Here is a 72,089-nt window from a genome sequence, read left to right as displayed (position 1 = left end):
TTCTGTTACAAGTAGGCTACAATGAATATTCTCGAATTCACCAATTAAAGGTTGTTCAAACCCATATACGCAAAAATTTTAAAATAAAAATCTGAATTGATTAAGCTTTTGGCACCTGTCCGCCCGTTTGTCATGAGGTAAATACTCGCGTAAAAGTTAAAAAATGTTTCTAATGCAGTTATCGTAGATGGTCATAATCAATGTTCCGTGCCTACAAAACGATATTAAACAAAGAAGTGCAATATTTCAGAAACTAATTAAGCCAGCAAAAACTAGCATTGTAAGGATCTTAAAATATGCTATCTCACTAGTTAAGCTATGTAAACTATGTATGTAAAAAGTATTCCCCAAAATAAAAGAAAATATCCTATCGAAACGAAATTTGAAATACTAACACCTAACTCTATCCATATATCCTTCGGCTAATTATAAATATTAGCTGAAAGATTTGGGCTTTTACAATTTCGTTTATTGATATTAAATAATGAGAACAATGAGATAAGTTTAACAAAATTTATTGAACAATTTTCTTTTTTTTTTATTGGCACTGAGGTCTGACGGTTTATAGTACCATTTCAACAATTTTTAAATTAGTGATACCACAACTCAAAAGCAGTATTTTTGTAAAGTTTTGTTCCGATATCTTCATTGGTTTTTGATGTATATACAGTGATCCCCGCTTAAGTGTCTCCCTGTTAAAGTGGCTTTTCTTCTTAAATGTCTATATTTTGCGGCATCGTTGTTTTTTCTCTAAATTTACAAATAAAATTCCCCCCTTAAGAGCCTCCGCTAGGTGCCTTTCCCGCTTAAATGCTTGTAATATTTTAACACAAATAAAAAATTGTTTGCAATTTTCCTCTTTAAAGTGTCTTTTAATATTTTTTGCATTTAATGCTCTGATCAATGTCAACAAGAAAACATATATGTACATACATTTTTATTATGTTTTCTTTTAGTATTTTTGTTATTAATAAGAAATAAATGTGATTTTCAACTAAAAGAAAAAAATAGTAGAACGAGGCATTTGAGAAAAAGGTTTGATAAGCGAACTTAAGCGGAATTAATTTAAGTGCCTTTCCCGCTTTGTTGCCTTAAAAGTGTTCCATGGTTGGCAGTGGCACTTAAGCGTTCTGTATTATAAAGTGAACGAATCATATGAAATTCAAAATTGTGTTATATGAGAAGGCGTGGCTTTAAAGAAGATTGTGAAGAAAATATTATGTACCAAATTTCATTGATATCAGTCGAATAGTTCCTGAGATATGTTCTTTATATCATTTTTATACTCTCGCAACAAACGTTGCTACGAGAGTATTATAGTTTTGTTCACATAACGGTTGCTTGTAACACCTAAAACTAAAAGAGTTAGATATAGAGTCATATATACCAAAGTGATCAGGGTGACGAGTAGATTTGAAATCCGGATGTCTGTCCGTCTGTGCAAGCTGTAACTTGAGTAAAAATTAAGATATCTTGACGAAACTTGGCACAAATATTCCTTGGCACCATAAGAAGGTTAAGTTCGAAAATGGGCGGAATCGAACCATTGCCACGCCCACAAAATGGCGAAAACCAAAAACACATAAAGTGTCATAACTAAGCCATAAATGAAGTTATAAAAGTGAAATTTCGAATAAAGGATCACACTAGGACGGGGCATATTTGGATGTAATTTTTTTGGGGAAGAGGGTGTGGCCCCGCCCACAAATCGGTTATTTGTATTTAACTCGCAAACCAATAAAGCTATATAAACCAAACGTTCTGCAGTCGGTTCTCTTACGTACCCCACTACACACCATGAAAATAGTTGAAATCGGGTAATAACCACGCCCACCTCCCATACAAAGGTTAGGTTTGAAATTACTAAAATTGGGTTAACAAACTAACGAAAAACGTCAGAAACACTAAATTTTGCAGAAGAAATAGCAGAAGGCAGCTGTACTCAGATTTTTTTACAAAATGGAAAATGGGCGTGGCATCGCCCACTTATGGGTCAAAAACCTTATCTCAGGAACTACTCGACCGATTCGAATCAAATTCGGTATATAATATTTTCTTGACACCCTGATAACACGGACAAAAAATGGGAGAAATCGGTTCACAACCACGACTACTTTCCTTATAACACAATTTTGAATTCCATCTCATTCCTTCACTTTATAGTGTAAACATAAGGAACCAATGAGGATAGCGGAATAAAACTTTACATAAATAGTGCATATCATCTCTGGCTTCACTTGTGAAAAAATTGTCGAAAACGGACCATAACTTTTCAAGGCCCCAGATATCGAACATGTTGAACTCAGCGCCTAAGGATAAATTTTAACCGAAAATATGGGTAAATCTCTCGGATAATTTAATGTTATTCAGAGGAAGTTGTTTTCTTCTAATAGTGTGTCTCTTTTCCAAAAATTATTAAAATCGGGTCATAACATCTCCATATACCTCATTGTAGGTTTTTATACCCTCGCAACAAAAGTTGCTAAAGAGAGTATTATAGTTTTGTTCACATAACGGTTGTTTGTAAGTCCTAAAACTAAACGAGTTAGATATAAGGTTATATATACCAAAGTGATCAGGGTGACGAGTAAAGTTCAAATCCGGATGTCTGTCTGTCTGTCCGTCCGACTGTCCGTCCGTCTGTCCGTCCGTGCAAGCTGTAACTTGAGTAAAAATTGAGATATCTTAATGAAACTTGGAACACGTGTTCCTTGGCACCAGAAGAAGGTTAAGTTCGAAGATGGGCGGAATCGAACCACTGCCACGCCCACAAAATGATGATAACCGAAAACACATAAAAAGCCATAACTCAGCCATAAATAAAGTTATGAAAATAAAATTTGGAACATAGGATCGCATTAGGGAGGGGCACATTAGACTGTAATTTTTTTGGAAAAGTGGGTGTGACCCCGCACTCAAATATGTTTTTTGTATATATCTTGCAAACCAATAAAGCTATATAAACCAAACTTTTTGCATTCGTTTCTTCAATAAATTGCAAGAGTATAAAATGTTCGGTTGCACCCGAACTTAGCCTTTCCTTACTTGTTTATAAGTGGAGTTTACATACATATAAAATTTATTGATGATAACAATGAATAAAAATTTTCATATATATATTTTTATAAATAATTTACAACAAAATCGCATGTTATTATAACACACCCGTCAAAAGGACGGGTTTCGTGACCATAAATCTAGTGTTAAGTAGTTTCCTACATAACCTTTAAAGATTTTTTTTTTTACATTTCCAACGTGTGCAATAGATCGAATGCAATCAGATTTTCATTGCAAAATTATTTTAAATTTGAAATAGCAATCAAAGTAGTTTTATTTGAGGAAATTTCATTACTTTCTTCGTTAATAACTTCAGAATTAACAGAGGTCTGGGCTGGACTTCTTATGAAAAAATAATCTCTTTGCTCATTGGGAAGAGGTTTGCGTCCGCTCAAATATCTCAACTTTTACTAAAGTTATCGCTTGCAATCACGGCGAGCAAGCTTTATATGATCATGTAGTAATAACAGTAATTTTCGTTTTTTATACTCTCGCAACAAATGTTGCTAAAGAGAGTATTATAGTTTTGTTCACATAACGGTTGTTTGTAACACCCAAAACTAAACGAGTTAGATATAGGGTTATATATACCAATGTGATCTGGGTGAAGAGTGGAGTTCAAATCCGAATGTCTATCTGTCCGTCCGTCTGTGGAAGCTGTAACTTGAGTAAAAATTAAGATATCGTGATGAAACTTGGCACACTTATTTCTTGGCCCCATAGGAAGGTTGCTTTCGAAAATGAGCAGGACCACTGCCACGCCCACAAAATGGTGAAAACTGAAAACACATAAGTGTCATACCTAGGCCATAAATAAAGCTATGAAATTAAAATTTGGTACCAAGGATCGCACTATGATGGGATATATTTGGATGTAACTTTTTTGGGGAAGTGGGCGTGTCCCCGCCCCCTACTAAGTTTTAGTACATATCTCGTAAGCTACAAAGCTATATCAACCAAACTCTCTAGAGTTTCTTCTTTTAGGTACTCCCTTATACAATCCAAAAATGGAAGAAATTGGATTATAACCACGCCTATCTCTCATACAAAGGTTATGTTGAAAACTACTTAAATGCTTAAATAAGTAATGAAAAACACCAGAAACATTAAATTCCATTATAAAGATGGGCTGCATTCAAATTGATATACACGATTTTAAATGGGCGTGGTTCCACCCCCTTATGGGTCAAAAACCATATCTCAGAATCTACTCGACCAATTTCAGTGAAATTCCGTTTGTACTATTTTCCTTGCTCAATGATATGTTGTGAAAATAGGCCAAATCGCTTCATAACAACATTTATTTCGTATATACCAGAACTTTGAAGTCGATCTAAATCGTTTGTTCTAAAATATATAAAGTAAGCAATAATATCTCGCAACAAAAGTAGAGCTAAGAGAGTATTATAGTTTTGTTCTCATAACGGTTGTTTGTAAGTCATAAAACTAAACGAATAAAATAGAATGATCAGTGTGACGAGACGAGTCAAAAGCCAAATGTCCGTCAGTCAGTCCGTGCAACGGATAACGTGAGTAACTTGAGAAATTGGACCACTGCCACGCTTACAAAATGGCGAAAACCGAAAACACATAAAGTGTCATAACTAAGCCATAAATAAATTTATAAAAGTAAAATTTGGAACAAAGGATCGCACTAGAAAGGGGCATATTTAGATGTAATTTTTTTGGGGAAGTGGGCGTGGCCCGCCCCCAAATCGGTTTCTTTTATATATCTCGCAAACCAATAAAGCTATATAAACCAATCTTTCTGCAGTCGGTTCCCTAACGTAACCCACCACACACCATGAAAATAGTTGAAATCGGATAATAACCACGCCCACCTCCCATACAATGGTTAAGTTGAAAATTACTAAAAGTGGGTTAACTCACTAACAAAAAAAAGTCAGAAACACTAAATTTTACCGAAGAAATTGCAGAAGGAAGCGGCACTCAGATTTTTTTACAAAATGGAAAATGGGCGTGGCATCGCTCACTTATGGGCTAAAAACCATATCTCAGGAACTACTCGACCGATTCGAATGAAATTCGGTATATAATATTTTGTTGACACCCTGATGATACGTGTATTTGGTTGAATTCGATTCACAACTACGACAACTTCCCATGTAACTCAATTTTGTACTCCATCTTATTCCTTCACTTTATAATATATACATAAAAAAACAATAAAGATACCGAAATAAAACTTTACACAAATACTATGATCTGTGGCATCACTTCTGAAAAAATTGTCGAAATGAGACTATAACTTTTCAAAGCCCCGAATATCGAATATGAAGAATTCGGTGCCCCATGTTAATTTTTCACCGAAAATTTCGGTAAATGGTTAAAATCGGGTCATAACTTCCCCTAGCTCTCATATACCTAATTATATCTTAATAAAAATATATCAATAAATTGCGATAGTATAAAATGTTCGGTTGCACCCGAACTTAGCCTTTCCTTGCTTGTTTTATATTGCCTTTAGCAGATTCTTAAAGTATTAAAGGTTTTAAACAAGGTTTAAAGGTTAAGTATTAAATCGTCAAAGTACTAATGCCCTTTGAATTCACTATTTTTACGTTCAAACTCATTATAACTGGGCTAAGAAGGCTTGAAAGAATGATAAATCGACGTTATTTAAACCGAACATTTTATACTCCTGCAATTTTATTAAGATAACACAATTTGTCCTAGTATATATAGTATAGGTAAAAAGTTCAATATAATAACGAAAATCATCATAAATTGTATATGAGGGCCTGAACCGATTTCACTCATTTTACCACCAAGGTACACTATATCCAAGCCTATACGCTCACTTAATGCTAAGATATCTCACATATTAAACGATATGTGCGGAAGTTACGACCGACTTTAACTATTTTTGCTACAGATACACACTATTATAAAAAAAGATTCCCTCTGAATTACATTAAAATATCTGAGAGATTTACCGATCGGGTGCAACCGATCATTTGAGACACTCGCAATTTATTTGATCCGATTTCAACTATGTTCATAGTGTATGGTGGAGTACGTAAGAGAACCGACTGCCGAATGTTTGGTTTATATAGCTTTATTGGTTTGCGAGATATATACGCCACGCCTACTTCCCCAAAAAAATTACATCCAAATATGGCCCTTACTAGGAAAATCTTTTGTACCAAATTTTACTTTTATAACTTTATTGATGGCCTAGTTATGACGCTTTATGTGTTTCGCCGATTTGTGGGCGTGCCATTGGTTCGATTTTGCCCATTTTCGGAAGTAACCCTCTCATGGTCCCAAGGAACATGTGTACCAAGTCTCAATTTTTACTCAAGTTATCCGTTGCACGGACGGACGGACGGACAGACAGACATTCGGATTTTGACTCGTCTCGTCACCCTGATTATTTTGATATTCATAACCCTATATCTAACTCGTTAAGTTTTATGACTTACAAACAACCGTTATGTGAACAAAACTATAATACTCTCTTAGCAACTTTTGTTGCGAGAGTATAAAAATAGTAGATCGAATTATTTGAGAAAAGGCTTGGAAAGGCCAAGGTTTCAGTGCCTCAAAAGTGTTACATCTTTAGCAGTGGCACTTAAGCGGGGATTACTGTCATATAATTTTGAATTCCATATGATTCGTTCGTTTTAAAATATATAAAAGAAGAATCAATGAAGATATCAGAATAAAACTTTACAGAAATACTGCATTTGTGGTGTGTCATCACTTGTGGAAAAATTGTCGAATTCAAACTTTAAACTTTCAAGGGCCTGGATATCGAACTTAAAGAAACTAGTGCTTAAGGGTAATTTTTTACTTATCGGTAAATTTCTCAGATATTTTACTGTAATTCATTTTTCCAATAGTGTGTCTCTGTATCAAAAAGGGTTACAATTGGGTAATAACTTTCCCTATCTCCTATATACCTAATGAAAAGTTTTCAAAAGTACGGTGGGCTTCATACCATATAAAACGGCTAATGTATGAAATGTCTAATCCAAATTAAGTAATTATACGCTTACTTGATATAGTTGATTGGATATAACGGGTGATTTTTTTGAGGTTAGGATTTTCATGCATTAGTATTTGACAGATCACGTGGGATTTCAGACATGGTGTCAAAGAGAAAGATGCTCAGTATGCTTTGACATTTCATCATGAATAGACTTACTAACGAGCAACGCTTGCAAATCATTGAATTTTATTACCAAAATCAGTGTTCGGTTCGACAAATCGAAAAATCGACAAATCGACAAATTTTGTTCAGCGATGAGGCTCATTTCTGGTTGAATGGCTACGTAAATAAGCAAAATTGCCGCATTTGGGGTGAAGAGCAACCAGAAGCCGTTCAAGAACTGCCCATGCATCCCGAAAAATGCACTGTTTGGTGTGGTTTGTACGCTGGTGGAATCATTGGACCGTATTTTTTCAAAGATGCTGTTGGACGCAACGTTACGGTGAATGGCGATCGCTATCGTTCGATGCTAACAAACTTTTTGTTGCCAAAAATGGAAGAACTGAACTTGGTTGACATGTGGTTTCAACAAGATGGCGCTACATGCCACACAGCTCGCGATTCTATGGCCATTTTGAGGGAAAACTTCGGAGAACAATTCATCTCAAGAAATGGACCCGTAAGTTGGCCACCAAGATCATGCGATTTAACGCCTTTAGACTATTTTTTGTGGGGCTACGTCAAGTCTAAAGTCTACAGAAATAAGCCAGCAACTATTCCAGCTTTGGAAGACAACATTTCCGAAGAAATTCGGGCTATTCCGGCCGAAATGCTCGAAAAAGTTGCCCAAAATTGGACTTTCCGAATGGACCACCTAAGACGCAGCCGCGGTCAACATTTAAATGAAATTATCTTCAAAAAGTAAATGTCATGAACCAATCTAACGTTTCAAATAAAGAACCGATGAGATTTTGCAAATTTTTTGCAAATACTAATAGTAAGATGAGTAAGGTGGAAAGCCATTTTAGAAGAATTCAATTATGAACTTGTTTATAAACCCGGTAAAGCGAATTTTGTGGCAGATGCCCTTTCAAGGATACTGATAAATTCACTCACACCCACAATCCATAGTGACGAAAGTTCAGGTCAAAATCTAATTCCTTGTGCAGAAGTTCCAATTAATGTTTTTAAGAACCAAATATTTTTTAACCTTGATGAAGTACCTTCATACCAATTTAAGATAGTTTTTCCAACTATTCATAGACATATAATTACAGAACCGGAGTACAATGAACAATGACTTGTTTCTTACTTGAAACGACACCTTAATTAATCTGTTATAAGCGGAATTCATACAGAGGAAACAATAATGGGTATGATTCAAAATATTAATCCCCTTCACTTTATTAATATTAAAAGCAGATACAGAGATCCCCGCTCAAGTGCCCCCCGTTTAAGCGTCTTTCCCACTTAAGTGTCCATATCTTGCGGCATCGTTGTTTTTTCTCAAAATTTACATAAATAAAATGCGTTTTTTTTTTAAAAAAAGTTATCAAGCTCTTAAAAAATCACCCTTTAGTTGCTGAAAATGAGTGAAATAGGTTCAGGAATTACCTCAGGCCCCATATACTATATATGACAATTTTCGTTATGCTAATGGTCTTTCTGCCAAATATATGTGACGAATTGTGTACACTCTCAATAAATGACGAGAGTATAAAATCTTTTGTTATATCCGAACTTAGCCCTTCCTTAGTTGGCTTTTTATGCATTAATAGTAGGGTAATGTAGGTAAATATGGACCACTAAGTTATGTTGAATTCCAGTTGTTAAATCCTCTGTTATTGTCGTTTGATTCCTTCTTATATTCGCAGCAATAGTGATTTTTGTAAATTCAGGGTTGATGATAAGTATTTGTGCGTAATATAAATAAAGAAAATAAAAAATTAGTAAATAAGAAAAATATAATGTAAGATAATTTTTAAGGACGTAAAGAGAGGAGGAGATAGAATTTAAGTATAGTAGAAAATAACAAAAAAATCAAAAAATTTCTTTGTACCAGTAGAATCGCTAGCGATTTTGAATTAATGAATCCTCTAGCGTATTTGAATTAGTCAAATCACTATCCATTTTGAATTAACGAAAACGCTAATGATGATATACTAACGATTTGGATCTAGGCATTTCACCTGCGACTGCAGCGTCGCTCTGCTCTATTACTCTCGTAGGACATTGCAATGTAAAAATCGTTAGTCAAATAACATTGCGAGTAATCGGTCTAGGACCGGAACTTATGAATAGGAATTAGTTATATCGTTAACTCTTATCCGATGGTACCGAACTACAGGGATACTACAAGGAGGAAGGAATGTGGCACACGTTATATGTACCTCAGTAACAAAAACATAATAAGTATAAAACTTTTGAGACACTTAAGCGGGAAAGGCACTTAAATGAATCCTGCTTAAGTGCCTCGAGATACTTACCAAGCTTTTTCTCAAAAACTTCGATCCAATATTTTATTTTGAAAGTCACATTTATTTCTTATTAACCCTCATGCCCGAATTAAAATGCCTAACATGTTTTTTAGGACAGATATATATTAGTCTCAACTCAAATATGAAGTGATAAAAATTTCAAAGTCCTATGTATCCTGGTTCATTAGTTACAAGATGTTGCTTATAGGCACACATTAAATTAGTATAAATAAACTAAACACTTTTCTCATGAAATTTGTATTTTAAGTAACTCTATTATATTTGCTTATTTATATAGTTCACTTTGTTTTAAAATAAAAAAAAATATTTTTATGTTTTTGAACACTTTTTGAATAACCACTTTAGTATAACTTTTTTCGCTAAACCGATTTTGACAATTCCATCCATTTCCATTAAAAGTGTTAAAAATTCAAAAAAAAGAAAATTTTCACTTTTTGCTATGAAATATTAATTTTAAAAATTTTTACGATACACAGTTTTAAAGTTTGAGAAATTCTGTACAAAAAAGTCACATGGTGTTTTAAAATCTGTTCATTAGTTTTAAAGTTATGGCGGTTCGAAATTTTTTTTACAAAAAACTTTGGCCCCTTACAGTATGGCAACCCCGCGTTACACAGACCTAACACCATATGTTTTATTTTAGGTTTTACATATACTATAAGATATATCATTGCTAAAGAAAATAAAGAACTTATTTTTCAGAGAATGCCTCACATATTAACCTATCTATACGATATAAAGCCCACCGGAGCTAGGAGAAGTTAAGGTCCGATTTTACACATTTTTGTTACAGAGACACATCATTAGAAGAAAAAGATTCCGTTTTTATTTCTTTAAAATATCTTAGAGATTTACTGGCACCTTAAGTAAAGAAATTTTCATTGGCAAGAGGTCTTAAAGTTCGATATCTGGAGCCTTGAGGTTTTTGTGTAAAGTGTAAAGTTTTTCCGATATCTTCATTGGTTCTTGATGTAAAATCAAGCGAACGAATTAGACGGAATTCAAAATTGTACAATATCTGCAGTAGGCATGTAGAGGTATGTTTTTAAATAAAAATGAGTTAAATATCCGTAAATTGCAGTTTAATAAATTGTTTTATTACTTATTTGTTAAAAAATTAAAAACCATAACTAAACAATTCAAATCCAAAATGGGCCAATTCTGACACTTATACTTCTATTTGGTGCTGATCAATAATTTTAAGTCAAAATTAACAGTTTTTATGTTACCTACCCTCATTCTTAATTTGGTGACTTGAATATATCTGCAACTTAGCCGAGTTTAAAATATTTAAATAAAAAGGAATGCATGAACAGTATTGATGTTTCCATTACTACAACCAAAGCGATAATCAAATAAAAATTATATCATCAGTGAAACAAGAGCGTTGTTTGTTATTAGTCAGAATTTCTCTCGCTAGTTTCTTAGAGCTGTTTCAGACGTGTCAACTCCTGTTTCGCCAATTCTTAGTTCATAGGAACGGGGCGACGAAGAGAGGCGAAATTCTCTTCGTATCGATTATTTTTATTTTGTAGAAGATTTTGAATAAGTTGAAAGGCATTATGCTACCAATGAGAAGGAAATGCTTTCTATAATTTGGTCACTTAATTTATTAATAAGTTATCTTTACGGTTCAAAAAAAGTTAGAATTATTACCGACCACCAATCCCTTACGTACGCCCTAAGCCATACAAATACTAATAGTAAGATGAGTAAGGTGGAAAGCCATTTTAGAAGAATTCAATTATGAACATGTTTATAAACCCGGTAAAGCGAATTTTGTGGCAGATGCCCTTTCAAGGATACTGATAAATTCACTCACACCCACAATCCATAGTGACGAAAGTTCAGGTCAAAATCTAATTCCTTGTGCAGAAGTTCCAATTAATGTTTTTAAGAACCAAATATTTTTTAACCTTGATGAAGTACCTTCATACCAATTTAAGATAGTTTTTCCAACTATTCATGGACATATAATTACAGAACCGGAGTACAATGAACAATGACTTGTTTCTTACTTGAAACGACACCTTAATTAATCTGTTATAAGCGGAATTCATACAGAGGAAACAATAATGGGTATGATTCAAAATATTAATCCCCTTCACTTTATTAATATTAAAAGCAGATACAGAGATCCCCGCTCAAGTGCCCCCCGTTTAAGCGTCTTTCCCACTTAAGTGTCCATATCTTGCGGCATCGTTGTTTTTTCTCAAAATTTACATAAATAAAATTCCCCGCTTAAGTGCCTTTCCAGCTTAAATGCCTGTAACAGGGATAAGGGGATGTCCAACTTATTCCAGTGTGAGAGCGCCTCAAAATTTGCGTTTATTATAACATTTTGCATTGTTGCCAGATCTGAAAAAAGAGAATTTTTTGGGCATTCTAAATTAAACACCCAATTTGCATTTTCCACACCACCTATGAGGTATGCAAAAGGGCGCGTTACCGAAGTTATTTTTGGGTGCTCGGTTCCCCAGTAGGCCTATATCACCCATAAAAATATTTTATTTACATAAATCAAACGAAAAAACAAAAGAATAACAATTAACTCATGAATAAAAAAATAAAATTGATAAATACAATATCATGCAATAACAATAAATTCATAAATAACAAATTAAATTGACAAAAACAATATCACAGCATGCAATAACAATTTTTATAATAAAATAAATATATACATATATACAAATGCCTACATTTAATACCCTAATTCTCACCTAATCTAAAAATTAAAACCTGACTTTAGAGCCTCTGTGTATTAAAAAAAAAACATTGTTTAAATTTTGGCTATTGTAACCCCTAAAAAAGAAGAAAACTACAAATTAGAAACACATAAAATTTTATTCTTAAAATTGGGGACTGAAAGATCTCTATTTAAAAATTTAGTTATAAAATAAATCCTAATTCTAATAAAAAGAGCAATTGCTACATTTGGGTCACAGTCTTCACAACACAAGAAGTGCCTAACATCTTTTAATTTAGAAAAAAGAATTTCTCCTACACCTATCTTGTGACAATTTCTGTCGAATTCCTCAACAAATTTAGTTTCAAAATTATTAATAAATGCAACAAATTCATTAGGCGGCTTAACTAAGTTGCATTTATCGATTTGATTTTGGTGCAGGAAGATGAATTCATCAGAAGGAATTTCATCTCCTAAATAAGGCAAGGGCAGGAGGCATGTGTGCATTTTGAAAATTTTCAAATATAGATATCCGCAGAAGTAACTAAATGCGTTTTCTTTTTAAAAATTGATTTCTAAACTACTATCTAAAGTGATGGATCTAACAATGGAGTGTTCGGGCCGTGGTAAGCCTTGAAAATCCTGCCAAGAAAGGTCGTTCAAAAGGGAATCATTGCACACATTAAGAAGAACATTGTTGCTATGTTCTGAAATTACTGTAGCTTCGGGTTCTAAAGGCAGCTCACAGTTTCCTTTGGTTACGATATTTACGTAACGTAGGCCCCACGACTTTCTAAATAGGCTAGAGAACATGAAAGGTGTTACTCTAGTACCTCCTCTACTTCTAATCTGACCAAAAAAATGTTCTAAACTGTCCTGGCATAGTCGTCTTGTCCTTAGGTAGGGAAATCCTGAATGTGGCAGCAATCGCCACAAGCGTCTTAAACTATTTATGTTAATTATCCACCCCTTTATAAAATTGAAATTATTTGTTGTGTTGTTTCCTAACTCATCTACGACCCGGATTGTTTTTAAAACCTGTTCTGCCTCATCTAAAAACTGTTTTTGCTCTTCGGAACCTTCAAAAACTTTTTTAGTGGGTACAATAGCCTCAACAAAACTGCTATTAAAAATGTCGAATAACTTATTAAAAAAAGAAACGAATTCCGCGGTATTAATAAAGCTTACACTATTTGAGCTTAAGGCTCCGGAGCTGTAAAGGGATAACATACCAGAAGCGACCGTATTACTTAACACTTGAGACGCGAATTTAACCTTCATTTTTTGGAAGGTATTGGGGTAAATATGAGCATCGGTTAATTTATGCGCGCACCGATAACTCGACTTAGAGTCCATTTTGTAAAAATGGATTATATCGGACCAACTAACGCGACGATTTTTAAAGAAAACTTTATTTTTACTATTTTGTAAGCAGTTCCGGCTGCATTTTATCAAATGGGGGCTATCGTAAAAAAAACATATTTCCTTGCCATTAACATTAAAAAAAGGCCGTGACGCTGAAACACCTAACAAATTAGCAAAATTTTGAAAATTAGTACCCTGGTCGCAAACAAAATGGCAAGGAACTAGTCCTATATTTTGAAGTTGTGTAATGGCTTCAAGAATATAGTTTTTGAGGACATCTCCTTTGCAAGAACCTCTTACAAAGAAATACGCTAATGGGTGGGACCAAGGTTCGCCACCTATACCTTGCACCATTATAGTCATTGCAGTTGTGGCTAATCTAGATGTACGATTTTCATCGCCATAATCTTCGAGACCTATCACCCTATCAAATTTCCTATCATACTGCAAATGACATTTCAGTGACATTTCATCACAAGAAACGGATACGAACTTTTGTTCACAAGAAAATCCCCTACACCTAATTTCTAACGATTTTATGCTGCTTTGGGTGCAACCTGGGAAACGAGGCCAATCTGTAACAAAATTATGCAAAGTGTTTTCTGAAGGAAAACTAAGCTGGTGCTTTAGGTATCGATAAGCAACTGGCGACAAGAAAAATACATCCAAAGCTATGGTTTTAAAAAAATTATCATACCGCTGACCGTGATTTTTACGTTTACTATTAAAAAAACTACTCCTAATACAAGCTCCTAACTGAGGAGGAACATTGCTACAAACTAACTCAAGAGGGTCTGACTGTTCCCTAAATGAACTATTTCTTATTATTTCCCTACATCTTTCTAATTCAGTGGCCATTTGGACCAACTGAGCCTTTAAACTCCTATTCTCCTGTTCTTTTTCATCTAATTTTATTTGTAAAATCCTATTCTCTTCCCTCAATTTCTTCTTTCTATCTGTCCCTGCTGTCAGACCCCGACCTGTTTGCGCGGCCTTTTCAAAACTATTTAAATGTTCCTCCTCAAGGAATGGAAGAGGCTCTAGAACTATATCGCAATTTCCCGTTTCAAAAAGTGGAAGAAGCTGCTTCGATGCACCGGTTGCATTTGAGACAGCTTCTTCAATAGGAGCGAAATCTTCCGTACCCAACTCTATGGGTTTTTCTAATAGAGAATTAGAGGCATTAAATGTAGGCTCTACTAAATTTACGTCGGGAACGGCCCTCGGACGCAATTTTCGTTCGTGACGCATTTTTTCGGAAAAATGACGTTCACACGCGAAAATGTGTTTAGGCGTTTTTTCGCCAACTTCTTCAAAAACACCTAAACGCTTGAGCCAACATTTACGCCTATTAAAAGGAAAAATATAATTATCGTAAGAAATAATATTTATAATAATAATAATAATGCAAAAAGAGTCAAAACACATCATTTTCCTTACACAAAAATTGTTTGTAGATATTTTCTATAATTTAAAAAATTATAAAATATCGATATATCGAAAAATATCGAAAGTTTTTTTAACAGTTTTTATAGACATTTACACACGTTTAATATATATACCGAACGACAATTTAAATTGGACTATTGATGGTACATCCACTATATTCAAATCATAAGCGCGCGAGCCGTTATTTCAAAAAAACTTAATAATAAAAATTCGATATATCGAAAACTATCCAACACATTATTGAAAAAAAAACAATTTTAACACTTTGTTGTCTCAAATTTATCGCACCGCAATTACTTTACACTTTATATTTATATTTGCTTTATTGTTTATGACACTTTTTGCACTATTTTTTGCACGTTTTTTTAATTACTTACCGTTCGAGGTCCGCTCCCACGCTGGGAAATTTAAACACCATTCCTCCCTCGCCGCAGCCAACAACACACTTTTTCCAGCTTTCTTTTGCTTTCGGCATTTTGTCTGAAAAATCTAGATAAAAATTATTAAATAAATACCTATTTATTTTACAAATATTGAAATATACTTACATGTACTAAAGCTGCGTGCTGTTCTTTCTATTTCTATTCTTATTCTTCTTATTTGTGGCAGTTACAAATGGATGGAAAAAATTGAAAATATCTCTGTTTTCAAATTTTTTTAGCAACATTTCAATCTGGCTGTTCCAGTTTCCCAATTGCGAAACGTCAAAACCTACTGATTCCAGTCAAATGTCAAAGATTGGTAGGTTTTGACGTTTGTCAATATGCTCTCACTTCCAATAAAATGAGAGTTGAACATCTCTTTATCTCTGGCCTGTAATATTTAAGATACAAATACAAAAATCTTTTCAATTTTCCTCTTTTAAGTGCCCTTTAATATTTTTGACATTTAATGCGCTGAGAATTGTCAAAACGAAAACATATACATAGTTTTGTAATATTTTTTTCCATATTTATTGTTATATATATATTTGGCGTAGAAACCGTTTAAGCGATTATAGCCGAATCCACCAGAGCGCGCCACTCGTTCCTCCTTTTTGCTTTTTGGCGCAACTGGAAACACCAAGTGAAGCCAGGTCACTTTGCACTTGCTCTTTCCACCGGAGTGGAGGTCGTCCTCTTCCGCGGCCTCCTCCAGCGGGTACTGCATCGAACACTTTCAGAGCTGGAGTGTTTTCATCCATTCGTACAACATGACCTAGCCAGCGTAGCCGCTGTCTTTTTATTCGCTGAACTATGTCGTCGTATAAATCGTACAGCTCATCATTCCATCGTCTGCGGTATTCGCCGTTGCCAATGTTGAGAGGACCAATCTTACGCAAAACCTTTCTCTCGAAAACCCCAAGAGTCGTCTCATCGGATGTTGTCATCGTCCACGCTTCGGCGCCATACATCAGGACGGGAATAATGAGCGACTTGTAGAGTTTGATTTTTGTTCGTCGAGAGAGGACTTTACTGTTCAATTGCCTACTCAGTCTAAAGTAACACCTGTTGGCAAGAGTGATTCTGCGTTGGATTTCAAGGCTGACATTGTTGGTGTTGTTAACGCTGGTTCCCAAGTAGACGAAACTATCTACTACTTCAAAGGTATGACTATCAACAGTGACTTGGGAGCCAAGACGCGAGTGTGCTGACTGTTTGTTTGATGACAGGAGATATTTCGTCTTATCCTCATTCACCACCAGCCCCATACGCTTCGCTTCTTTATCTAGTCTGGAAAAAGCAGAACAAACGGCGCGGTTGTTGCTTCCGATGATATCAATATCATCGGCGTACGCCAGCAGCTGTACACTCTTGTAGAAGATTGTACCTTCTCTATTTAGCTCTGCAGCTTGTATTATTTTCTCCAGTAATAGATTGAAGAAGTGGCACGATAGTGAGTCACCCTGTCTGAAGCCTCGTTTGGTATCGAACGGCTCGGAGAGGTCCTTCCCGATCCTGACGGAGCTTTTGGTGTTGCTGAACGTCAGTTTACATAGCCGTATTAGTTTTGCAGGGATACCAAATTCAGACATCCCGGCATAAAGGCAGCTCCTTTTTGTGCTATCGAAGGCAGCTTTATAATCGATGAAAAGATGGTGAGTATCGATTCTTCTCTCTCGGGTCTTTTCCAAGATTTGGCGCATGGTGAATATCTGGTCCATTGTTGATTTTCCAGGTCTAAAGCCACACTGATAAGGTCTAATCAGTTCGTTGACGGTGGGCTTTAGTCTTTCACACAATAAGCTCGACAAGACCTTATATGCGATATTGAGGAAACTTATACCACGGAAATTGGCGCAGATTATGGGGTCTCCCTTTTTATTGACTGGGCAGAGTACACTGAGATTTCAATCGTCGGGCATGCTTTCTTCCGACCATATTTTACAAAGAAGCTGATGCATGCACCTTATCAGTTCTTCGCCGCCGTATTTGAATAGCTCGGCCGGTAGTCTATCGGCCCCTGCCGCTTTGTTGTTCTTCAAGCGGGTAATTGCTATTCGAATTTCTTCTTGGTCGGGTAATGGAATATCTATTTCATCGTCATCGCTTGGGGAATCGGGTTCGCCATCTCCTGGTGTTGTACTTTCACTGCCATGCAGCAGGTCGGAGAAGTGTTCCCTCCATAATCCCAGTATGCTCTGGACATCCGGTACCAGATTACCATCTTGGTCCCTACATGATAATGCTCCGGTCTTGAAACCTTCTGTAAATCGCCTGATCTTTTCATAAAATTTTCGAGCATTACCCATGTCGGCCAGCTCTTCAAGCTTTTCATACTCACGCATTTCGGCCTCTTTCGTTTTACGTCTGCAAATGCGTCTCGCTTACCTCTTCAGTTCTCGATATCTGTCCCACCCCGAACGTCTTGTGGTCTTTCGCAACGTTGCGAGGTAGGCAGTCTGTTTTCTCTCCGCTGCGGAACGACAACTCTCATCGTACCAACTGGTTTTTTGTCGTTGCCGGAGACCAATTGTTTCCTTGTGTTTGTTCTTTGCTGCACAGAGGCGAGTGCGTATCTTTGCTGCTACTAGATAATGGTCCGAGTCAATGGTCCTCGGAGCGTACGCACGTCTAAAACACTGGAGACAAGTCTTCCGTCTATCACAACGTGATCGATTTGATTGCGCGTGTTTCGATCAGGGGACAGCCATGTTGCTTGATGAATTTTCTTGTGCTGGAATCTGGTACTACAGACAACCATATTTCGGGCCCCAGCGAAGTCGATCAGCCTCAGGCCGTTTGGCGATGTTTCGTCATGGAGTCTGAATTTTCCGACTGTTGTGCCAAAGACATCTTCTTTACCCACCCTGTCGTTAAAATCGCCAAGCACGTTTGTGACATCGTGGCGGGGGCAGCGCTCATTGGTACGTTCTAGGCGCTCATAGAAAGCATCTTTGGTGACATCGTCCTTCTCTTCCGTTGGTGCGTGGGCGCAAATCAGCGATATTATGAAGAACCTCGCTTTGATGCGGATTGTGGCTAGACGTTCATCCACCGGAGTGAATGCCAGGACTCGGCGACGGAGTCTCCCTCCCACCACAAATCCATGCGCTCCTTTATATGGCCGCTGTAGTAGATGTCACAAGGACCCACCTTCGTCCGTCCTTGTCCCGTCCATCGCACTTCTTGGATGGCGGTGATTTCAGCCTTTAGTTGTATGAGGACATCAACCAGCTGGGCAGAGGTACCTTCCCAATTAAGGGTCCGGACATTCCAGGTGCATGCCCTCAAATCATGATCCTTAGTACATTTGCAGGGGTCGTCATCAAAAGGGGGGTTTCCCTTCCGAGGCTCTGATTGTTTTTTCATTGGGGAGGGTTTTTTATGTGGTGGGTCCCAAACCCTATGTAGGCTAGCCAGGGGATATTTGGTCTAAAACCGGAAGTCGTGAGCTGCTTGAGTCATATGTAAAAGAATCGTTCCTGGCAACTCCCAAGTGAATGGCAATCAGAAACTTTCCTCACTTGCGTGATCTTCTACATATGATATTATTATTAATAAGACATAAATGTGTCTTTCATTCTAAAAGAAAAAATATAATACCCGAGACACACATGTAGTAACAATACCATGATAAAAGTATTATGGTATTGTGTTTACTACGTATGTACATTGACACACATCGATTTGTAGTAAACCCAAATACTAGTATTTGTTTCATAGACATTCGATATTTCAAAAAGTTGTAAACAATAAACATTCACATTTATAAAATGGAGAAATTAAGATTTATTATTGCAAAATAATACAAAAACACGTATTTTCTCCACAAAACACACAAGTCGATAAATTATATCTCCGAATCGTGTAATAAACCAAAGCGGCGCATTGCCTTAGCGTTTTTGAAAAAAAAAAAAAATTGAAAATTTCTTATTTTCCTTTATTTTTATTTATTTTTGAAAAGTCATTTTGACAAAATATTTTGAAAAGCTTTTGTATATATGTAAGCTCTCTCCTACTCTTACCTATTTTTAGCTGTGTTTAGTGAAATACCACAAAAAAATGCTGATATTGTTACCAGCAAAATACTACATTGCTCACATGGCAAAGCGCTAGTATTTGGTGACACACATCTGGTATTTGTACGAACAATAGTATTGTTACTACATGTGTGTCTCGGGTATAAGATAGAAGTTTTTGAGAAAAAGCTTGGTAAGCACCTCGAGGCACTTTAGCGGGATTTATTTAAGTGCCTTTCCCGCTTAAGTGTTTCAAAAGTCTTGCATGGTAAGAAGGAGCACTTAAGCGGGGATGACTGTACACACAGAAATTGGTAGAAGATATTAGCAATGAACAAGAACAGGAAAACGTTATTCTAAACGAGCATATGAGAACTCATAGAAACGCAAAAAAAAGGATACAAATTCTTGAAAATAAATATTCCCCTTGTATGTTCAACAAAGTAAAAAGAATTATAACCAATTGCTCTATATGCAAGGAGAATAAATACGAAAGTCACCCAAATAAACCTAAACTAACGGCAACTCCACTACCAACATATCCAGGACATACAGTACACATAGATATATTTTTGACATAAAAGAAAATTGTAATGACGGCATAAGATAAGTTCATCAAATACGCAGTAATTAAAATATTAAATAGCAGGGCTATAGAAGATGTTAGGAGACCCCTTAGGTTATCCATCTAACCAAATATTAGTTCTGGGCTTATCCATTCATTTATAACAAAAAATTTTTTTAAGAGCAGTTGGATGGTAGAATAGTGAACTTAATTCACAAATTAACATTTTCAAAAATATATTTAGTAGTATTAGTAGGACGTACAAATATTGGACTATTCAAACTCACAACTGGTGTCAGTAGAAAAAGCTACAGCCAGACTACAGACAGGAACATTTAATATATTTTTTTTATTACAATTGTACGTAGTATACAATGATTAAATACTAACAACAAATTAATTCTAATAACTTAAAAATAATAATTAAACGCTAAATGTTAAAGAAATTCATTTGCTGCTACAGTTGCCTTGCTAAGTCTGAAGGCCTCTTACGTTTCAGTCGGTTTTCTCGTTCAGCAGTACCGATGAGTCTGGATGCCTCTTCATTTACATGCTGTATAAGCCTCATTTCGTGAGTTTGGTTATTTCGTTTACTACTGAACTCACACCAAGATCACGGTGAAGGTCAGCAGATCTAACATACCAAGGAGCATTAACTATACTTCTTAGTACCTTATTTTGGAAGCGCTGAATGCAGGCAATACAGTTTTGACTTGAGCAACCCCATAGTTGAGCTCCATAGGCCCAACTTGGCTTTAGTACTTGATTATATATAAGCAGCTTGTTTGCGATTGACTTTAACATTTAAGATAATACAACAAATTGATATAAACCAATTTATAGAAACAATTGACAATATAGAAGAGACCATTAAAATCGAACAAGTTCGACAGAATCCCAACTATCCATTCCAATTAATAAAGCAGATTAGAACACAATTAAAAAATTTAAAGAAAGAAAAGAGAACAAAAAGATCATTAGATTTTCTATCCATGGAAATGGATTGCAGGAAGTCCAGACCATGGATGTATGTATGTATGTGATTGGCGTTGCAACCGTTTAGCCGGTTATAGCCGAATCGACGATAGTGCGCCACCTCTCTCTCTCCTTCGCAGTTCGGCGCCAGTTGGAGATCCCAAGTGTAACCAGGTCGCTCTCCACCTGGTCCCTCCAACGGAGTGGAGGCCTTCCCCTTCCTCGGCTTCCTCCGGCGGGTACTGCATCGAACACTTTCAGGGCTGGAGTGTTTTCGTCCATTCGGACAACATGACCTAGCCAGCGTAGCCGCTGTCTTTTTATTCGCTGAACTATGTCAATGTCGTCGTATAACTCGTACAGCTCATCGTTCCATCGTCTGCGGTATTCGCCGTTGCCAATGTTCTGAGGACCATAAATCTTGCGCAAAATTTTCCTCTCGAAAACTCCTAGTGTCGTCTCATCTGATGTTGACATCGTCCAAGCTTCTGAACTGTAAAGCAGGACGGGAATGATAAGCGACTTGTAGAGCTTGATTTTGGTTCGTCGAGAGAGGACGTTACTGTTCAATTGCCTACTCAGTCCAAAGTAGCACCTGTTGGCAAGAGTTATTCTGCGCTGGATTTCGAGGCTGACATTGTTCGTGTTGTTGATGCTGGTTCCCAGGTATACGAAATTATCTACGACCTCGAAGTTATGACTGTCAACAGTGACGTGGGACCCAAGACGCGAATGCGCCGACTGTTTGTTTGATGACAGGAGATATTTCGTCTTGTCCTCATTCACCTCCAGACCCATTCGCTTCGCCTCCTTATCCATGCGGGAAAAAGCAGAACAAATGGCGCGGTTGTTGCTTCCGATGATATCAATATCATCGGCGTACGCCAGGAGCTGTACACTCTTGTAGAAGATTGTACCTTCTCGGTTTAGCTCTGCAGCTCTTATAATTTTTTCCAGCATCAGGTTAAAGAAGTCGCACGATAGTGAGTCACCTTGTCTGAAACCTCGTTTGGTATCGAACGGTTCGGAGAGGTCCTTCCCAATCATGACGGAGCTTTTGGTGTTGCTCAACGTCAACTTACACAGCCGTATTAGTTTTGCGGGGATACCAAATTCAGACATCGCGGCATAAAGGCAGCTCCTGTTCGTGCTGTCGAAAGCAGCTTTAAAATCGACAAAAAGGTGGTGTGTGTCGATCCTCTTTTCACGGGTTTTCTCCAAGATTTGGCGCATGGTGAATATCTGGTCAGTTGTCGATTTTCCAGGTCTAAAGCCACACTGATAAGGTCCAATCAGTTTGTTGACGGTGGGCTTTAGTCTTTCACACAGTACGCTCGATAGAACCTTGTATGCGATATTTAGGAGGCTGATCCCACGGTAATTGGCGCAGATTGTGGGATCTCCCTTTTTATGGATTGGGCAGAGCACACTGAGATTCCAATCGTCAGGCATGCTTTCTTCCGACCATATTCTGCAAAGAAGCTGATGCATGCACCTTATCAGTTCTTCGCCGCCGTATTTGAATAGTTCTGCCGGTAATCTATCGGCCCCCGCTGCTTTGTTGTTCTTCAAGCGGGTAATTGCTATTCGAATTTCTTCATGGTCGGGTAATGGAACATCTGTTCCATCGTCATCGATTGGGGGATCGGGTTCGCCATCTCCTGGTGTTGTACTCTCACTGCCATTCAGCAGGTCGGTGAAGGGTTCCCACCACAATCCCAGCATGCCCTGTACATCGGTTACCAGATTACCACCTTGGTCTCTACATGAGGATGCTCCGGTCTTGAAACCTTCGTTAAGTCGCTTCATTTTTTCATAAAATTTTCGAGCATTCCCTCTGTCTGCCAGCTTCTCAAGCTCTTCGTACTCACGCATTTCGGCCTCTTTTTTTTTTGTCTGCAGATGCGTCTCGCTTCCCTCTTCAGCTCTCGGTATCTATCCCATCCCGCACGTGTTGTGGTCGTTTGCAACGTTGCGAGGTAAGCAGTCTGTTTTCTCTCCGCTGCGAGACGGCACCCCTCATCGTACCAGCTTGTTTTTTGTCGTTGCCGAAAACCAATTGTTTCGGCTGCAGCGGTACGCAGTGAGTTTTAGATGCCGTTCCACAGTTCCCTTATACCGAGATGCTGATGAGTGCTCTCAGAGAGCAGGAGTGCAAGTCGAGTAGAGTATTTCGTAGCTGTCTGTTGCGATTGCAGCTTTTCGACGTCGAACCTTCCTTGTGTTTGCGTTCTTTGCTGCACAGAGGCGGGTGCGTATCTTCGCTGCGACCAGATAATGGTCCTATAGACTTTGGCCCTCGGAGCGTACGCACGTCTAAAACACAGGAGACATGTCTTCTGTCTATCACAACGTGATCGATTTGGTTCCGCGTGTTTCGATCAGGAGACAGCCAAGTAGCTTGATGTATTTTCTTATGCTGGAATCTGGTACTACAGACGACCATATTTCGGGTCCCAGCGAAGTCGATCAGCCTCAGGCCGTTTGGCGATGTTTCGTCATGGAGGCTGAATTTTCCGACTATTGTGCCAAAGACACCTTCTTTACCCACCCTGGCGTTAAAATCACCAAGCAAGACTTTTACATCGTGGCGGGGGCAGCGCTCATAGGTGCGTTCTAGGCGCTCATAGAAGGTATCTTTGATCACTTCGTCCTTTCCTTCCGTTGGGGCGTGGGCGCAAATCAGCGATATGTTGAAGAACCTCGCTTTGATGCGGATTGTGGCTAGACGTTCATCCACCGGGGTGAATGCCAGGACTCTGCGACGGAGTCTCTCTCCCACCACAAATCCAACACCAAATTTGCGCCCCTTTATATGGCCGCTGTAGTAGATGTCACAAGGACCCACCTTCTTCCGTCCTTGTCCCGTCCATCGCACTTCTTGGATGGCGGTGATGTCAGCCTTAAGTCGTATGAGGACATCAACCAGCTGGGCAGAGGCACCTTCCCAATTAATGGTCCGGACATTCCAGGTGCATGCCCTTATATCATTATCCTTAAAACGTTTGCAGGGGTCGTCATCAAAAGGGGGGTGTCTCATCCGAGGCTTTCGTAGATTTTTCAATGGGGGGTGTTTTAATGTGGTGGGTCCCAAACCCTACGCACAACCGCATAAGCGGGCTTCGCCTTCTCACTTTAGCTCGCCTTCAAACGGATGTCTGTTGGCTACCCAGAGGATACTTGGTCTAAAACCGGAAGTCGTGAGCAGCTTGAACCATGTGGAGAAGAATCGTTTCTGACCACTCCCAAGTGAGTGACAATCAAAAACTTTCCTCACTTGCGTGAACTTCTACACATGATCCCATCCTGAATACTATGAAATAATTTCAAGTTAAATAAACAATGTTTTGCAAAATAACAATAACCAAAATTTAATCAATAAACTCACAATAGAAAAAAGTAGTGAAATAACAAATATTACAAATAACATAATTAAAACTATACAAAGGGAAATATTTTCAGAAATAGAATAGTTCTTACAATTAAATAATAAATTAGAGATAATTAAGGAAAAAGTTTTAAATATCGTATACGCAGTACACTAGGCAGAAGATAATATAATAACTCCGTTTATTTTGTCAAATGAAGAAATTGACATAGCAAAGAAAATAATAGACAGAGATTTTTTTTTTTTCATATAATTCTTTATTTATTGAATCTGCTCTTTGGAGCCTAACAATAAGTTATAAAATCTTAATTCTAATTAAAACTAGACAAGCTCAACCAATTGATTGAGTTGTTTTGGTGAAACGTTGCCCCTCAGTGTGCTGGCATATCTCTTCTTTTTAGACGTGATTGATTACAAGAATGTAATAAAGCATTAGCCAATGGGTTTGGGTGATCGCGGAGTTTGGACAAATATTTATTTCTGCTGTTCTCTACTTCTTTCTTTACCATGAGAATACCAAGATCTTTATGGATATTTTCATTACGCATGTACCATGGTGAGCACGTGATTGTCCTAAGCATTTTTGATTGGAATCTCTGAATTATATCGATATTGGTTGCACAGGTCGTACCCCATAGTTGGATGCCGTACATCCAAATCGGCTTTATGACCGCGTTGTATAATAGAACTTTGTTGTCTAGGCTAAGTTTTGAATTTTTATTTAAAAGCCAATTTAAATGTGCTGCTCTTATCTTCATGCAGGTTATTTTGCTCGATATGTGTTTTCTCCACGTGAGCCTTCTATCCAAGTGAATACCAAGATATGTTACTTCAGTCGCTTGGGGTACTAAAATATTGTTCATTTTAACTGCCGGACACGTTTTTGGTCTTAGAGAAAATGTAACATGCTTGCAATTCTGTTCGTTTACATTTATACGCCAGTTTGCTAGCCATTCTTCGACAAAAATCAAATGCGCTCCTAATACTTTTGATGCTATAATTGGGCATTTGTTTCGGCTCACTAAAGCTGTGTCATCCGCAAAAGTTGATGTCAAAATATTACTAGCTGTTGGAAGGTCTGCTGTATATATTATGTATAGAGTTGGCCCTAAAACACTGCCCTGAGGTACACCAGCTCTTATTGGTCGTTCTTCAGATATGAAGTCTCCTACTTTGACAGTAAACTTTCTATTTTTTAAATAAGACTCCAAGGTTTTATGCATTTCGAGAGGTAAGCTTTTTTTAATCTTATATAAAAGCCCGTCATGCCACACTTTATCGAACGCCTGAGCCACATCTAGAAATATAGCAGAACAGTACTCTCTATACCCGAACGCCCTTCTGATTTCGTTAGTAATTCTATTTACTTGTTCTACAGTGCCATGTTTTGCACGAAAACCGAATTGGTGCGTTGGTATTACATTATTTTCAAGGAGGAAAGGAGACATCTTTGATAGAGTTTGGTAACTCAATTAGCATTTTTGGAGTAATTTTATCGTGTCCTGCCGACTTTTTAGGATTCAGCTCTTTTATGATTTTAATAATTTCAGAAGATGACGTTTGAATAGACCCAAGCGACTCGTTAGCGCTATTGGATATGATTGGCAGCTTAAAGCTGTTCTTTGGGCAATTAGGTTGAAATACCTTTTCTAGGTGATTTGCGAAACAATTTGCCTTATCCTCGTCACTTCTTGCCCAGTTTCCACCCAAGCCTCTTATAGGCAAGTTGGAGTCGACTGGAGGCTTCATTGACTTTTGGGCTTTCCAAAGAGAATTTCCTTTGTTTGAATTTGGACACAGTTTCTTTATATAATTGTGAGTGTGGTATTCTTCCTCACGTTTAAGCGCTGTTTTTAGTTTTCGTACAGCATATTTTAGTTGCAGCTGAGTAGAAGGGGAGCGATTTAACTGCCATTCACGTCTAGCTCGCCTTTTTTCATTTACAAGCTTTTCTATTTCATTATTAGTGAGTTTTCTGCGGATAATCGGTTTATTGCTTATGTTTGGTGTTGCTATGACAGCTGCATTTGATATTACATCATTAAATTCTCTTATACCTTCATCAATATCTCTTTCTGTATCTATTTTTACATCAATATTAATGTGGCTACTCACATATTTTTTGTATTTTAACCAGTTCGTTTTGTGAGATGTTAGACCCACCTTTGGCTCAACGAATATGGGTTGTTCACACAACTTTATTAGTACAGGTGAATGATCTGAAGATAAGTCTGTACATGTATCAACTGTCACAAGTGATCTATCTATATTTTTGGTTACAGCGAAATCAATTAAATCTGGTATTTTGTTACGATCACTGGGCCAGTATGTAGGCTTACCAGGAGATATTATATCAAGGTTATTGTGGTTCATAATGGTTTGGTACAACTGGCGTCCTTTCGGATTATTAAGACGTGACCCCCAGTACATGTGTTTTGCATTATAATCTCCACCTGCTAGAAATCTATGACCTAGCGTTCCAAAGAAGTCTTTAAATTTGCTATCTGTAATTTTAAAACGAGGTGGGCAGTATATAGCCGATAGATTTAAATCACAACCCCGATTTTTTAACGATATTGTTGTAGCTTGTAACTGTGCTGTAGCATGAGAACCCAGAGTAAAGTGGTTTAACCGATTTCTAACCAATACTGCCGTTCCGCCATGTGCTTTTCCATCCGGGTGATTTGTAACATACAGTCTAAATCCCGGTATTTTAAAATTGTTTTTGTTTGTCAGATGAGTCTCTGATATTAACATTACATCTATATTTTTTTCAGACAGAAATCTAATTATCTCTAGTTTATGTTGGTTAACACCGTTAGCGTTCCATATACAAATGTTTAGTATGCTCATTTTTTACTTAATAAGGTTTGCAGCATTTGGTTTAGTGATTTTATTAAATCTTGGATCATGTTTTGCATTGTAGACATAAATTGTGTCATACATTGCGTAAGATTTATGATCATAGTTTCAATACCACTATTTGGAGGATTTTGCGGTGGTTGCATTTGTACATTGTTGCCTTTTACAACATTGGCATAGCTCCCTTGTACAGTATTATTTTTAATATTACTAGATTTCGGAATATGGTCTGTGATATCTATAATGTCAGTACGGGGAGTATGTAACATTTGGTTACGTCGTGCTTGAATTCCCTGTGACAACTTCGATTTCAAATCTTTATAAACAGGACAACCCCTGTAGTTGGCAGTGTGACTTCTGAAATAAAAATTGCAACTAATTGACAAATTATAATTTATATTGTAAGCCAACCAACAGTAGATAAACAAATTTGTAAAACAATAGATATTAGTGCTGTAAAAAATAATGGAAAAATTAATAAAATCAAATTTAACACAATCCTTAATTGTGAAAGAACAAACTATGGAATCAAAAATTCTTGTAAAAAATATAACTTTTTACAAATATGTTTAAGTAATATTGCAGTAGATTTAAGTAATGATTTATGTATAAATAACCTTTTAAAAAGCCGTTTGCCAAACTGCACAGTGGTCAACAATCAACATATTCCAACTTTGGAGGAAATAGGACCAGGAATACTTTTTTTTAAACTAATTCTACGGTCATAAATAATGAATCTATATATCTAAATTTTTAATATTCTACAACACGCAACTATCGAAATCAATGGGAAAACATTTTACAACGAAAGAAGAAAGTAAACCATTGCCAGCAATTATATAGCCCTAATCCGCCCCGACCAATATTGGAGAAATTTTCTCTTAAGAGATGCTAAAACAACTAAATGTAAATAATACAAAAGAAGTAAACCTGATAGAAACAGTAAATAGAATAAAGCACGCAACAAGCATCAGCCTAATTACTATTCTAATAGTGATGGCTTTAATTTTTGGAAAATACATTATACAAAAACCAGCCGAAGTTCGATCCAGAAAATTGTCACAACCGGCAAGCGATGGAATCAACCAAATTTTCGAAAAACCCAAAAGTTCAAACGAGGACTTTTGAATTTCAGGGGGGGATTAGTTAACACATTGAATATTTAAATATCACATATCACTTGCTCATACCGCCAAACCGCCGAATTAGCAACACGTTGCACTGCACGCAGTGGCAAACAGCTAGGTTTAGAGTTAAGAAAACATAATTGTAAATTTTAGTTCTAAAATGGAATTCAATAAACCAACAGCATAGCTCTGACAAAAAAAATATTTTTGTATATTAAATAATACTAAAAATAATTAACTTATATATTCGAATTCATTTAAGGAATTAATTTCCAGTAAGAGATGCGCAAATGTTCTTTCCCAAATTTCCACAAGTCATAAATACTATATACAAACATATATATATATATATATATATATATGTGTATGTACGTTATATGCACCTATAAATACGTATATACTGTGTTTACATTTATTAGCGTGTTTAATAGCCCACTCATATAGTAGGAAATTTGTGAATCTCTCAGGTAATTAAAAATTGCAGCTATTCCGCGTGTGTGTAAAGCCAAAAGAGATTCTGCAAAAAATATAGAAATCTTCACGCACTTATTAACTAACCTACATGCCCACGTATTTATATAATGATGTTGGTGATGACTAACTATAAACATATAGTTAGCATATAAGAAGGAAAGTATATTTGCAGTTCATATAATTTCCAAACAGTTTCAATTACGTATTCGAATGTTTTCCTTTCCCGACTCTGACGCCTGATCGCTGGCTCTTAGTTCATCAATGGGTATCTGTAAACAAACCAAATAGACATGTTGGCATTGAGTTCTTTGAGTGAAGACGTCTTCCGCGGATGCTCATTGAGGAAAATAATAAAAACAAAACTAAAAATATTGAGTGGGCACCACATCACTGGGGTATTCTGTGAGTACTAAATTTAGTTCAGCGTTCTGACGAATATCGCAAACACAGCCAATTCGTTTAAAAACAGACGGGTGAAATTTCTAAGAAAGTGTTTATATGTACTAAAACGTGTTGTGAAATAAATAGCACAAATTCAATATTATCCCTTTGTTGACATGTCTTTCTAATCAAATGAAATATCAAATGAGTTTTAAAAATTAATTAAAATAGTTCAATATTCTGATATTGCGCTTTTTAAGTATCTGTGCTTTGCAAAGTAAAAAACAAGAAACAAAATTATAATAATAAATATGTAATTAAAAAATAGCCAATTATTTCATCGAAGCCAACCAATAAATAACGCTAGCATACTTGAGAGATAATCTTTTGAGCTGAAAACCTACTGATTTCACATATTAAAATACTCGACATTCACGAAATAATATCTTTGTAACGTCTTAAGACACAATCACCGAATTATAATTGTTCTCCATATTACAGTTCTTTTGAGTAATCGTACATGAAAGAACTAACAACATATATGAGGGTATGAGTAAATACATATACCTATGTATATATGTATGTAAATTATCGAACGTTCGTTTTAAATGCAATTCATTTCAAATGGAGAACTCAACTAGAAAAGCTTGCTTATTAATTAACTCCTTTTTCAATTCATTAGAAATATATTGAGATGTTTAAATATGTACACAACGCTTAAAATTATAAAATCAGTATACTTTCAAGTCTTTGATAGGACCATCTGACAGATTTGATTTAAATTTTTCATAATCTTCTACAGCGAACTGTGCAAAATTTTGGCGAAACTCTGCGTTACAACGTTCTGCTGTGTGAAAATATCGAAATCTGCGCTATCCACGTTAATATCTCTGCTAAAAGTACTATTTCTTGCTAACAAATAATGTTATAAAGAAAAATATGTTGAGTGTATTATTACCACATTCATATAAGTTTTTACATTTTTAACAATATTATCAGTAATAAAACACGTCTAATTTTTCAATTTTCATGGTTTTATTATATAGAAAGCGAAATGAAGTTATTTTTGATTCTATTTGTTTTGAATATGACAATTCAACTGAACAACGTACACTGGTGAGTTTTACACTTAACGTAAGCTTATTAAATATGTATACATATCGCACATTTACATGAATAGTGTCATAACACAAAAAATACGATTTTTGAGTTGAGTATGCAGAAATGTGCCCCATTTCATTGTCCATATTGTATACAAATTTCATTCCGAGGCGTAGAAAAATAAACCGTGAAATAAGAATCTGCCGTTATTAAACTTGTTATGTTGCATTATTTTTTTACCACAACAACGACACATCTCAACATCTCAGTTGTAACAGAATTAGGCATGGTTTTTTACAGAAAGAAAGACATATTTTGTATTACAAAACATATTGTCATAGGGCGAATTTGATTTTCTTTTCAGAAAGAACGACATATTTTGTGTTAGAACGATATTGGTGAAAAAGTAATTAAATCTTTCAGGTTGCTTTTTTTCGGTAAAAACGACACATTAAACTTATGACGACGAATTTTTTTATATTTTTCACAAATAACGACATAATTCAAAAGGTTTTTAGTCCACTTATGCTCAGCATTGTATTTAACATATAACACGCCACTAGTTTAGCCAATAAACTTATCGCGTTTTTCTATATTCACTATATAGGAGACAATTGAAAACTTTAAACCGCTCTATTGAAAAATCGACTTTTTTGAGTTGTGACACTATTCATGTAAATGAGCGATATGTCCATATGTTTAAATAATTAAACCAATAGATTTAATGAAACCGTTTTTCAAGCTAATTTTTTATACACGCCTACATACACAATCACAACAAGCTACCTCCAGCGTAGATACAACAAATGCGTTGCAGGCAGTGTGGTGCGTTAAATGCTCACAGATCACAAATCCAAACGTAATACATATATGTTGATGACCAATGTAAGCACGATTTTGCGATAATGCGTTCCGCCGCGTCGAAAAAAATGTTTGAAAATCAAAGTCGTTAGATTTTTCCCGCAGTATTGTGCGAGAAAATATGACTTTTCCAAAGTGATTAAAAATTTTAAAGTTCAAAATATATGTAAATGTTTTGTGGAATAAAATCATTTTCGTTTGTTTCCTTATGAAAAATATTGTATTCTGCAAATGAAGACAATTTCCCACTGAATAATCATTTTATTGTAGCTTCCAGCATTAATGCACAATCGTGTTGTAATTGGACTCTTCTTGTATTCCACGCATGATTTTGTGGACCCTCATTCACCACAAAATCGTGGCCGTGTTTACGCTGGACGTGGCGTAACAGCTGTTTTCACGAATTAAAATATCAGAAAAATTTGCGCTAAGTTCTTCATGTAGATATCCGGGGCCTTGAAAAGTTATAGTCCGATTTCGAAAATTTTACCATAAGTGAAGCCACAGATGATATACAGTATTTGCGTAAAGTTTTATTCCGCTATCTTCATCAGTTCCTTATGTATATATTATATAGTGAACGAATCAGATTGAATTCAAAATTGAGTTATATGGGAAAATGACCTGCTTGTGAACCGATTTCGCCCATTTTTCATCCGTGTTGTCAGGGTCTCAAGAAAATATTATATACTGAATTTCATTGAAATCGGTAAAGTAGTTCCTGAGATATGGTTTTTGACCCATAAGTGGGCGACGCCCTGCCCATTTTCCATTTTGTAAAAAAATCTGAGTGCAGCTTCCTTCTGCTATTTCTTCTATAAAATTTAATGTTTCTGACGTTTTTCGTTGGTGAGTTAACTCACTTTTAGTAATTTTCAACCTAACATTTGTATGGGAGGCGTGGTTATTATCCGATTTATTTAATTTTTGGACTGTATACGGAAATGGCTAAAAGAAACGACTGCAGAAAGTTTGGTTTATATAGCTTCATTGATTTGCAATATATATACAAATATCCGATTTGGGGGCGGGGCCACGCCCACTTTAACAAAAAAATTACATCCAAAGGGTGCCAAAGAATATGTTTTCAAGTTTCATTAAGATATCTCAATTTTTACTCAAGTTATAGCTTGCACGGACAGACGGACAAACTGTCAAAAAAATGGCTCAGATTCCGTCAACAGCTGCGAAGTCTTTATTTACATATAACGGGTGATTTTTTTGAGGTTAGGATTTTCATGCATTAGTATTTGACAGATCACGTGGGATTTCAGACATGGTGTCAAAGAGAAAGATGCTCAGTATGCTTTGACATTTCATCATGAATAGACTTACTAACGAGCAACGCTTGCAAATCATTGAATTTTATTACCAAAATCAGTGTTCGGTTCGAAATGTGTTTCGCGCTCGCGATGAGGCTCATTTCTGGTTGAATGGCTACGTAAATAAGCAAAATTGCCGCATTTGGGGTGAAGAGCAACCAGAAGCCGTTCAAGAACTGCCCATGCATCCCGAAAAATGCACTGTTTGGTGTGGTTTGTACGCTGGTGGAATCATTGGACCGTATTTTTTCAAAGATGCTGTTGGACGCAACGTTACGGTGAATGGCGATCGCTATCGTTCGATGCTAACAAACTTTTTGTTGCCAAAAATGGAAGAACTGAACTTGGTTGACATGTGGTTTCAACAAGATGGCGCTACATGCCACACAGCTCGCGATTCTATGGCCATTTTGAGGGAAAACTTCGGAGAACAATTCATCTCAAGAAATGGACCCGTAAGTTGGCCACCAAGATCATGCGATTTAACGCCTTTAGACTATTTTTTGTGGGGCTACGTCAAGTCTAAAGTCTACAGAAATAAGCCAGCAACTATTCCAGCTTTGGAAGACAACATTTCCGAAGAAATTCGGGCTATTCCGGCCGAAATGCTCGAAAAAGTTGCCCAAAATTGGACTTTCCGAATGGACCACCTAAGACGCAGCCGCGGTCAACATTTAAATGAAATTATCTTCAAAAAGTAAATGTCATGAACCAATCTAACGTTTCAAATAAAGAACCGATGAGATTTTGCAAATTTTATGCGTTTTTTTTTTTTTTTAAAGTTATCAAGCTCTTAAAAAATCACCCTATAGTAGGTGATGGCTGCAGCTGGATTTAGAAGAAGAAGAGTATTATATTTTTTAAATTTATCAATTTAATATTGAATAAATTATTTGGGAAGATATTTTAAACAAAATTCAATGAATGACAACAAAAAATTAAATAAATTTTATAATAATCATACTTGGTGTGTTTATAATTTCACAGCAGAAACATTGTTAGCTATCGCTAGCTACCAGTACAGAAATAAGGGTGTATATGAGTCAAAAACAGTTGATTAATAAATCTCCAACGGCAGTGAGAACATAGTAGTTTTGTGAAGCGTTTAAATGTAATCTAATCACTTCAAATTTTCTCTCGGAACATAATACAGTACTTTTCGTTTAATTTACCCTATGGTTAATTGGTTTCCCCGTTTAATTGAACGGTGTTATCGGGCAAAAAATATAGCATATGAAAGCATATGTATTGGATTCGGTTAATTGATTTTCCCACTTATTTGAATCAAAATATATGTCATCAAAAATCATTTTCCTATTACATTTCCCCGGTTAATTCCACCAAATAATATTGTTGAAAAAACTAATCTTCTAATCAACACTGTATAATTTTTATACTTTCGCAACAAATGTTGCTAAAGAGAGTATTATAGTTTTGTTCACATAACGGTTGTTTGTAACACCCAAAACTAAACAAGTTAGATATAGGGTTATGTATACCAAAGTGATCAGGGTGAAGAGTGGAGTTCAAATCCGAATGTCTGTCTGTCTGTCCGTCCGTCCGTCTGTGCAAGCTGTAACTTGAGTAAAAATTAAGATATCTTGATGAAACTTGGCACACTTATTTCTTGGCCCCATAGGAAGGTTGCTTTCGAAAATGAGCAAAATCGGTCCACTGCCACGCCCACAAAATGGCGAAAACCGAAAACACATAAAGTGCCATAACTAAGCCATAACTAAAGCTATGGAAATAAGATTTGGTATGAAAGATCGCACTATGAAGGGGCATATTTGGATGTAATTTTTTTGGGGTAGTGGGCGTGGCCCCGCCCCCTACTAAGTTTTTTATACATATCTCGCAAACCAATAGAACTATATAAGCCAAACTTTCTGAAGTCGTTTTTTTAGCGACTTCCTAATACAGTCCAAAAATGAAAGAAATCGGATTATAACCACGCCCACCTCCCATACAAAAGTTGTGTTGAAAATTACTAAAAGTGGGTTAACTCTCTAACGAAAAACGTCAGAAACACTAAATTTCACATAAGAAATGGCAGATGAAAGTTGCACTCAGATGTTTTTACAAAATGGAAAATGGACGTGGCGTCGCCCACTTATGGGTCAAAAACCATATCTCAGGAACTACTCGACCGATTTCAATGAAACTTGGTTTGTAATAGTTTCCTTACATCCCAATGATATGTTGTGAAAATAGGCCAAATTGCTTCACAACCACGCCTACTTCCTACATACCAGAACTTTGAAGACAATCTGAATCGTTTACTTTACAATATATGAAGTTAGTACTAGTGAAGATATCGGTGCAGAACTTTGCACAAATACTATGTTAATAGTGAGGCAGCCCCTTTCTAAAAATCGCCGAAATCGGACCATAGGGTTTTAAGGCCCCATATATCGAACACGAGGACCTCGGTGCTTCTAACCTAATATTATGGTTTCCAACTTTCAATGGACTTTATAGATATTGGTCAAATTGTGTATTATATAATATTAATAAAATTAAATAAATAAATTGCGAGAGTATAAAATGTTCGGTTACACCCGAACTTAGCCCTTCCTTACTTGTTTAATAATAAATTTAAATAACAAATATATATACATATGTACATAAATATATTCATAGATATCTAAGTTAGTATGTAAAATTGTTATTGCATTTTTTCCTATAATGGTAAAAAACTATTCACATATTTGAAAAACTTTAAGTGCACATATGTATGTATGCAGTTTCCTTTAAGGGGTATATTTACATTTTTTGTTAATTTATGCAATCATATATTTCATTCAGCATATTAAAGATACATATTTAACCAGTATTTTCTGAAATTTATATTTACAAATTTCGAAAGCTTAACCGTTGGTACCTCATCTTCCATAAAGGTTCTTGTCATGGACATCATAACTCATTAACATATTTGTTGTTAATGAACGAAGGAAAAAAGAGAAGATTAAAAACTGAAAGAACTGAAAAAACTTTTGTGGTCAAATTTTTGCCATATACTGACTCGAAAAATAGTTGTAATAAAGATGAGTGGAAATATTTCAACAGAATCGCTTCATAACATTTCAAGAAATCGTGTCCACTGACTTCAAAACTCAAGTTTAAAATTTTACATTCTTGAAATTTTAATCATATAGGTTTCATCCTTTTGGATAATATTTTAATATTGTACTATTTAATAAGACAAACAACTTTCAAATTTTGATTCCCACGTAATCGCTTAATTCACCAAATGGTCAAAATAAGCGTGATTCCTGTAATTGAACAAACTGTTCATTTAAACGGGATTCTTTTGATTAAACAAATTGAATTGAACGAAAATTTGTGCAAATTTTGATGTGCAATTAAACGAGAAGTACTGTTCTATATATATCAAAATGATCAGGGTAACGAGACGAGTTAAAATCCGAATGTCTATCTGTCCGTCCGTTCGTCCGTGCAACGGATAACTTGAGTAAAAATTGCGATATCTTGACGAAACTTGGTACATATGTTCCTAGGGACCGGGAGAAGTTTGCTTTCGAAAATGGGCAAAATTGCTCACAAAATGGCGAAAACCGAAAACAGATAAAGTGTCATAACTAAGCTATAAAGAAAGTTATAACACTAAAATTTGGTAAAAAGGATCGTCTTAGTAAGGGCCATATTTGGATGTAATTTTTTTGGGGATGTGGGCGCGGCCCCGCCCCAAATATATTTTTTTTATATTTCTCGCAAACCAATAAAGCTATATAAACCAATCTTTCTGCAGTCGGTTCCCTAACGTACCCCACCACACATCATGAAAATAGTTGAAATCGGATAATAACCACGCATACATACCATCCATACAAAGGTTAGGTTGAAAATTACTAAAAGTGAGTTAACTCACTAACGAAAAACAAAAGAAAAGAAATAGCAGAAAGAAGCTGCACTCAGATAATTTTACAAAATGGAAAATGGACGTGGCATCGCCCACTTATGGGTCAAAAACCATATCTCAGGAACTACTCGACTGATTTCAATGAAATCCGGAATATAATACTTTCTTAACACCCTGATGACACGTTTAAAAAATCCATGAAATCGGTTCACACCCACGACAACTTCTTTTTTAAATCAATTTTGAATTCCATCTTATTCCTTCACTTTATAATAACCAATGAAGTTAGCAAATACCTGTATATACAGTGGCATCACATGTGAAAAAATTGTCGAAATCGAACTATATTTTTTCAATGTCCCGGATATTGAATATGAAGTACTCAGTGCCTTCGGGTAATTTTTCCCCGAAATATCGGTATATCTCTCAGATATATTAATATAATTTAGAGGAAGTCTTTTTCTTCTAATAGTGTGTCTCTATACCAAAAATGGTAAAGATCGGGTCATAACTTCCCCTAACTCTCATATATGTATATATCTAATTATAGGATTTTCAAAAATACGATGGGCTTAATAGCTTGAAAATTGGTTAATATGTGAAATATCTTAGCCAATTTAAAAGAGCATATAATCATATATATAATGTATGTTGGTGTTGAAAATTAGTGAAATCGGTTCTGGTATTACCTCAGCCTATATATATATATGTATATGATGATTGTCGTTTTTCTATTGGGCTTTATGCCGAATATATGGGTCAAATTGTGTGTTATCCTAAAAAAACTATATCAATAAATGGCAAGAGTATAAAATGTTCGATTGCACCCGAACTTAGCCTTTCCTTACTTGGTTTTCACTAAAATTTGTTTTGTGGAACCGGCTGTAATCATAATACATAGTAATTTCTATGTTAACAATATTAACAATAAGCGAGCTCCTAACCCTGGACGGTTATACATTCGTCGAATCGACGACGCATCGCCTGAGTTTCTTAGTATATGTAAAATAAGTATAACCATACAGGGCTAATGACCATTTTCAACCTTAAAATTATATTAAATAAAAAAGGTTTTGCTCTGTCTTCAGTTAATCCAATTATCACATAAGTAGTGATTTGAGTCCGATATGATAAATATCTCAGGCGTAATATGGACAACATTCAACTTTCCACATGCATAGGTGAATTTACAAAGGAAATTGTTGATTCCATATAAATGCATAAGGCAGATACATGCCGAACCACTCCACTGTGATTCCTCCCATACGACAAAAATAAAAAAGTCTATGTTTATATATTGGGCTTGTAGCTAAATAAATAGTTGCATATGCCATCAAATTTATGTATTTTGAGTTTGTTTTGATTATTTGTAACGGAACTTCTTGAGTGAAAGCAACATATGTACGGCCTTGCACAGAAGTAAATAGTTGACAAAAATAAAAGCGAAAGCAACGTGTACATTTAAATTAAAAATAATTAATTTAAAAAAGTGTCTAAATAAAAATACTTAAAATGGAAATTAAAGTAGATGGTAATATTATTATTTTTCAAATAACAAGTTTTTAAATTGTGCTGTTGTTTATAGAATAACAAATTTTAATGAAGTGTCTTTTTGATTCAGTTTTGTTGTTCTTTGTTAAATGTATTTGGAGATTTAGTAACTTTGTCAACCGAATGTAGTGACCGGATTAGTGTGTAAATGTTGATACAAGTATATAGTTTAAAATAATATTAAGTTCATGTGCAGGGATTTGGAGTGATGTGGAAACAAAACCATCGCGTAAAGTCAGACTTGTTAAGAAACTACTCGGATTGGCTCTCTTACAAGGAGGTTGTTACCTTAAGTCTCGAAACTCTATCTTTGCCATCTGAAAAATAAGAAGCAAAAGCGAGTAAACGTGGTCGCCCAACTGCTCATTTCTCTGCATGCTCCAAATGGACTAAGCAACGTAGAATAGCATGATTTTTGTATATGATATTATTCTTATAGGTTTAATGTGGGAGTTGGATGGGAGAAACTATAACGACAAATCATGTTCAATAATTAAAATCTTCCCATATACCGAGAATTTCATTTTCGAATTGCAGTATTCGCCGTTGCCGTCCATAAACCTTTGGCAGAACTTTTCTCTCAAAAACTGCCAAGTGCCGTCTCATTAGATATCGACCTCGGGAATATTAAGCGACTTGTAGAGTTTGGTTTTATTTCGTCGAAAGAGAACTTTACTTTTCAATTCAGTTCTACTCAGTCAAAGCATCTGTGGGCAAGAGTAATTCCACGTTGGATTTCAAGGTTTGTTCACCACCAGATTCGCCTCCCCGGATATTTGGCACAGATTGTAGGGTCTACATCCTTTGTGGATTGGGCAGAGCACACTTAGGTTCATATTCTGCAAAAAAGTAGTAGGAAGATGGGGCCATGTGTAAAAATTTGAGGAAAGTTTTTATTTTCCATATGGTTCAAGCAGATGACGACTTTCGGTTTTAGACCAATTATCCTCTGAATAGTCAACAAACGCCCTTTAATAGGAGGGCTAAAGTTAGAAGGCAAAGCCCACGTGCTGGTGCGTGGGACTTGGACTCACAACATAAAAAATATTTACCCTATGAAAAACCAATCAGAGCCTTGGATGAGAAACCTTCGTTTCTATGCCAACTCGTTTGCAGTGGTTTTAAAGATGATATTAAATTCATGTGAAATTATAATCTTTGGTTTTTTACAGTTTGATTTCGAAAAAGATAACATCGGTTCTCAAAGTACCCCAACTCATACACTATATGTGTAGTATCGGATTTACTAAATACATTGTCTACGTTAAAACTCTGCTCGAAAAAGTCGCAATGTAATAGGTATGCACTTGTCTTATATTCTAATTAAATTAACATTTTATTACTCGTTATGTGGGGATTTCATCTTTGTTCTTATAATTTCTTACACTTCACTCAGTAATTAAAACTGTATCGTGTTTCTATTCTGACAGCCCTTATATAGATATAGTAGATCATTGTTAACGCATCTCCACTCGAACATTCTGGGAACTAAAAATTTTGATGTCTGTATGAATCTGGCAAGTTATCAATTTCGATTGGCGATTCTGCTTTGTTCTGTCATTGGTAATTGCCACAATATTGATTTTTGTTATTTTAATAAAAATTCGTGAAAACATGAAACATGTTTTCTAGTATACACTTCCCTCTAATCTACTATACTTAATAGAGTGACGTTATCGGCCTAGACCTTGGTCTAACATCCATACTTGTATGTAATGAAGTTTTATTAGTGAAGTTGTATTTCGCGGAATTAGAAGAAAATAAATAAATCGACTGTCCACGACATTATTAAGATATTAGACTTGAAAACAAGAGTCGAGAAGGACAAGATACCACTTTAAATGAGCGAGAAGGGTGTTATGAGAAATCAGCCAAGATCCATTTAAAAGCAAAAAAATGTAATGATATCATTATCGAGTCGCACAGGAAAGACCTATGCTTAAATACTGTCCGCAATAATTTAAAAATTTTAAGTGCAATTGAATAGTAGCCAAGAAAAAGCCATTTATAAATCCTAAAAATAAAAACTATAGAGTATGATATCGAATATAGGTAATTTTAATTTTATCAATGATAAAATCGATAATAATATCTGCCAAAACATTTTAAAGCAAGTCAGGCTTTCCAGCAGCACAATGATCAGAAGCATATTTTAGATATGCTGCCCAAAACTATCTGAAACAGGGCACCGATCTCAGTTTTTTGTATATCTCTGGGAACAGGAGAACTACAAAAACAAATATAAAATTATAATTCAGTTGAAAGAGGTTTTACTAGAAGTCTGGAACTCCATAGAGCGATAGATGGGAAAAAACTACGATAGATCAGTTCGAACGCGTTCGAAAGCTATTTTGGCAAGCAATTGATTTGCAACTTAATATTAATCAATTGTGTTTGTGTTAACTAGTGTTTCACAAAACAAATATAGTTTTTTTTTAATTTATCAGTTGGATGAAACCTTGGATTTTTAAGTAGTTATATTGTACAATTACTTTCATAAAAGGGTGTCAAATGGAGCCATTGCACATTACATTTTGTAATTGCAACAGTATACTAGTTTTTATGAATATAAAAAATTATAATAGATTTTTACTACAGTGTGAAATTGAATGAAATCGCGTAATGACCATGTTCACCTTTTATGTAACCGTTAAGTCATAAACTATTTCGCTCCATATATTCACTGACAACTATAAATAGTCGCGCAAAATAAATGTTCCTATGCCATACGTTATGCAGATGATCTTATCTCTAAAGCTATCACTGTCTTGAACGTATGAAATCTTTTGATCTGTTATCAGCGCTGATAATTTTATAAAATGGATTGTGAGTAAAAATGGCTAGACCCTAATATAAAGATTTTGACCATTCTTGCTGACTGGTCGCTGGTGGATATTTCGATTAGCAATACGTCTTTAACTAGTAATGTTTTGATAACACTTAAACGTATAATTGCTCGCCATAATGATAAAATCATATAGTATACTATTATATATTTTACTATTGTAAGATTATTTTTCTATGTAAGAGACGAGTCAAAATCCGAGTGTCTGTCTGTATATCCGTCCGTCCGTTCAACGGATAACTTGAGTAAAAATTTAGATATCTTGAAACTTGGTTCACTATTTCTTGGGACCGTGAGAAGATTGCTTCTGAAGATTGGCAAAATCGGTCCACTGCCAAGCCCGCAAAATAGCGAAAACCGAAAGCACATAAAGTGTCATAACTAAACCATAAATAAAGTTATAAAAGTAATATTTGGTACCAAGGATCGCATTAGGGAGGGTCATATTGGGATGTATTTTTTTTCTTAAAGTGGGCGTGGCCCAAATAGGGTTTTTGTATATATCTCGCAAACCAATAAAGCTATATAAACCAAACTTTCTGCATTCGGTTCCCTTACGTACCCCACCAAACACCATGAAAATACAGTAATTTTCCGAAATAACGAATATTCTGTTTAACGAAAACTGCTCATAATAAACAAGCAAATTTGTTACATTGAGTACCTTAAATAACGAACATCGGGGATTTATAAGTACTCGGTTTAACGAACAACACGAAGAAGACATATAGAAAGACTTAAAATTTAAATAAAATCGTGGTAAAAGTAGAATTACAAATATAACTTGAAAAAATTCAAAATAAATGTTCAAAAAATTTGTATAAGGAAAGTATTGAATTTGACAGAAAAACTTAAAATTATTGATTAGCAGCAATTTAAGTGGCACTAAAGGAGTATAGAAGTGGCAAAGAAGAAGAATATCAAATCCTCAAAACAAAAAAAACTCAGAGTTTTTTACAAAATGTAAAATGGGCGTGACGTCGCCCACTTATGGTTCAAAAACCATATCTCAGGAACTACTAGACCGATTTCAGTCAATTTCGGTATACAGTAAACCCCGCTTAAGTGCCCCTTCTTAACATGCAAGATTTTTAGGACACCTAAGCGGGAAAGACACTCAAATGAATCCCGTTTAAGTGCCTCGAGATACTTACCAAGCTTTTTCTCAAATACTTCGACCCAATATTTTTATAACAATAAATATGGAAACAATAAACATTACAAAACTATGTACATAATTTGGCATCTGGTATATAGGAAGTAGGCGTGTGTGTGAAGCGATTTGCCTTATTTTCACAACATATAATTAGGATGTAAGGAAACTATTACAAACCAAGTTTCATTGAAATCGGTCGAGTAGTTCCTGAGATATGGTTTTTGACCCATAAGTGGGCGACGTCACGCCCATTTTCCATTTTGTAAAAAAATCTCAGTGCAGCTTTCATCTGCCATTTCTTATGTGAAATTTAGTGTTTCTGACGTTTTTCGTTAGTTAGTTAACCCACTTTTAGTAATTTTCAACCTAACCTTTGTATGGGAGGTGGGCGTGGTTATTATCCGATTTCAACTATTTTCATGGTGTGTGGGGGGGTTTGTAAGAGACCCGACTGCAGAAAGTTTGGTTATCTAGCTTTATTAGTTTGCGAGTTAAATACAAATAACCGATTTGTGGGCGGGGCCACGCCCACTTCCCCAAAAAAATTACATCCAAATATGCCCCCTCCTAGTGCGATCCTTTATTCCAAATTTTATTTCCATAGCTTTATTTATGGCTTAGTTATGACACTTTATGTGTTTTTGGTTTTCGCCATTTTGTGGGCGTGGCAATGGTCCGATTCGAACTTGATCTTCTTATGGTGCCAAGGAATATTTGTGCCAAGTTTCGTCAAGATATCTTAATTTTTACTCAAGTTACAGCTTGGGAGGATGGGATCATGTGTAGAAGTTCACGCAAGTGAGGAAAGTTTTTGATTGTCACTCACTTGGGAGTGGTCAGAAACGATTCTTCTCCACATGGTTCAAGCAGCTCACGACTTCCGGTTTTAGACCAAATATCCTCTGGGTAGCCAACAGACATCCGTTTGAAGGCGAGCTAAAGTGAGAAGGCGAAGCCCGCTTATGCGGTTGTGCGTAGGGTTTGGGACCCACCACATAAAAACACCCCCCAATGAAAAATCTACGAAAGCCTCGGATGAGACACCCCCCTTTTGATGACGACCCCTGCAAACGTTTTAAGGATAATGATATAAGGGCATGCACCTGGAATGTCCGGACCCTTAATTGGAAAGGTGCCTCTGCCCAGCTGGTTGATGTCCTCATACAACTTAAGGCTGACATCACCGCCATCCAAGAAGTGCGATGGACGGGACAAGGACGGAAGAAGGTGGGTCCTTGTGACATCTACTACAAGGACGATGTGACCAAAGATGCTTTCTATGAGCGCCTAGAACGCACCTATGAGCGCTGCCCCCGCCACGATGTAAAAGTCGTGCTTGGTGATTTTAACGCCAGGGTGGGTAAAGAAGGTGTCTTTGGCACAACAGTCGGAAAATTCAGCCTCCATGACGAAACATCGCCAAACGGCCTGAGGCTGATCGACTTCGCTGGGGCCCGAAATATGGTCGTCTGTAGTACCAGATCCCAGCATAAGAAAATACATCAAGCTACTTGGCAGTCTCCTGATCGAAACACGCGGAACCAAATCGATCACGTTGTGATAGACGGAAGACATGTCTCCTGTGTTTTAGACGTGCGTACGCTCCGAGGACCAAATATAGACTCGGACCATTATCTGGTCGCAGCGAAGATACGCATCCGCCTCTGTGCAGCAAAGAATGCCCGTCAACAAACACAAGGAAGGTTCGACGTCGAAAAGCTGCAATCGCAACAGACAGCCACGAAATACTCTACTCGACTTGCTCTCCTGCTCTCTGAGAGCACTCATCAGCATCTCGGTATAAGGGAACTGTGGAACGGCATCTCAAACTCACTGCGTACCGCTGCAGCCGAAACAATTGGTTTTCGGCAACGACAAAAAGACAAGCTGGTACGATGAGGAGTGCCGTCTCGCAGCGGAGAGAAAACAGACTGCCTACCTCGCAACATTGCAAACGACCACAACACGTGCGGGATGGGATAGATACCGAGAGCTGAAGAGGGAAGCGAGACGCATTTGCAGACAAAAAAAGAAAGAGGCCGAAATGCGTGAGTACGAAGAGCTTGAGAAGCTGGCAGACAGAGGGAATGCTCGAAAATTTTATGAAAAAATGAAGCGACTTAACGAAGGTTTCAAGACCGGAGCATCCTCATGTAGAGACCAAGGTGGTAATCTGGTAACCGATGTCCAGGGCATACTGGGATTATGGAGGGAACACTTCTCCGACCTGCTGAATGGCAGTGAGAGTACAACACCAGGAGATGGCGAACCCGATCCCCCAATCGATGACGATGGAACAGATGTTCCATTACCCGACCATGAAGAAATTCGAATAGCAATTACCAGCTTGAAGAACAACAAAGCAGCGGGGGCCGATAGATTACCGGCAGAACTATTCAAATACGGCGGCGAAGAACTGATAAGGTGCATGCATCAGCTTCTTTGCAGAATATGGTCGGAAGAAAGCATGCCTGACGATTGGAATCTCAGTGTGCTCTGCCCAATCCATAAAAAGGGAGATCCCACAATCTGCGCCAATTACCGTGGGATCAGCCTCCTAAATATCGCATACAAGGTTCTATCGAGCGTATTGTGTGAAAGACTAAAGCCCACCGTCAACAAACTGATTGGACCTTATCAGTGTGGCTTTAGACCTGGAAAATCGACAACTGACCAGATATTCACCATGCGCCAAATCTTGGAAAAGACCCGAGAAAAGAGGATCGACACACACCACCTTTTTGTCGATTTTAAAGCTGCTTTCGACAGCACGAAAAGGAGTTGCCTTTACGCCGCGATGTCTGAATTTGGTATCCCCGCAAAACTAATACGGCTGTGTAAATTGACGTTGAGCAACACCAAAAGCTCCGTCATGATTGGGAAGGACCTCTCCGAGCCGTTCGATACCAAACGAGGTTTCAGACAAGGTGACTCACTATCGTGCGACTTCTTTAACCTGATGCTGGAAAAAATTATAAGAGCTGCAGAGCTAAACCGAGAAGGTACAATCTTCTATAGGGTGATTTTTTAAGAGCTTGATAACTTTTTTTAAAAAAAAAAAACGCATAAAATTTGCAAAATCTCATCGGTTCTTTATTTGAAACGTTAGATTGGTTCATGACATTTACTTTTTGAAGATAATTTCATTTAAATGTTGACCGCGGCTGCGTCTTAGGTGGTCCATTCGGAAAGTCCAATTTTGGGCAACTTTTTCGAGCATTTCGGCCGGAATAGCCCGAATTTCTTCGGAAATGTTGTCTTCCAAAGCTGGAATAGTTGCTGGCTTATTTCTGTAGACTTTAGACTTGACGTAGCCCCACCAAAAATAGTCTAAAGGCGTTAAATCGCATGATCTTGGTGGCCAACTTACGGGTCCATTTCTTGAGATGAATTGTTCTCCGAAGTTTTCCCTCAAAATGGCCATAGAATCGCGAGCTGTGTGGCATGTAGCGCCATCTTGTTGAAACCACATGTCAACCAAGTTCAGTTCTTCCATTTTTGGCAACAAAAAGTTTGTTAGCATCGAACGATAGCGATCGCCATTCACCGTAACGTTGCGTCCAACAGCATCTTTGAAAAAATACGGTCCAATGATTCCACCAGCGTACAAACCACACCAAACAGTGCATTTTTCGGGATGCATGGGCAGTTCTTGAACGGCTTCTGGTTGCTCTTCACCCCAAATGCGGCAATTTTGCTTATTTACGTAGCCATTCAACCAGAAATGAGCCTCATCGCTGAACAAAATTTGTCGATAAAAAAGCGGATTTCACATTTCGAACCGAACACTGATTTTGGTAATAAAATTCAATGATTTGCAAGCGTTGCTCGTTAGTAAGTCTATTCATGATGAAATGTCAAAGCATACTGAGCATCTTTCTCTTTGACACCATGTCTGAAATCCCACGTGATCTGTCAAATACTAATGCATGAAAATCCTAACCTCAAAAAAATCACCCTTTACAAGAGTGTACAGCTCCTGGCGTACGCCGATGATATTGATATCATCGGAAGCAACAACCGCGCCGTTTGTTCTGCTTTTTCCCGCATGGATAAGGAGGCGAAGCGAATGGGTCTGGAGGTGAATGAGGACAAGACGAAATATCTCCTGTCATCAAACAAACAGTCGGCGCATTCGCGTCTTGGCTCCCACGTCACTGTTGACAGTCATAACTTCGAGGTCGTAGATAATTTCGTATACCTGGGAACCAGCATCAACAACACGAACAATGTCAGCCTCGAAATCCAGCGCAGAATAACTCTTGCCAACAGGTGCTACTTTGGACTGAGTAGGCAATTGAACAGTAAAGTCCTCTCTCAACGGCGAATACCGCAGACGATGGAACGATGAGCTGTACGAGTTATACGACGACATTGACATAGTTCAGCGAATAAAAAGACAGCGGCTACGCTGGCTAGGTCATGTTGTCCGAATGGACGAAAACACTCCAGCCCTGAAAGTGTTCGATGCAGTACCCGCCGGAGGAAGCCGAGGAAGGGGAAGGCCTCCACTCCGTTGGAGGGACCAGGTGGAGAGCGACCTGGTTACACTTGGGATCTCCAACTGGCGCCGAACTGCGAAGGAGAGAGACAGGTGGCGCACTATCGTCGATTCGGCTATAACCGGCTAAACGGTTGCAACGCCAATCACATACATACATACAGCTTGCACAGACGGACAAACGGACAGACGGACGGACGGACAGACATCCGGATTTCAAATCTACTCGTCATCGTGATCACTTTGGTATATATGATTCTATATCTAACTCTTTTAGTTTTAGGTGTTACAAACAACCGTTATGTGAACAAAACTATAATACTCTCGTAGCAACTTTTGTTGCGAGAGTATAAAAAAAACTTCTCCTAGCTCCCATATACCTAATTATGGGGTTTTAAAAAATACGATGAACTTAAAAGCTTATAAATCGGTTAATATGTAAAATATCTTAATCAAATTAATTGAGCATATAATTTTGTATACAACGTATGTTGGTGGTAAAAATGAGAGTAACCGGTTTAGGAATTACCTCAGCCCTCATATACTACATATGATGATTTTCGTTTTTCTATTGGAGTTTATGCCGAATATATGGATCAATAAATGGCGAGAGTATAAAATGTTCGGTTGCACCCGAACTTAACCTTTTCTTACTGGTTTTATGTTGATTTTAAAATATATTATATATTATTAGGTCAATCGGTTAATATTTTTTCCTAATCACGAATGCTTAATTCTAAAGTAAAATTTTTGTAATAAAGTTTGTAGACATTCCTAAATAGTTCACACGTTTTTATTATTGCTAATTGTGAGAATGTATAATGTTCGCTTAAACTCGAACATAACTCTTCCCTAGTTGTTTCAATGTATTCACATATGAAGGTGGATTGGTCTACCGAAGAAGGTAAACACTCTGCCATGTGTATGTACATGCTAATTGCAACTGGAGCATTCTTATATGTACTATCAATTAGTACGTATTATAAGTAAGGTACAAAGGCTCCATTATTTCACAAGAAACAAAGAAAAAGTACTATATAGAATTTTCCGCAAAGCTCCAGCACAGCTAGAGCTTTATTTAATTTTTATACTCTCGCAACATGTTGCATAGAATATTATAGTTTTGTCCACATAACATTTGTTTGTGTCACTCAGAAATAAAAGAGTTATATATGGCGTTATATATATATATACTAGCTGACCCGGCGAACTTCGCCCCGTCCAATTTTTATTTGAAATAGTTAAAACGCTTTTTGAACTCTGTTCAAGGCCATTTATTTGTATGGAATGTTAATATATTCAGGGAATAACGTCTCTAATCAATTTAAATATTTTTGGCGAAGTTCGTTCTTTGTTTTGTTGTATAGCGTGTAAACAAATAAAGAAGATGGATCTCCAACACGCTAACATGACACATACATACCTATTTATGTATGTACATATGAAACTGTAAAATTTTGAACTTAAACGATAAATCGGTTTGAATCATTCGAATTCTCAGAATGAACATTTCCTCACTTTTAGATTTGCTGTGTTGTAGTAAACTATTCACTACAGTGAAATTATTATTTATGAATAAAGACGGAAACCTTAGTATATATCTGGTATAAAAATCCACGGGATTGAGATTTGAACTTGAGGTCAAAATTTTTAAAATTATTGATGAAAATTTTCGTAGAGTTGATAATAAGCACAAATTTTCATAAAATTGTTCATTTTTGATTTTATATTCAAGTTTTTAACAAATAAGTTAATTACAAAATTGTTAGTTGATAACATGTAATATTTAATTTTGTAATCTTAGGAAAGAGAATTCTTAATTTTTAATAGTAGTATTTATTTTTTTGAATTATAAACGTTTTAATTTAACTTAGCACTAATTGGTGCACAATATTTTTGGTTGACCTGTCTCGAGCTAACACAAATAGATTTGATGGTTTTCCCACACGTGAGCATGCAACATATAATTGCCCATGGGAAAAACATGGATTATCCAAATCTAACCCACAAATGGACATTGTTTGGCCTTGACACTTATTAATGGACATGGCAAAAGCTAAACGAATAGGAAACTGTAGTCTTCTGAATGGTATCGTAGATTCTGACGGTATCATTGGAATACGGGGCAACAGGACCACTTCTCCTTTAAACTTTCCAGTCAAAATGGTTGCTTCAAGGATATTCCCTGTTAACTTTTTGATGACCAAACGTGTACCGTTGCATAACCGAGGGGGATTCAAATTACGCAGAAGAATAATATTTGAACCAATCTTCAACCGAAGAATATGTGGTGGCATTCCGGATATATCTTGAGAGTTTAAAAATTCAGTTGGAAAATTTACACATTTTCATCAACAACAGTATCGATTGATTTAAAAGACATCAGATCGCCTGGCAACAACTGTTGTATCTGCAAGTTAATTTCGTCAACATCAACATTTTTGGCTGCCAAAATAGCCCGCCCACTGAGCCAGTTATGATCTAAATAACTATTTTGTATATCCGGGAAAATACTTTGAATCAATTAAATTTTTGTGTGAACAACAGTGCAGAAATTGTTTGGCAGTTTAATGCATTGCGTGTTCATACTTAGGTTATGCTTAAGCACTGAAAATGGGAGGCTTAAGCAATGCTTAAATAACAGCTGATTTTTGTTTTGAATTTGCTTTGAATTTTCAGCGACATCTTTCGTGGCATAGGGCAAGTGTCCGTTCGTTTGCACTCAATAGCAGCTTATACTTTTCCTTCAGTTCCCATAGGTGCTCCTACTCGCTAGTGATGAAATTTGGGGTTCTTTTGTTGTTTTCATCAATTTTTGATTTAAATTTATGTATTGTCTGTTATAGTTTAAATATTTCAAACATATTTTTATGAATGACATTTGTAAAACATATGTTGCCCATAACGTTGCCATATATCATAATAAAATTTTATAGAAATTAAGCATTGACTGTGAAACGCAAACGACTACTCAGTTTGCAACAATACATAGCTAAGATTTTATTTAGGCACAATTTAAGTATGGACTGTGAAACCGGGCATTAGCCATACAAAATTCTATACCTAAATGCAAATAAATGAATTTTTTTTTGCATTTAGGAAATACATGCAGAAATCAACTCTGCGATTTCCTAAATTCCTCTGAAATCTCCCAAATTCGAGGAAGATTTACTGGAAAAGAGTGGCAGCATTGCTTATTTGTCTGACCATACATATGTACATAACTTTATTTATTTCACGGTATGTGATTTTTTCTTAAATTTAGAATATTGGAAGTCATAGATTCGTATAACTTTACCACAAATAATATAAACTTCAAACAACGCATTTTCATTTAATGTTTTTAGCAAGTGGCAGCTTTTGTAATGACAGCCTAAATCCATGAAAATTTAGAAAGGAATGTAACGCCATCTACTGTAACATAGCGCACTTAGCGCCACCAACTGGTGGATAGCTCTTTGCTAATAATAAACAAATAATTTGCAATAAATAAATAATGCGACTATAAGGAGAGTTATAAACTATCCTATCTTTCAAGTTGGACCAAACTGCACACAGTGTTAAAAATTTCATTAAAATCGGTTCAGTAGTTTAGGAGTCCATCGAAAACAAACAACGTGACACGTGATTTTTATATATTAAGATATATATACAGTAGAACTTCCATAACTCAAACTTCTATAACTCGAAGATCTCCATAACTCGAACACTTGAATTGGCAATAGCGTTTAGAAGCCAAATTTCATACATATTTCCTTCCATAACTCGAATTTCTATAACTCGAAGTTCTCCATAACTCGAACTTTTGAAGTGGCAAAGAAGGCAACTTTCATACAAATTTCCTTCCATAAATCGAACTTTTTGGTCAGGGCATAATACAAAATTTAAAATTTTTCTATCGAGGTAGAATTTAGAAGAGTCCCTCTATATCTTATGGAGGCGAACAAAAAGGATGACATTACACTTATGTATGTATTGCATAAATCATGTAACAAAGGCATGGAATACAAACGTCAAGAGCCAAACAATTGCAAACTGCAATAAACAAAATTTAGAATACATGTTTTAACGTATGAACATAAAACTTTTTGCGAATTAAATAAATAAAACTGGGTATAAATATATATTTTACTGCTTTTTGGAAAATTTTTTTAGCTTTAATGAAAATTCTTTAATTTGAAGTCTCTATAACTCGAAGTTTGTTTGTGGATTATGGTGATTCGAATTAGGAAGGGGTATATTTGGGCGTAAATTATTTTTTTCCAGTCAGTTCCCTAACGTACCCCATTATACACCATGAAAATAGTCCAAATCGGATAGTGACCATGCCGACCTCGCATACAAAGGTTATGTTGAAAATTACTAAAAGTGCGTTAACTCACTAACGTAAAACATCAGAAACACTAAATTGTACAGAAGAAATGGCAAAGAAGAGCTGCACTCATGATGGTTCAGATTGGATTTATTCAAGTGGGACAAAATATTACCATAAAATAAAACAACATGTATGAAAATATATTATTAGAATAAGTCCAATTTTATATTACATACATACATACATGGCTAGTTTGATTAATATTAATAAATAACATTATTAATACAGTCTATAGCTTTGAGTACTTTTGAATACTGGTATAAAAATATAGATACTACAAGCATAATTTTAATTATTTATTTAATATTTAAACATTCGTTGTACAAAATACAGTTCCGAGTTAACAACAGTTATGCACTATAAGGTTCTTCACTTGCGGGACTATGTTCCCATCTTGTGCTTAATGCGAAACTTTCTTGCATTTGTTATGGCAATTTCATGAGAAACATCTTGCTGGACAGAACTATACTTTAAGTAGTTCTTGCATCATATCCTTACGCAAGCCTGTAGACGTTTAAATGTTCTCTGTCAACTAAGACAAACGGCTACGTGAAATATGGGTTTGGCGTATTGGGACAGCTAAAAATGCCTTTTACGAAAGCCGACTTAACGGTGATGTACTGGTTTTATTGCACTTTAGCACACATTACATTTAGACGGTTACGTGACTTCACGTAGACGAATCAGATGTTTAACTAACTATGAAGGGGAAAACTCCCACACAAATGTATAAAGCCCAACTTACCACAACTGTGGGAAACGCACATAATACGTATATATATTCGTTTAAGACGATAGGTATGCTCATGTAACTTAAATAGAGATACATATGTATGTACATATAATGTACACAAAACTTAAATATCTTCTGCATGTCAATTCTTCATACAAATTTTATATACTTGTTAAACCTAGAAGAAAAGCAAACACAAGAAAACCTTAACCCTAGTGTGCAATTAAGACATCACATTCATTGAACGTAACCACATACGTTTGTACTCACATCTTCATATAAATATATTATATTGGGTTATACCGAGAGAAAGTTATTGCGGCTAAGTTGTATATCTACGCATTTTGTTGAACTTAAATCAGTCAAATGTATTACATACTCCTTTCGATTTTTTAACGACTTCAATTAACTGACATGAAAGTTCATTGAAATATATATTGTTATGTTTTGCGAAAATGCCGTTATCAAGATTTATCACTTGACATAACAAATCAGTAGAAAATAACTAAAAGTTGTAAATAACTTCATACTTTAGTAACATAAAAGGATTAATATCTTAGATACGTTAACATCTTCGATATTACTTTTACTTAAGGAGTTGTTATTGTTGTTGTAGTGTTAAAAAATAATCATATAAAATCGAAAAGCATTAAAAAGAAACTACCTAATAAAGCTTTAAAAAATCGAATACTTAATAGAAATCAAAACTGTATCTTCCGTAGAAATCAATTCGAAATATCAACAATAACGCAACGTGTTGCACAGAGTATAATCAGTTTGTTCACATAACGGTTGTTCGTTACACCTAAAACTAAACGAGTTATACATATATAGGTTTATATATGTAAGTGTGTAATCCGGATGTCCGCCTGTCCGTGCATGCGGTAACTTGAGTAAAACTTAGATATCTTGATAAACCAAACATACTCCTTGGCACTGTGGGGGGTTGCTATTGCAAATAGACGTATACCACGCCCACAAAATGTCGTTAATAACTAAAGCTGTAAAAGTTTAATTAAGTGCAGAAGATTACAGCAAGGAGGGGCATATGCAGACGTAATTTTTTTGGGTAAGTGGGTGTTACCCCTAAGTGGTTTATTTTACATATCTCGCAGGCTGCTAAAGCTATATAAGCCAATACTACTAGATACATTTCCCTTATTATTCTATCATACACGATGAAAATGGATGTGAGTATGTAAACTTAAGCGATTATTCCCGAATCAATAATAGCCCGATATTTGTATCCTTTTTGCGCAATTTGGCGCCCATTGAAAATACCAAGCGACCCCGGTGGGTTCTGCATCGAACACTTTCAAAGCTGGAATGTTTTCATACATTCGGACAACATGACCTAGAGAGCGACCTCACTTCATTTTTAATCGCATGTCAATGTCTTCATATAACTCTTACAAAACCTTTCTCTCGAAAACTTCAAGTGCCATCGACGTTTCGCTTCCTTATTTAGTCTGGAAAAAGCAGAACTAACGAAATGGTTGTTGAGGCCAATGATATAAATATCATCGGCGTAGAACACTATTATTGATCTGCAGCTCTTATTATTTTCTATATCATGATATGATGATATGACATCGATTCGGGACATCTCCTGGTATCGCACTTTCACTGCCATTCAGTATATTGGAGAAGTGTTCCCTCCTTAATATACACTGGACATCTGCGTCCAAATTTCCTTCTTGGTTCCTGCATGAGAATGCTCCGGTCTTCAAATTTTCTTCTTCTTACTCACGCATTTTGGTCCTTTTCTTTTTACGTCTTTTCGAAATAGGCAGTCGCTTTACTCCACTGCGAAGCGGCAATCCTCGCCGTACGAGCCCGTTTTTAAGCCTTGTGGAAATCCAATTGTTTCTGCTGCAGCGGTATGTAGTAAGTTTAATATGCCGTTACACAGTTTCCTTATATCGAGATGCTGATGTGGCTCGGCTGTCAGTTACGATTTCAGCTTTTTGATGCCGAACCTTGCTTTAGTTCGTTGACGCGCGTTCTTCTCTGCTCCAAATATATCTGAGTCAATTTTTGGAACACAGGCATGTCTAGAACACAGGATATATGTTGTGGCTCTGTTTGGTTCTTCATTGGGAAATTATTTTGTTATGTTATGGTTCTCAAAACCTTCGCACAATCATGGGGGTGAGTGGTTTTAAGGTGTTCGCTTTCTGCTACACAGATAGTACTTGATCTGAAACCAGAAGTCGTAGAATCGTTCCAGGTCACTCCCGGGTGAATGGCAGTCAAAAACTTTCCACACTTGAATTTATATGACTTTATCCACCAAAATGGATTCACAAGGTGAAAGATAGTGTTACACTTTTATAAGTAGTATTGATTATACAATGGATTAGTTCGTTCTCGTGTATAAAACTTAAAATATAAAAACTGGTTATGTAGTTGTAATTTGCGACTAGATAGACATGATAAGTTCAGGTTTTTGTTTCTTCACCATAGATTAAGTATTTATAACATAACGTATTTATTTTAAACATATCAAGTTTGGTATATTATATGCTTTTGCGACCACGGAAGTTGAAGATTGATTCGGTAAATGGATATGAATATAATTGGTATATATTTTAGTTCGAAGTTGCATGTTTAAATGTGTTTGACATATTTACATAAAACATCTACATACATGTGTATATCAAATTTTTGCATTGTCTTTCTGATTTCTGGTCTGTCATATTTCCTGGGAATTACTCACGTTTTACAATATGGGGTATTTTTAATTGTGCTGCAAATTCTAATGTAGATTTATTAGATTATTATTATTATGTTTATTAGATTTCTTGCTTTATCACAATATAAGAAGTTAAAGCAGTGACATCAAGCATAAGGTACAAAATGTTCAATGGCAAATGAACTGTTGCTGTAGGTTGCAACCAGGGTATTCAATGTGGTCTAAGAGTACTGGCAGGCTTTATTTTTTTTAAGCCTCTGTGGTTTGCATGTCAGGCTGTGTTGACAATTATAAAACATATTCGTCTTCTTTCCACGAAGCCAAACAAACTCTAATATAGAGTTCGAAGTTTTTATTACGGTCTTGTCTTTCTGTTCAGTGGAAAGCATAGATGAACACATTTTCTATTTGCAGGCACTGTGCTCACGATAACATATCACGTTTGTATCAAAAATTTTGCCAATTCGTGTAATGTCAATGCGATAAAATCATTCGAATTGGCAAAGTTTCAGTATATACATATATCAAAATGCCGAGTATATCATAGATCCTTCGCTTGCATATAATTATATGGAAACGCAAGGAAATAATAATAATAATACGAACCAAGCCTACATTTCCGGGTCATCTGTCGGCTGCCATTATTTTGGCTTAAATGAGGAATTCCTCATTCCTAGGTTGAATTGAAATTAATTTAGTTCGAAAGCATCTCGTTAACTACAACAGGGATCACCAATCCTATGTGGGCAATGGATGAGGTTGTCAATTGGAAATAATAATATAGAATATTACCTCAAATTGGCCTCCATTACCCTTCACATTGTTCGAGATAATCTTTAGTTTGCGGTCATTGTATAAACCCAAATAACAAACCTTACATTTTTTACCCATACATACAAAGAAATTGTGATAAAAATGGAATGTGATTGGCGTTGCAACCGTTTAGCCGGTTATAGCCGAATCGACGATAGTGCGCCACCTCTCTCTCTCCTTCGCAGTTCGGCGCCAGTTGGAAATCCCAAGTTTAACCAGGTCGCTCTCCACCTGGTCCCTCCAACGGAGTGGAGGCCTTCCCCTTCCTCGGCTTCCTCCGGCGGGTACTGCATCCAACACTTTCAGTGCTGGAGTGTTTTCGTCCATTCGGACAACATGACCTAGCCATAGTAGCCGCTGTCTTTTTATTCGCTGAACTATGTCAATGTCGTCGTATAACTCGTACAGCTCATCGTTCCATCGTCTGCGGTATTCGCCGTTGCCAATGTTCTGAGGACCATAAATCTTGCGCAAAATTTTCCTCTCGAAAACTCCTAGTGTCGTCTCATCTGATGTTGACATCGTCCAAGCTTCTGCACCGTAGAGCAGGACGGGAATGATAAGCGACTTGTAGAGCTTGATTTTGGTTCGTCGAGAGAGGACTTTACTGTTCAATTGCCTACTCAGTCCAAAGTAGCACCTGTTGGCAAGAGTTATTCTGCGCTGGATTTCGAGGCTGACATTGTTCGTGTTGTTGATGCTGGTTCCCAGGTATACGAAATTATCTACGACCTCGAAGTTATGACTGTCAACAGTGACGTGGGAGCCAAGACGCGAATGCGCCGACTGTTTGCTTGATGACAGGAGATATTTCGTCTTGTCCTCATTCACCTCCAGACCCATTCGCTTCGCCTCCTTATCCATGCGGGAAAAAGCAGAACAAACGGCGCGGTTGTTGCTTCCGATGATATCAATATCATCGGCGTACGCCAGGAGCTGTACACTCTTGTAGAGGATTGTACCTTGTACAAAAATGGAATGGAATGAAGAAAAAAACAAGTAAGGAAGGGCTAAGTTCGGGTGTAACGGAACATTTTATGCTCTCGCAATTTAATGATGTAATTTTATATAGATAACACAAGTCGACCCATATATTTGGTATAAAGTTCAATAGAATAACGAATATCATCATAAATAGTATATGGGGACTATTAATTCCTAAACCGATTTCACTCGTTTTCACCACCAGGATACAATGTATCGAAGACTATACGCTCACTTAATTTAATATTACTTATAATTACGTATATGGGATCTGGGGGAAGTTATGACCCGATTTTTACCATTTCAGGTACAGAGAGAAACTGTTATAAGAAAAAAATTCAGAGGGAATGAATTACATTAAAATATCTGAGGGATTTACCTATATTTTCAGTGAAAAATTAACCTTAGGCACTGAGTTCTTCATGTTCGAAATCAGGGGCCTTGTAAAACCATGATCCGATTTTGACAATTTTTCCACAAGTAATGTCACAGCTAAAATACAATATTTGTGTAAAGTTTTATTTTGGCTAGCTTCATTGGTTCCTTATGAATACATTATAAAGTGAACGAATCAGATGGAATTCAAAATTGAGTTATATGGGAAGTAGACGTAGTTGTGAACCGATTTCGCCCATATTCCACTCGGGTCATCAGGGTGTCAAGAAAGTGTTATATACCGAATTTCATTGAAATCGGTCGAATAGATCTTGAGATATGGTTTTTGACCCATAAGTGGGCGACGCCACGCCCATTTTCCATTTTGTAAAAAAATCTGAGTGTAGCTTTCATCTGCCATTTCTTATGTGAAATTTAGTGTTTCTGACGTTTTTCGTTAGTGAGTTAACCCACTTTTAGTAATTTTCAAACAAACCTTTGTATGGGAGGTGGGCGTGGTTATTATTCGATTTCTTTCATTTTTGGACTGTATAAGGAAATGGCTAAAAGAAACGACTGCAGAAAATTTGGCTTATATAGCTTTATTGGTTTGCGAGTTATATACAAAAAACCTATTTGGGGGCGGGGTCACTCCCACTTTTCCAAAAAAGTTACATCCAAATGTGCCCCTCCCTAATGGGATCCTATGTTCCAAATTTCATTTTCATAACTTTATTTATGGCTTAGTTATGACACTGTATAGGTTTTCGGTTTCCACCATTTTGTGGGCGTGGCAGTGGACCGATTTTGCCATGGACCATTTTCGAAAGCAACCTCCTCAGGGTGCCAAGGAACATGTGTTCCAAGTGTCATTAAGATATCTTAATTTTTACTCAAGTTATCGCTTGCACGGACAGACGGACAGACGGACAGACGGACGGACGGACAGACGGACGGACAGACATCCGGATTTCAAATCTACTCATCATCCTGATCATTTATGTATATATAACCCCATATCTAACTCTTATATTTCTTGGTGACACAAACAACCGTTATGTGAACAAAACTATTATACTCTGTGCAACAGGTTGCGAGAGTATAATTAGGTGATTATTTCACGTCGGTTACCTCAATTATCTACTACTAAAATGGCTCAGATGCAGTACGCACTTTGCGCCTGTTACATAAAGTATTATGCTACTAAAACGGCGAAGTGCCTTCAAAAAACCACATCTTTAACATTTGTTCCTGGTAATTTTCAAATATTTTTATACTCTCGCAACAAAGTTGCTACGAGAGTATTATAGTTTTGTCCACATAACGGTTGGTTGTAGGTCCTAAAACTAAACGAGTTAGATATAGGGTTATATATATCAAAATGATCAGGGTGACGAGAAAAGTTCAAATCCGGATGTCTGTCTGTCCGTCCGTCTGTCCGTCCGCCCGTGCAAGCTGTAACTTGAGTAAAAATTGAGATATCTTAATGAAACTTGGAACACGTGTTCCTTGGCACCACAAGAAGGTTTAGTTCGAAAATCAGCAAAATCGGACCACTGCCACGCCCACAAAATAGCGAAAACCGAAAACACATAAAGTCCCATAACTAAGCCATAAATAAAGCTATGGAAATAAAATTTTGTATGAAGGATCGCACTATGAAGAGGCATATTTGGATGTAATTTTTTTGTGGAAGTGGGCGTGGCCCCGCCCCCAAATAGGTTTCTTGTATATATCTCGCAAACCAATAGAGCTATATAAACCAAACTTTCTGCAGTCGTTTTTTTAGCCATTTCCGTATACAGTCCAAAAATTACAGAAATCGGATAATAACCACGCCCCACTCCCATACAAAGGTTAGGCTGAAAATTACTAAAAGTGGGTTAGCTCAATAACCAAAAACGTCAGACACACTAAATTTCACATAGGAAATGGCAGATAGAAGCTACACTCAGATTTTTTGACAAAATGAAAAATGGGCGTGGCGTCGCCCACTTATGGGTCAAAAACCATATCTCAGGAACTACTCGACCGATTTCAATGAAACTTGGTTTGTAATAGTTTCCTTACATCCTAATGATATGTTGTGAAAATTGGCCAAATCGCTTCACAATCACGCCTACTTCCTATATACCAGAACTTTGAAGACGATCTGAATCGTTTACTTTACAATATATAAAGTAAGCACTAGTGAAGATATCGGTGCAGAACTTTGCACAAATACTATGTTTATAGTGTGGCAGCCCCATTCTAAAAATCGCCGAAATCGGACCATGGATTTTAAGGCCCCACATATCGAACACGAGGACCTCGGTGCTTCTAACCTAATATTATGGTTTCCATCTTTCAATGGACTTTATACAATATATATGACGAATATGTGGGTCAAATAGTGTATTATATAATATAAATAAAGGTAAATATATAAATTGAGAAAGTATAAAATGTTCGGTTACACCCGAACTTAGCCCATCCTTACTTGTTTTATAATATTTTTTTTTTAAATATTATACATAATTGATTAATTTCTGAAAATTAACAAAATTTGCATATAGCACAATCTGATAATTGATAATTTAGAGCAAAAAAACAAAGTGCCTTCTGAGTCAACAGATGATATTGATTTCCGTCAAATAATTCAGAAAATGTTTGATATGATATGTTTTTCTTATAATGTATAGTGCACTTCTGTGCCAAAAATGGGCAAAATCAGGTCAATAGCTTCTCTAAGATATCTTAGCAAAATTAAGTGAATATATAATTTTTGATATAGTGTAGCTTGATGAAAAAAAATAGTTGAAATCAGTCAAGCAATGACTCCAGCCCCCATAAACCAAATATAATGATTTTCGTTATTCTAGTGGGCTTTGTGCCGAATATATCGGTCAAATTTGGTGTTAACTCAGACATATCGCTCATTTACTTGAATAGTGTCACAACTCAAAAAAGTCGATTTTTCAGGAAAGCGATTTAAAGTTTTCAATTGTCTCTTATTTAGCAAATATAGAAAAATGCCATCAGTTTATTGACAAATCTAGTGGCCTGTAATATTTTAAATACAATGTTGAGCATAAATGGACCAAATAGAGTGTACTAATGCTTTTTCTTGAGCATAAATGTGACCCACTTTGAGTTATGTTGTTATTTGTGAAAAATATAAATCAATTCCGACGTCATAAGTCAAATGTGTAGTTTTTGCTGAAAAAAAGCAATCTGAAAAATTTAATTAATTTTTCACCAATATCGTTGTAATCAAAGTGTATTCAACAAAGTGAACTAAGTATATGACATTTCATTTTTTTTACCCCAATTTGACATGTTCGTTGCCATTGATTTAACCCTTACATTTATTCAAAAATTAAATTTTGAAATTCAAAAGTAAACTAATTTCAAACCAAAAAAAAATATTTTTTAAATGAATAAAAGAAAATGCCGAATACTTTCTGCTTATGCAAAACAACTCATGGAAGCAATTTACTAATGTTTTGTGCTCCAACTGACAAATTGCAAACAATTTTATCAATATATATTATATTGTTCAAGATAAAAAAGACGGGTTAATGTAAATAAATACGTGAATTGTTTACTATTTTATTGTCAAAAACGGGTATGTCAAATACTTAGTTCACTTTGTTGAATACACTTTGGTTGTAATACAAAGTGTGTCGTTCTTTCTGAAAAGAAAATCAAATTCACCTTTTCACAATATGTGTTGGAACACAAAATATGTCATTATTTCGTAAAAAAATTATAACTAATTCTGGCACAACTGAGAAGTGTCGTTATTGTGGTTAAAAACTAATGCAACATAATAAGTTTAAGAACGTCATACTCAACTCAAAAATTGTGTTTTTTGTGTTATGACACTATTCAAGTAAATGAGCGATACATATTTATGTAATCTTCACAACTAAGCAATACTAAATTATTATATACTTTCGTTTCATTTATTTGAGTTGTATTTTCAGATATATGCGATAGAATTAAATCTTTTTTCAATTAACGGTATTGTCCGACAGGGTATCCAGAAATAATATCCTCTTTCTGATCATTTTGCTATATCTATTTCGAACTAATTGAGTTGTGGGAGTAAAAAATGTGAAAATTTAGAATCAGTTAATATACAATAAATAAATTTCTAACAAAATACGAAAAGTTGTGCATCATAAAATTCATTGTCCCGTATGTCTTAATTTAACCTTCTATTTATTAGGAGTCGCCACAATTCAAATATAATTTTACACTTCAATTCATCGAACGTAATATATTATACAAACATTCATTCTGTATAATCCTATATGAATATGGCCACGATAGTATAGTACATTTTTAATGTACACAGCTATGCATACGGGCATCTGCAAATATAGTTATTACTGTAAGCATACGAATGTTTGTGCGATAGTTAAGTGTTTTGAGAGGTACATAAGTGCAAGTGGAATAACTTGTGGCTCGCCAGTGTTTAGTGCTGCGCGTAAATATTTGCTTATGAAATGCCTGTGTGGCAAGTGCCGCTGATCTCCACTAAGCGCATAATTCCCTCAATGGCTTTTATGACTTCCGTCACATCCTCAGCCGGTTAACAAACATGCTCACGTGTATACATTGGCAGTCGTAATATAGAAATACATGAAGAAAAGAATCGATGGGAACAGCATGAAAGTGCGGACCGATGTTTGATTTGCTTGATAAGTGCATATTCAAACAGTTGAGAAATTTTCATTACATACACAATAAAACATATATGAAGACTTTTGCTTATACCAGCGAATATTCAAATCAATACTTCCAAAAATATATAATTGTATTTATACCTTTCCTTTTAAATCAATCCTTAACTTTTCACTATACGGCTAAATATAACGTTAATTGATGAGAACGCATTTCTTCATTAAACCAGTACTTTAAACAGTAAATCCTTTAATATCATAGCGCTTTTGATCAAATAGACATAAGTTATGTATGTAAATCACAATGCTCAGTTTGAATGAGAATAGTTCTGTATACATTTCTGTCTGTCCATTCGTCTATGAAACTGAAATATCATGATAAAATTACGAAGTTTAGTATTATAGATGAGCTTCGCCCTCTAATACGTTCAATGTTCATACCTCCTAAATACTTAGACAAGAAAACTTTGTGAAGATTTTTCGTTTAATATCTCATATTAGAGTCAAAATAAAGCAATCGGGTAATAAATACGCACAGACCATACAATAACGATAGCATCATGCTTGTGCACCAGTGAAAACACTGAGCTATGATTTGGCACCGTAAACTTAAAAAAAAAAAGTTTTATCTGATACATTTTTGACCAATTTGATAAATTTGGGTTCCAAATATTTCCATTATATTTAGTGGGCATGTTTTGTTGAATGGTTGATGTTTTTCCTTACCTTATTACCTAACAGTTCAAAGTTCCAAATTTTGCCATCATAATTTCTTCCCATGTAAGAATGTAAACCTTTTGTATGCAACCAAACACAAACATACAATATTTGCGTAGTAGCGGTCGTAAAAACCAATTCAATGGTTGATTAAGTTGTAAAAACTTCGAAAAAATGAAAATCCATTGGAGGATGTACATAAGTATATGCTAATGTCACATAAAAGCTATTCATCAATAAATTCTTTGATTACCGGTGGCAGGTAAATATTTATGGGTATATAATAGTCCGCCTCTGGGTCGTGAAACCACCTACAGCCATGCTAATGAGCGGTGGATCTTTGATAATGCACTGTTGACAAACTCGTTCTGCTCAGTGTGCAACATGTTAATTTGCTAATTTGCCACCATGAAACGAAACTGAATAAGTCTAAAATTTAAACATGACAACGTTTGAGATATTTAATGTTCATCTCCATGCATGTATATATGTACATATTTATATTCGTACTTGTCTTACATGGAAGCGCCCATACCTCTATGCATGAGTGGATGCACATAAATATAAAAAAAGATATAATAATCAAATTCACAATTAAGACATATTAACAAGTGTATGTTTGTAATAGTGCACATACTTGTTCACATAAAATAAGTTACCTCTGTTGATTACATAAATATGTGCATATTAATATGTTCGGTTCAAAATAGGCGGAGCTTTCTTAACCTTTATTGAAAAGCGTTTGTTAATGTTAATACATGAAATTGAATTCTCTTCAGGAAATATATATGTACATACAAATGTAAGTGCGCTAATAATCCTTAAGAGCATATATAGTTAGACTTTTATTTACTAGTTAACTACAATATTTTTCTTAATTCAATGGTGTATAAATTTTTACGCTCAAGCTTACGTGACAGATGCTATAAGGTGTCCAGTATTTTTCGATATATAAAATTTGTATTTTTTTTTCGACAATCTAAGTTTGACACTGCATATCATCTGTCTTATAAGCTTGAGCCATAAAATCAACCGAAGTCGAAGATCTCCATAACTCGAACTTTTGAATTAGCAATAGCGTTTAGAAATCAAATTTCATACAAATTTGCTTCCATAACTCAAACTTCTATAACTCGATGTTCTCCATAACTCGAACTCTCAAATTGGCAATAGAAGTCAAATTTCCTACAAATTTCCTTCCATAAAACAAACAAACAAACTTTTCGTCCAGGGAGTAATACAAAATTTAAAATTTTACTATAGAGATAGAATTTTAAAGGAGTCCCTGTATTCGTACGGAGACAAACAAAAATATGATATTACACCGATAGATTTCATAAATAGTGTAACAAAAGCATTGGATACAGACGTCAAGAGCCAAACAAAAGCAAACTGCAACAAACAAAATTACAGAATACATGTGTTAATGTATTTAAATAAAACTTTTTGCGAAGTAAATAACTAAAACTGCTGGTAAATCTATATTTTATAGCTCTTTAAAAAAATGTGAGTTTTAATGAAAATTTCTATAACTCGAAGTTTCTGTAACTCGAAGTTTTTTTGTGGATTATGGTGATTTGAGTTAGAGAAGTTCTACTGTATTCCCATTTTTTAGGCTAACTTAGAAAATCGGAGAATGCATTTTTTTCTTATGTCTCAATATCCTATCTCAAATATAGTTTTGTCCAATGTCCACCCGAGTGTTGCACTTACTCTTATTTATGAAAAAGATGTATATGAGTAACTGTAAAAATAAGTAAATTGTAATAATTGTGTAATAAAACAGATAATTATTTATTCGGTGTTCCAGTGGTATTATGCTAGCTGAAATTCAGGAATAAAAGTGTAGAAAACCTAATTTATATTTTATTTCACATTAGTTTATGTTAATTTAACACCTATACCTGAATGAATCGGAATACTTTGTATTTCGCACAATATTCTGTTTTATAACGTGAATCTAAGCTGGCGAATTATCAAGTATATAGAATTTTTTAAGCAAGAAATGAAGAAATAGGAAATACAGATCGACACTATTTTACCAATATGTTTAACTATGTGATTTGTTAATTAGTCAGAAGACGAAAATATTACAATGTTTATATAGCATTAACTGTCCTCAAACTATGTATTTATATGTACTAATTTATAAGAAAAATTGATGATTGCATCTCTGCACACTTTGCATAGTGTTTGCAGTTTTATTCCGACCGAAATTATTCCACCTTTACCTTTTCATACAAATTATGAATGCACATTTCTTACAATAAAGTACTACTTTGTTTACATTTTCTATATGAAAGTTTGGTTTATTTACACGTGTATTTGCCAATTTAATATTAATTTCGTTGACATTTCTTATACAAACTACAATGCGCATGGCAATAGGGCCGAAGGCACAAATATGCTTCTCGAACCGGCGATAATGTGTAAAAAAGCACGTCGCCTCCGCGGCAAACTGGCAGAGATATGCCGGCACGATTCTGCCCTTTTAAAAGAGATCATCATCGGTGTAAATCTGGGCTTCCGAGAATGTGAATTTCAGCTGAGAAATCATCGTTGGAATTGTACCACTCAACGCAGAAGTATGAGGAAAATATTAATGAGAGGTTAGCATAATTTAATATTAAGTTATCATTTCTGCTCAAAACAATGCATATGCTTAATTACATACATACATATATATTTGTATACTTGTACTTACAGTTTGTTTACTTGTAACATTTGATACAATATACATACATTATATATTTTTTAGTTGCAACTACTTAAAGAAAAACTAATTTAAAGAATGTTACTAAATATAAAGTAGAAAAATAAAATTTTTAATGTCATAATTAATTCGGATAGTTGTCTTTCAGATACTCGGGAAACTGGTTTTATTAATGCAATTACTTCAGCTGGAGTAACATATTCCGTTACCAAAGCATGTTCCATGGGCAAAGTGATCGAATGCGCGTGTGATAAAAGTCATTTGCTTCAAATGAATGGACGTCAATCTGTGGCAATGCAAATTCATCAAAAACCTATAGTGTCCGGGTGTAACAACAACTGTAGACATCAAAATTCAGAAACGCGGAAGCGTAAAATGTTACGAAAAATTACATTACCGGAAGGAGAATGGGAATGGGGAGGTTGCAGCGACAATATACATTTTGGTTTTGCGAAATCCCGCCAATTTCTTGACTCGAAATATCGTCACCGCAGAGACCTCAGAACACTGGTCAAACTACATAATAACGCTGCAGGGCGCTTAGTATGTATACAAAAAATTATAGTAAAATCAGGAAAAATAGATAAATTTTTTAGCACATGGTGGAATGTTTTAAGTAAGCGTTGGAAAACAAATAATTTAAAATCAATTATTCTAAAACTAGAACATTTTGCTAATATCAGTATAAGTATAAGGCTATAATTGATATATTAAGTATTATAAATATGTTTTTTATTTACAGACTCTTCGAGAATCGATGCGGGTTGAGTGCAAATGTCATGGACTTTCGGGCTCTTGCACAATGCGAACCTGTTGGCTCAAAATGCCTCCATTTCGAGAAGTAGCCGAAAAGCTTCGTAGGACATTCGATACCGCTTTTAAAGTAATTCTGCGTAATGATGGCAATAGTTTTATCCCTGATGGCAACATAAAGAATCACTTTACGAAATACCATCTCGTTTACTCAGATGACTCTTTGAACTTTTGTGTACCAAATGCAACATTCGGAGTCGTTGGGACTCAAGAACGTGAATGCAATGCAACTTCTATTGGACTAGATGGATGTGAATCGCTCTGTTGCAGTCGAGGTTATAAGCGTCGCATTATATCAGATTGGGTTAACTGTAAATGTATTTTTAAATGGTGTTGTGAAGTAACCTGCGAAAAATGCTTGGAACAAAGAATATCAAACACATGCTTATAACAACAATTATTTAGCCAAAATCTATTAAGTTTATATACGTACATATCTTCAGCCAAATTCACATGACAAATGATTGCTTGCCTTTTGTAATAATATATTATAATAAATGTTTTTTTATAATTTTGAGAGTGTCAGTTATATTTATCAAGTTCATTTTACGGGCATCCAGGAACATTTGTGGTGTTTTTACATTTATTTTTACAATTATTTTGATGATCTCTCCATAACCTATTCTATTAAATAATTTTTGAAAGCGAAAGTGACATGGATATCAAAATTTTAAATTAGAAAAGGAAAGAATTTTTTGCAATGTTTAGGAACTTGAGAATGTAAATTACTTCTGTTATTATTAAAATTTGTTATGTGATACATTTCAGGTCTATATTTTGAAATTCAGATACAAATCTAAAAAATTAATTTCAGCAATTTTTGTGTAAATAAAAGCGAAATTTTAAATTAAAATCAACTTCATATGCTATTATTATTAATATTAATTCTTGATCCAAAATTAAAAGCATTTTTATAACAAACAGATTGTTCAGCCTTACTTAAGTAGTTACACTGATGCTTTTATCCTAACCATTAGAATTTTGTTTTCAGATAAGTGAACATACCATTTTATATTTATTCATATTTATTATACTCTCGCAACAAGTTGCACAGAGTATTACAGTTTTGTCCACATAACGGTTGTTTGTGTCACCAAGGAATAAAAGTGTTAGATATGGGGTTATATATATATAAATGATCAGGATGACGAGTGGAGATGAAATCCGGATGTCTGTCTGTCCGTCTGTCCATCCGTCTGTCGTGCAAGCGATAACTTGAGTAAAAATTAAAATATCTTAATGAAACTTGGAACACATATTCCTTGGCACCCTTCGAAGATGGGCAAAATCGGTCCACAGCCACGCCCACAAAATGGTGAAAACCGATAACCTATACAGTGTCATAACTAAGCCATAACTAAAGTTATGAAAATAAAATTTGGTACAGAGGATCGCATTAGGGAGAGGCACATTTGGATGTAATTTTTTTGAAAAGTGGGCATGACCCCGCCCCTAAATCGATTTTTTGTATATAACTTGCAAACCAAAAAAACTGTATAAACCAAACTGTCTGCAGCTGTTTCTTTTAGCCACTTCCCTATACAGTCCAAAAATGAAAGAAAAATTACTAAAAGTGCGTTAACTTACTAACGTCAAAAACCATATCTCAAGAACTACTCGACCGATTTCAATGAAATTCGAACTTAGCCTTTCCTTACTCGTTTTAATTTACATATATCTATATTTTTAAAGTTGGTAACGGCCCTGTGTCTACAGACTTTATAATAAAAAGATAGTCAATGTAATAGATGGTTGATTGATCCTTTAGATAGGTTCACAATATAAAACAAAATATCACATCCATTATACCATCCACATCCACAATATAACTGGTTTACTGCTGTCTGCTGGAAGACCACTTTTTTCGAAATATTCCATTCATCCTTGCATTATGAGCTTTTCTGATATACTATGTATTTATGAATGTGTTCAGGTACAATAGATTTCTGAGAGTTTACTTTTCTTTATGACCTAATTTTGTATAAAGTTACATAAAATAAAGCTATAACTTGGTTTTATCCGTTGATACATATACATAAGTAAGACTTGTGAGCTTTATGCACATATGTCAATAATATTTTTATAATATTATCTATAAATATTCACTTTTGTTTGTATGCATTTTAAATTTATTTATGGAGCAAACGATTTTTAAAATCAATTAAAGATGATCGTGTCCACATGTTTAGTCAGAAAAGACTACCAGCACTCTTATCAAGTCCATCCGTTTTAGTCATCCACAAATTAACACATTAATATGCAAATGTCGTTCACAAATGTCAAGCTTAATTGTTTAATTAGTAACTGGCGTGATAGCTTTAAATGGGATTTCAACTCGAATTAATTGATATAACTTAATGGGCTTGCCTCAGTAATCATTAATGGTGCATGCAAATAAAGATAATAAAGTTAATGAACAAGTTTCTCATTCACAAAATGTTGTATTATTAAATTAATGCGTCCAGAGAAAACTCAACAAATGACAAAATTTAATTAAGCAATTTTACGAAATCTGAATAAATTACTCAAAATATATGCGCATATACAAATGTATATGTATAATAATCTATAATGCCAGTTATTTATATTGATATTTACATATATCAAATATATATGTAAATATTTACATACAATCTTAAAATATTTGATTAGTATTTTCAACATACACATTTTTACTAATAAATTAAATTTTCATTAACAATTTTAAAGAAAGGGCATTTTCAGACGAAACTTCTCTAATATTTTTTTAACAATATGAATGCAGCTTCTTAATATATTTATTAGAAATTGCCAAGATGATGGTTTGGTATGTAAAAGTAGCCATAAATATTTGGCAGCATATATACTATACGAAATAAAATAAAATAATTATTTTGTATCGGCATTATAAAAATATTTTACATTAAATGCTGATTATTTATACCAAGCGTATTCCAAATTTGAAAAATTTACGTAAATACATATGTTGAACAAATCGTTATCCAATTATCCTTTAAGCCCTAATTTAACTACAACTACATGTAACAGGTTAATAACAGATAATTAAATATATACATATTTCCAAATTATTTAAATACATTTTGAGATTTATAATTCGTATTTATCTTATATTGATTTGTTTTTTTTTCCCATATTGAATTTAGTTTTCTCAATCACATCCAATTTCTAAACTCAGAAATATATCTGTCACATTTGTCACAAAAGTTTGCAAGCTGAAATATTTAGATGATAAATAGAAAAAGTACATTTTTAAGTAAATTATAAAACGAACAGAGGAGTCGCTTACGACAGACTTCTTACAATCAGTGGCAATTAGAAACAGATCGGACTCCCCTCACTGAATGTGCAATATATGTACGTCGGGGTCCAATGTCAAAGTTTAATTTTTATGTGGTAAAAACCTTCTTCTATTACCAAGAAGTAATTGTTTCCAATTATCGTAATAAAAATTTCCGAAATATATTTTAAGCCTCTTTGCCGCTCTGTTTTGTTTAGTTAGAAGAAATGTAGATAGATACACAACAAATTCAATTTTAATTTTTTTCTAATCTGCTGCTTTTACTGTAGTTTGAAATTGCAAAAAATTAAGAGATGTCAGAATGTCGCAATTAGATTTTGTAAACAAATTTCCCGAAGGATTGAATATATTAAGGAGAATACATAATCCATATCAAAATGGTTACTAGTTCAATAGAATAAATGTCTGGTGTGTATATAGAAATTGAAGTGAGTGACCAAGTACGGCATATAAGCGTAAATGTTGCTATTTCTTCGTAACTTTTCTACTTCAGTAAAAAATTAAGACTTATGTATGTATACTGTAGCTGTATATCATTAGAAGGAGGAACTAGCTGCGTTGCATTGAGTAAATATATATATATATATATTATAATGCCCAATAAAAACTTAAAATGCTCTTTAAATAACATGTTGTATCTAACCTTCCGTTCCGCTCGAACTTAGCCCTTTTTAGTTATCTACCTTAAGAACGAACGCAAACCACCCAAGTTGTACCCTAAAGGACAGCGATAAGCTACCAATTTTACCGTGACGCTGAAGAATTTATACCATCGCCTCTGTACATTAGAGATTACAAACTTGCAAATGATCATATGTGAATATGTATGAACAGCATTAACAAAGTAGATATATGCATATTACAGTCCTATATGCACTACTTAGCTTTGTAGTAATGGGAATTTTAAAGATAATGTTCATCATACAGTTTATCAATGCTTCTCATTTCTTACACAGTTATCAAGATCAATTTTTGTGTCATATTCTTTGCGCTTCTTTTAGGTTATTGTGAAATTTTTTTATTGGGGCATTCCTTTCATTCATGACTTTTTATTTTCTCTTTTGTTATCTTTCGACGTTAATGTAATTTGCTTGTATTTAAGTCATTTGAACAGATCGATATCAGTAGTTATACTGAAGTTCATTGATGGCATTGCCTTTATTTTCCTTCAGTCTATTAAAAATATATAAAAACGTTAAGAATTTCAGCTGCTGTAAAACTTCGCCCTTAAACAAATGCAGTTGGAAATTTTATCCATGTCCATATAATATGTATATTTGTACAAATATAGTTGATGCATATGTAGCTAAAAATATTTAAGTGCTGATTTAGGCTTAGGATAATACATCTAAATTATTCATGTATATATAATACAGTGGAACTTCCACAACTCGAACTTCTATAACTCGAACTTTTGCACTGGCAATAGCGTTTTGAAATCGAATTTCATACAAATTTCCTTCCATAACTCAAATTTCTCTAACTCGAAGTTCTCTATAACTCGAATATGAGGTATATGGGGGCTACAGGAAGTATTAACCCGATTTTACTCAATTTTGGCACAGGGGCATACTGATAGAAAAAACAGATCTCCTTTGAATTCCTTAAGAATATCTGAGAGATTTACTGATATTTTCAATAAAAAATTAGCCGCAACTTCGATATATTCGATTCCTCATGTTCGATATTTGGGGCCCCGAAAAGTTATAGTACAATTTTGATGATTTTTATACGGGCTATGCTACACTAGAAATGAAATAAAGTATTTGTGCAAAGTTTTGAACCGATATTTTCACTGGTGCTTATATATTGTAAATTATATAATGAATGTTGCTCGAATGATCGAAAGCGCTCCAGATCTCCAGATTTTCGATGCCGAGGATAGAGAAGGACCTCTACTTCGTTGAAAGGACCAGGTGGAGAAGGACTTGGCTTCACTTGGCGAATCGGCGCCAAACTTCCAAAAGGAGGATTAATAGCGCGCTGTTGTAGACTCGGCTATAAGCGCGTGAACGATGTTTAAGCCAGCCAAGAAGAAGAAAATGAATGAATCTGATGGACATAAAACTGTGTTATAGAGAAAGTAGATGTGGATTTGATCGGATGTGGATTTTACATCGATTTTTTCGTTAATTCGAGTACTCACTTAGAGGTATGTTTTTCAATAAAAATTAGTTAAATATGCGAAAATTGCAGTATAATAAATTATATGAAGCTGTGGCCATTTTTAAACTTCTAATCACTTTTTTCACAATTCCGACACTTCTATTGGGGCTTACGCTTGCCTATTAAATTCAAAATTTTGCCTGTACTCATTTTTTAAATTGCACATTCTTTTGAATTGTTTCAAGTTGTATTTTTAATTATATTTTTATCACGATTATATTTGATTTTTAACTCTTTCTATATATGTCTTCTTCATGTTGTTCGTTAAATGGAGTACTTACAAATCCCTGATGTTCGTTATTTAAGGTATTCAATGTAAAAAATTGCTTTTTCGTTTACCACAGTTGAGTAATTTCTGAGATATGAGTTTTGGCCTATAAGTTCCCGCCCACTTAAAATTTTGTATTGAAATTTTATTGTAGCCCTTCTCTATCATCTTTACCATGAAATTTTATGTTTCTGGTTTTTTTCATTGCTGAATTAAAGCATTTTTAGTCGTTTTCAACATAACCTTTTTATGGGAAGTAGGCGTAGTTATAATCCGATTTGCCCCATGTATAAGGAAGTGCCTAACAGATATGACTGCATAAAGTTTCGTTGATATAGCTTTAGTAGTTTACGAGATATGTACAAAAAACTTGGTAGGGCGGAGTCACGCCCACTTTCCCCAAAAAATTACATACAAATTTGCCCCTTCCCAGTGCGATTCTTTGTATCTCAATTTTTACTCAAGTTACAGCTTGCACGGACGGACAGACAGACATTCGGATTTTAACTCTAATCGTCACCCTGTTCACTTTTTTTTATATAACCTTATATTTAACGCGTTTAGTTTTAGGACTTACAAACAACCGTTATGTGAACAACAACAACCGTAGGGTGTAACAATTATTCAAATAAACTTGTGCATTATAAATAACAAAACCTTTCAAAACTTAGTATATAAACTTAAATAATAATAAACGGTGTTATTGTTTAATTTTTAACAACAGATGTGTATAAAGAAAGCTGATTATATCATTTTTATTTGTTATTTTGAGAACAATAAATTACACTGTATAACAATTGTCTGGGTATGGACTAAACTAAGTCTTTCCGAGAGATTGACACGAGAGTAAAAACAAAAGCATGTTCTACGATTTTCGAATCGAAAAATTTGCTTTCGAAGTTCGAAAAAGCTTTTTTAAAATAATTATAATTTTAAATAATCGTGGGTAAAAAATAATAATGTGCGAATATTACAGCATAATAACGAAAGTAGTTTGTTACCTAAGCTCTTAAGAACATTTCG

The 72,089-nt window shown here is 35.4% G+C and overlaps 2 protein-coding genes across 6 annotated transcripts; one reads left to right on the top strand and one right to left on the bottom strand.

The window, feature by feature from the left end:
- Nucleotides 1–13,785: 13,785 nt before the first annotated feature.
- On the bottom strand, nucleotides 13,786–15,941 carry LOC128920112 (uncharacterized). Its single transcript, XM_054226598.1, has 3 exons — nucleotides 15,391–15,941; nucleotides 13,865–14,912; nucleotides 13,786–13,791 (listed from the first exon to the last, which is right to left on the bottom strand). The coding sequence occupies exons 1-3, from the start codon at nucleotides 15,486–15,488 to the stop codon at nucleotides 13,786–13,788; spliced, it is 1,152 nt and encodes a 383-aa protein (XP_054082573.1). The 5' UTR covers nucleotides 15,489–15,941.
- A 12,998-nt stretch (nucleotides 15,942–28,939) lies between these two features.
- LOC105219847 (protein Wnt-1) lies at nucleotides 28,940–66,255 on the top strand. 5 transcript variants are annotated; one of them, XM_054227293.1, is made up of 5 exons: nucleotides 28,940–29,247; nucleotides 30,273–30,342; nucleotides 64,197–64,417; nucleotides 64,670–65,064; nucleotides 65,264–66,255. In XM_054227293.1, the coding sequence occupies exons 2-5, from the start codon at nucleotides 30,281–30,283 to the stop codon at nucleotides 65,723–65,725; spliced, it is 1,140 nt and encodes a 379-aa protein (XP_054083268.1). In that variant the 5' UTR covers nucleotides 28,940–29,247; nucleotides 30,273–30,280; the 3' UTR covers nucleotides 65,726–66,255. The 5 variants fall into 5 exon arrangements, with proteins under 5 accessions (XP_054083268.1, XP_054083267.1, XP_054083266.1 ...); XM_054227292.1 differs by lacking the exon at nucleotides 28,940–29,247 and adding an exon at nucleotides 29,257–29,318; XM_054227291.1 differs by lacking the exon at nucleotides 28,940–29,247 and adding an exon at nucleotides 29,264–29,773.
- The last annotated feature ends 5,834 nt before the right edge of the window (nucleotides 66,256–72,089 follow it).

The sequence above is a fragment of the Zeugodacus cucurbitae genome, chromosome 3, assembly GCF_028554725.1.
Source record: "Zeugodacus cucurbitae isolate PBARC_wt_2022May chromosome 3, idZeuCucr1.2, whole genome shotgun sequence".
Classification (NCBI taxonomy): domain Eukaryota; kingdom Metazoa; phylum Arthropoda; class Insecta; order Diptera; family Tephritidae; genus Zeugodacus; species Zeugodacus cucurbitae.
The sequence above is the reverse complement of the archived record's forward strand: the minus strand, read 5'-3'. Positions and strand labels throughout refer to the sequence as shown.

Coding starts and splice junctions, on each gene's coding strand:
- LOC128920112 (XM_054226598.1), bottom strand. CDS start 15,488: ATGCCGAAAGCAAAAGAAAGCTGGAAAAAGTGTGTTGTTGGCTGCGGC. Junction 14,913..15,390: donor GTGGGAGCGGACCTCGAACG/GTAAGTAATTAA, acceptor TCCTTTTAATAG/GCGTAAATGTTGGCTCAAGC.
- LOC105219847 (XM_054227293.1), top strand. CDS start 30,281: ATGAAGTTATTTTTGATTCTATTTGTTTTGAATATGACAATTCAACTG. Junction 64,418..64,669: donor GAGGAAAATATTAATGAGAG/GTTAGCATAATT, acceptor GTTGTCTTTCAG/ATACTCGGGAAACTGGTTTT. Junction 65,065..65,263: donor ATAACGCTGCAGGGCGCTTA/GTATGTATACAA, acceptor TTTTATTTACAG/ACTCTTCGAGAATCGATGCG.